This window comes from Nelumbo lutea, chromosome 1 (genome assembly GCF_056320005.1).
Source record: "Nelumbo lutea isolate HS-2025 chromosome 1, American lotus-T2T, whole genome shotgun sequence".
Taxonomy (NCBI): Eukaryota; Viridiplantae; Streptophyta; class Magnoliopsida; order Proteales; family Nelumbonaceae; genus Nelumbo; species Nelumbo lutea.
The window spans coordinates 127,669,379-127,741,467 of record NC_142684.1 but is presented as its reverse complement, the minus strand read 5'-3'; the positions used below and the strand labels follow the sequence as shown (position 1 = coordinate 127,741,467).

The following is a 72,089-nucleotide window of genomic DNA, read 5'->3' as shown; positions in this document are numbered from 1 at the left end:
ATTCAAACTGAGTATTCGTTCAACCTTTGCACAACCGCCAATCGTTAGGCGCAGCGACATCCATAGCATAGAGGAATCGCCGATCGTCAGGCGTACAAAGGAACCACCGATCGCTGACTGCCGTAGCAGAGGAACCGCCGACTGTCGTGGTTCTACTTTCTCTCATTCTCTGTTTCTTCCTTTCTTGCTCTTTTGTTCGTCCGTCGAACATTGGGTGTCGCCGCCGCCATAGCAGTAGACTTCCCAATCTTCCGTCATTCTTTGGTCATGTTTCTCGGTACTGTCTAACCTAAAGTGCATGAATATCAGGAACCGATAGTTAGTGTGAGCTCCACATCCAATGCCATTTTTTGGCATTTGGCATCAAAAGCACCAGGATAACCAATCTAACACATCACCCAAAATGGATCTCCAACTTTATTACCCCTAAATTTATTTGTTAATCCACCTAATGCTAGAGCTATTCCTTGCATTCATTTACGGGGCAGGTACATGTCGGGGATTCCCCATCCCTGACGGGGCTAGGGATGAAGGTTAAATCTTTACCCCGATACCAGGGATGGGGCGGGGGCGGGTGCAAGGATTTTAGCCACGGGGTAGGGATGGGAAGGGGGGTGCCCCGCCCCATTGCCATCCCTACCGTACACAATTATTATTAATAGAATGAAATTTTATTTATTTTAAAATAAATATAGAAATGAAATCATATTTTTCATCTAGGTGGTGTGTAAGTAGTTCAACCATTTGGGTCAAATGCATAATTTCATGATGTCATAAATATACAACTTAAAACCAATGGGAAATTAAACCATCTTCCTATCTAGGGGGTGGTTTAGTGGTTCAACCTTTTAAGTCAAATAGGTTAACCCGTGATGTATGATTAAAAATATTTTTTTAAATAGAATAGTACAAAAAATATGAAACAATTTTGGGCACATCTATAATATTATATACTAATATTATAAACAAGTGTGACAAATAATAATTATTTTATCAATGATATAAATAAAATGCAAAATTTAAAACCAATTTGAAAATGAAACCATTTCCATATCTAGATGGTAGGTAGGTCAATGATCTAATCGAGTCAAATGGCATAGTCTATGATGTCATAACTATGCAACAAATATTAAATATATGCATGCATACATACATACATACATATAAACTCAAAGAAAAATATAAGCTTCGTATTAAGCATTTTGATTGTTATATATTCACCATATTAAACAAAAATAAATGTGAAAATAAAAATTACTTTTATCGATGATGAAAATGGAATACATGATTTAAAATCAACTAAAAAGGCAAAATGGTTTTTCCATCCAAGTGATGGGTTAGTGGTTAAACTATCCATGTCAAATGGATGTTATTATTAAATAATAAAATACATAAAATTCTAGAAAATGTAGAAATTTGTTGATAATTTTGGATACATTCTATAATATTATATATTTATCATATAAAAATGTGTGATTACTAAGAATTATTTTCATTAATGATAGAAATGGGATAAAAATTAGGATAAAAAATAAAGAGCATTAATGTCTAACACATGACCCGACTAACCATGCCAAATGGTTCAATAATTTAATTAGCTAGGTTATTGTAGGCAAGTGGTTTGATAGGGATGCAAACAAATCAGATCATATTTGACTTATGGTATATTCAAATCCGACTTGATCCAAAGACCGGATCTCATAAATATTGATTCAAATCCGAATCCAATCATGATGTCAAATATTCAAATATGATACGACCCTATTTAATTTTTAAAAAAGTAATAAATTATTAAAAGAAAAGAAAAATATAACAGTTGAAATAAAAAACAAAAAATATAAGTATTTTTCAACTATTCCCATCATATAAAAAGTTTACAAAAATGCAAGATAAGTAATATATTTATAAATAAATAATAAATAAAATATATATTATATATAAATAATATATATACTATAATATAAATAATAGATTTGACCATAATATTAAAAACCAATATTCAAACAATATATTGGAATTGCATTTCCTCTTGGTAAATAAGTAATTTTTTATCTCATAAATTAAATAATAAAAAATATAAATATAATTTTTTTTTATAAATTTTATCAAAAAATGGCATACATTAATATTTTATAGTCTTCGTATTAAACAAAAATATGTTTGAAAAATGAGAATTATTGTTAGTAAAGATAGAAATGGAAAAAATACCAAGAAAAAAAATGAATTAATGTCTTAACCATTGTCCATTTTCTTGGTTAAATAGGTTAATGGTTCAAGCAATAATGTCCTTTGGTTACTAATTATTATCATTATCATCATTTACTATTGCCACATGCAAAAATAAATGCAGAAATAATAATTATTTTTATTAATGATGAAAATGTAAAACATGATTTAAAATCAACCGAAAAAGAAAAAAGGGTTTTTCCATCCAAGTGGTGGGTTAGTGGTTCAACTATCCATGCCAAATGAATCAACAAATAATGTTATTATTAAATAATAAAGTACATAAAATTCTAATGATAGAAATGGGATAAAAAATAAAGAGCATTAATGTCTAACACATGGTCCCACTAACCATGCCAAATGGTTCAATGATTTAATTAACTAGGTCATTGTAGGGAAGTGGTTTGGTAGGGATGCAAATAGATCGGATCAAATTTGAATTAGGGTATATTTAAATTTGATTAGTTCCAAAGATTTGATTGGATCTCATAAATGTTGATTCCAATCTAAATTCGACCAATATGTTAGATATCAAAATTTGATACAATTCGATTTAATTTAAAAAAAAAAGGAAAATAAAATATAATAATTAAAATAAAGAAAAATAAAAACTATAAGGTGAGTTCTGAGTTCTGAGGACACATGCACTACGTGCGTACTGTTTTGACGAACGTCGTGACCGCAGTGTTATTTTGTTTTCTAACAATAAGTCAATAATGGTTCAAAATTTTTATTTTGTAGGGTTTGTGGAAACAATGCGAGGCTGCTGCGGTACGGGACTGGTGGAGATGGGTGGTATGTGCAACGCGGCTACGCCGGTATGCTCTGATCCCTCAAAATTCGTGTTCTGGGATGCGTTCATCCAACTCAAGCCACTTACCAGATCCTCGCCAACATCTTTACAGCCACTGTTATTCCCCGTCTTGTCAATTAGATTCTTATATATTAATTATTATGAAATTAGCGCAGATTAGAAATCAATCAAAATATTAATTCATATAGCCCATGATTCAGTACTGTAGGACCATAAATATTTACAGAGATAACTTAGGAGTCAAGGACTCTCTTTCTTTTCTTCTCGTACCTATTGCTCCTTTAATTTCTTAGATTTGTTTAATTAAATCAAATAAAAACCTAAATCATAGTGTGCATGCTTGATCCTTCAACTTGTTCCTCCTTTTGACAAGCCATTCATATCACTGAGTTTTTTTTCCCATCAAAACCGGAGGAAAGCGTTGCGTTCGATCTCTTACGTGACCAATTAAGGAAGCTGGCTAGACAATTCCACCTACGACGCCGCTGCGGGATCCTATGACCCTGTTAGTGTTAGCTAAAGAATGCAATAGCTCTTTGTTAGCTAAAGGGTTAATTATGCATACGGTAGTAACATCCAGAGAAGTGTAATTCCCTGACTAGCTACTCTGTTCAAACTGATATGCTCGATGTTTACTGCCACTCTGCATTCATCCTCATTATCTATACAAGTTTACAGAGAAATGCCAGGAGAAAATCTGTGTGTGAGAGACCTACATCCACCCAGCCCTACTTGATTAGAAACATGAATATGACCTCAACTTTCCATCGGACTTTTCACAGCGTTTTTATAATCTAAAGCTTATAGCCGTTCTTATACAGATAAACAAGACAAAGGTCCGAAGAGATCTGCATCAGAGAGGCACTTGCAAAGCTTGAGATAAGGCTCGATATTTCCAGATTGTTGAATCCCTTTTCTTAATCCCTGCAGCACGGCTGCCCTGTCCAAATTCTCAGAATACAGGTTCAAGTTGAGCATTTTGATGATTGTTTCAGAGGCATCCTCAAAATGTCCGCCTCTGATCTAACCTCTCAACAGCTACCCCTCCTCTTGAATTTAGCTCATTCATACTTATTAGGAGGTATTGGCTTGGGAATTTTTTCTTTACTGAAATACACCTCTTCTTAAATTTAATTCATCTCCATTGGAATGGCAGAAAATGTAATTAAAATAATACCATTAAGTACATTGAGTCCCACATTCAAGTCATTAAATAAATCACATTCTCTCATTGGATCCAACATTTATACTTTTGTTTATCACCATTAAATTCCACTAATAAATCCATATACAATAATTATTAATAGAATGCAATTTTATATTTTTAAAATAAACATAGAAATGAAATCATATTTTTCATCTAAGTGGTGGTAAGTTGTTCAAGCATTTGGGTTAAATGGATAATTTCATGATGTTGTAAATAAATAATACAAATTTAGATATAAAAAATACTTTTGTTTATTATCATTAAATTCCACTAATAAATCCATACATAATAATTATTAATAAAATGAAATATTACATTTGAACCTAAAAATGAAATCATATTTTCCATCTAGGTCATGGGTAAGTACTTCAACCATTTGGATCAAATGGATAATTTCATGATGTCATATATAAATAATTCAAATTTAGAAATATAAAAAATATAGAAAAAAAAGAAATTTTATAAAAAATTGGACACATTTCTATTATTGTCATATTAATAAATAACTATGATAAAATAAACATAATTTTATTAATGATGGACATCAAATATACAACTTAAAACCGATGAGAAATTAAACCATCTTCCTAACTAAGGGGTTGGTTAGTGGTTTAACCTTTCAGGTCAATTAGGTTAACCCATGATGTATAATTAAAAATATTTTTTTTTAAATAGAACAGTACATAAAAATTGAAACAATTTTGGGTACATCTATAATATTATATACTAATAATATAAACAAAAATAAGTATGATAAATAATTATTTTATCAATGATATAAATATAATGCAAAATTTAAAACCATTTTGAAAATAAAACTATTTCCATACCTAAATGGTAGGTAGGTCAATTATCTAACATTTCGAGTCAAATGGATCAATCTATGATGTCATAGCTAAGTAACAAATATTAAATACACACACACAGACATACACAAACATATATATATATATATATATATATATATATATATATATATATATATATATATATATATATATATATATATATATAATATATAGTTTAAAGAAAAATATAAGTTGTGTATAAATCATTTTGATACAATTCTATTGTTATATATTCATCATATTAAAAAAATAAATGTGAAAATAAGAATTGCTTTTATTGATGATGAAAATGAATTACATGATTTAAAATCAACCAAAAAAGCAAAGTGATTTTTCCATCCAAGTGGTAGGTTAGTGGTTAAACTATCCATGCCAAATGGATATTATTATTAAATAATAAAATACATAAAATTCTAAAAAATGTAAAAAATTATCGATAATTTTGGGTACATTCTATAATATTATATATTCATCATATAAAAAAGTGTCATTAATGAGAATTATTTTCAGTAATGATAGAAATGGGATAAAAATTAGGATAAAAAATAAAGGGCATTAATGTCTAACACGACCCGACTAACCATGTCAAATGGTTTAATAATTTAATCAGCTAGGTCATCATATGCAAGTGATTTGGTGAGGATGCAAGCAGATCATGCCAAATCTGATCTGATCCAAAGATTCGACCGGACCTCATAAATATTGATTCGAATCCGAATCCGACCAAAATGTTAAATATTCAAATCTAATATGATCTGACTTAATTTTTCAAAAATATAATAAATTATTAAAAGAAAAAGAAAAATATTAAAGTTGAAATAAGAAAAACAAAAAATATAAGTATTTTTTCAATTGTTTCCATCAATTTTATAAAAATATTGAACATATATCAGTATTATATATTCTTCATATTAAACAAAAGTACATTTGAAGAAACAAGAATTATTGTTAGTAAAGATAGAGAAATGGCTAAAATACAACGGAAAAAATAAATTAATGTCTTAATTATAGTCCATTTTCCTCGTTAAATAGGTTAACGGTTCAACCAGTAAGGTCCTTTGGTTGCTAATTATTATCATCATCATCATTTGATACTGCTACATGCAAAAATAAATGTGAAAATAAGAATTACATTTATTGATGATGAAAATGTAATACATGATTTAAAATCAAACAGAAAAAGAAAAAAAGGTTTTTCCATCCAAGTGGTGGGTTAGCGGTTCAATTATCCATGTCAAATGGATCAACACATGATGTTATTATTAAATAATAAAATACATAAAATTCCAGAAAATGTAGAAATTTATTGATAATTTTGGGTACATTCTATAATATTATATATTCATCATATAAAAAAGTGTGATTAATGAGAATCATTTTCATTAATAATATAAATGAGATAAAAATTAGGATAAAAAATAAAAAGAATTAATGTCTAACACATGACCCCACTAACCATATCAAATGGTTCAATGATTTAATTAGTTAGGTCATTGTAGCAATGTTCAAAATATTGATATGCCTGATACGCCATCAGGCGAATCGATACCTTTGTTTTTACTTTTTTTTTATTTTTTTCAAAATCGATTCAGGGGGGACGATTTATAGCTCTTCCACCCCCAGAACCGGTCAGACCCCTATACACCCACTATAGGGGCATATCAGAGGGATCCCAAAATGATATGTATCAACCGTGTCGATACTTTGAACCTTGCATTGTAGGAAAGTGATTTGGTAGGGATGCAAACAGATCAGATCAGATTTGAATCAAGGTATATTCGAATTCGATTTGATCTAAAGATCTGATCAAATCTCATAAATATTGATTCAAATTTAAATCCGATCAAGATGTTGGATATCCAAATCTAATACGATCCGATTGAATTTAAAAAAGATAATAAATTATTAAAAGGAAAAGAAAATATAATAGTTGAAATAAATAAAAACAAAAAAATATAAGTATTTTTTCAACCATTTTCATCATATAAGAAGTTAACAAAATTGCAATATAAATAACATATTATATATATATATATAATTGATTCAACCACAATATTAAAAACCAATATTCAAACAATATATTGGAATTGCATTTCCTCTTGGTACATATGTAATTTTTATTATCTCATAAATTAAATAATAAAAAAATAAAAATATATAATTTTTTATAAATTTTATAGAAAATTTAAACATGCATTAATATTATATATTCTTCATATAAACAAAAATATGTTTGAAAAATAAGAATTATTGTTAGTAAAGATAGAAATGTCTAAAATACAAAGAAAAAAATGAATTAATGTCTTAATCATAATCCATTTTCTTGGTTAAATAGACTAATGGTTCAACCATTAAGGTCATTTGGTTGTTGACTATTACTATCATCATCATCATTTGATATTGTCATGTGCACCACACATACACTTTTACTAGTATATATTAATTCCTGAAAATCCTTACTAGATAACTATTCATTCTATTCTTGTGTCTCATGGGTCATGGCAAGGAGAATAAAATTAAGGACGGAATTTCAAATAGAGTCAGACTATGATACTGAAAAGGCATAATAGAAATTGCATAATTAGGATGGATGGCAACTAGATCTTGTGAAAAATTATTTATACTTTTATACGATTAGTGGATTTATTGGGTGTTATGGTACAACGAGACCCGCATCACATCATGAATGGCACAATCCAATCAATTCTCTCAATTCGGTTGCCTGCTCAGGAAGCTCATTTTGATGATAAATTAGTTTGGCTCCCTGCGCCCAGCGGTAAATGAACTTCCTTCATCTTCTAACAGTGACTTGTTGATTCAAAACATAAGTTGGAATTCATTTTGGAGGACCAAGTTACTGCCACCAAATATCCTACTTTTCATTTGGAAGAGTGTTTCTAATCTCCTACCCACTAAAATTAATCTCTTCAGCACTTATTCTTTGGTTGTGAGATGGTCGGTTGTATCTGGTTTGGCTCCAGCTTGAATATTCATATAAACAATGATGTAGGCCACCTCATTAACTGGATAGAACGATGGTTGGAGTTGGACAAGGAACAAAATGGTGAAAATTATGTTTTCCTAAGAAGCGAAAGCCTATTATGGTTCATTTGGACAGCACGCAATGAGTTGGTTTTTAAGGGTTCAATTTTTCACCCACCTTCAATTATCAACCGGGCTCAGATATTTGCAAATATGATTATCCAAAATACACAACTTGCCTCACTCCCCTTTAATTGTCAACTGAACTAGGTGGTTAAAACCACCAGCAGGAGCGGTGAAACTCAACATTGATGGTGTTGTAGGTACCATCTCTTCTGGTGGTGGTATGACCCTTCGCAACAGTGCTGGAGAACTTTTTGCTAGAGCAACTCCCTTCCAAAAAGAAAGCCCATTGATTGCTAAAACTCTGGCTTTGGTGGAAGTTTTGAAACTAGCTTTAGAGGTTGGTTTTTCTCGTATTAAAGTTGAGAGCGACGCCCTCACTTTAATCAAATGTTTGTTGGTGGATTTGTTGGATCCACCGTGGTCTATTAGCGTCTTAGTCGCTGACTGCAAAACAACTGCTGTGTTGTTTCTCAAGCTATTCGGTTTATCACATTCCTAGAGGAATTAACATGGCTACACATAAATTGGCTAAATTTGCTATTACTTGTACAAGAGTTAAAACTTGATCTCAAGTTCCTGATTTCCTCCTCGATACCATCGTACAAGAGATGTAAAGCATGTTAATGAATTAATTTGGGCCTTCTAAAAAACAGAATGATTGGATTTGGGCCACAACATTCAAACAGATGCACATCGAATGCAAAACAAGTTCGAAATTCAAATGACTATAATTGGATTTGAGAAGAATCTCATAAATGGCCCAAATTATAATTCTTGCTCAATAACTATAATTTCAAGAAACATTGTACTTACAACTTCCGGAGTCTCATGCCTTAATTTCTGGTTTGCTCACAAATCCAGTTGCAATTCTTTAGACATTAATATATGCTTAGGGTCCGTTTGGTTTACAGTCAAAATCGAAATTGAAATTCTTTGGAATTGGAATCGGAATGGTCTATTTCCATATTCTGTTTAGTTCAGACAGGAATGGAAATGAGAATTGAAATAAGTGGGAATGTGATTTTATTCCCAAAGGAGGGACAGAGAATGGCCATTCCCTCAAATGGGAAATGTCATTCTAGCAGGAATGGGAATGAAAATGAAATTCCGATTCTGTCAAATCAATCAGTTGAATTGAAATAATCCATTCCGATTCCAAATCCTTATTCCTACAAACCAAACGAGGCCTTAATTTCTTTTCTCCAAAGAAATTGTTTTGGTTTAGGAAATTTGTAACTACTAGTTAACGAAAAAAAAAAAAATCCTCCCCTTCTGTTGATTAGCAAAATGTGTAATGACCATTCGCAAATTGTTTTTTTCCTTTTGGTGATTATCATTACGGGTCTGGTTCAATACCGTTCGGGATGGATCTAACATGTTTTGAACCAGACCCGATTCATTGATAGCCGTAGTTTTACTTGCATTTTAATGCAAGCAAATAACCCATTAATCATTTTTATGGAAAATTTGCTTGCATCAAATGCATATAAAACATTTGAAATTAGAAGGATAGACAGAGTCATTCCTCCAATTTATGCTTGAATTGGAGATTTGAGAAGAGGAATGAAGCATTATGTATATATAGCTTAAAATAGATAGTTCACAGAATGTTGTATAGTTTATTAACATTACCATATAGCAGACCCGGAAATCACACACACATATACATACAGCCACATCCACCTCACAGAACATGGGAAACGGGATTTATTTCTCACAGTGCATTGGCAACATCTCCCGTGAATAATAACTAATAAGTATGGGAGATATTCCCAATACATGATAAGATGGGTGTGAGGCATCTGTGAGGCGCCAAGGAGCAGAATCAGTCTCCACGTGGGAACATCTCCTGTACTCGTTTGTTTTCTTTTTTTTTTTATATTTACGGTAGGTAGATGTTGACAAATCATGATTGCAAATATTGACATGGGTGCGAGGAGGAAATCCAAACTCCCGCCTGTGACTTGTGATCAATTAATCATCATTCCCTGATCCCACGATAGTAGGGTAGGAGATTGAACCGCAGATAGAAAGGTGCTTCTTCACTTTTTTATTTTCTTTGGGCACCTTTTCTCTATTCTTGTTTCATCCCAAATTAATACATTAAAGGTTTCTTTTTTTTTTTATGATTTCTTGCCTTGTTTTAGTTGGTTCTCATTCTTACTAGGGTTTAATTGAAGGTAACTTGTCTGAGAGAGAGGTGCCTCAAAACTTCGTATTCCCCACAAATTAACTCTTGACCTAATTTCTTTAGGCTGTGTTTGGTTGTAATGCAAATTTATTTGCATTAGTACACATATATGGGAGTATAAATGTAAAAAATGCAAATTCTTATTTAATTTTATTTTGTTTTGCTCTATGTCTTGACTTATTTTATTTGTACTGTAATTAAACAAAATAAATTAAAATTTGAAACAAGAGAATAAGTCAGAATTTATACTGCCATGATTTTTCATCGGTGCAAATTTATTTGCATTGAAACCAAATACAGCCTTAATGAACTTTTATACTCTTTCCTCAATTATCTTTCAACGTAAGCTGGGCCTCATGGGTGTAGATTTATAAATTCTAATCCTTCTAAGGACTAAAATAGTCGTGGCATCATATCCAAGTTTCCAACATAAAACTTTTCCCACTGTTTTTATTCGTCTTCATTGCTTATCTATTCCATTTTAGCCATTCGAAGAGAAATGGGCCTCATGTGCTCTAAATCCACCATTCATGTAGGAAGGAAAAGCTCCAACTGAAGAGAAAGGAGGAGAGAGTAAACAAGTTAGTCCTTTCCTTTAGTTGTTTTTATTATTAGGTCAGATAGTCCTACCGGAGTTCATCTAAATATTTTGTCAATTCCTATTTTAAGCTTTTATTGTAATTAGTGCACCTTCTTCCACCTATCACTTGCTTAAGGGACTTTGGTTCATTTATTTATTTTTTTTACAAACAAGGCATAATAACACACATCAGCTATCTATACAATTACAAGATGTACCAACATCCATGATCTACTTAGCCTATTGTACATGTCTGTTTGTAGCCTATCCTGATCAAGTGCCAGTTAGGTTACTGATAAGGTCTTGGCTGGTTGTAGTTTTGATTTGGAATGGATCTTATCTTCATTCAGATTGGGAGCTTGAAATGCTACGCTAGTTGTGTAGCTAATTTGCCTAAAAAAATAATATTTGCTTCTTTTGTAGTTCTTTTTTGGCTAAATTGCTAAAACCTGCCCTAAAGTTTTTCATCATTGCTGAAATCTTCCTTGAAGATTGGTAATTGCAATTACTTCTCCTGAACTTTCCAATACAATTGCAATTATACCCTCCTCTATTAGAATCCTATAACAAGAGGCATGAAAATGTCCAAAATACCCATATTATTAATTTTGACCAAAATATTTATATTCCAAATTCACTTCATATCAATCCCTATGTACCCAAACCCTTCCCATTGCTTTTCTAAAATTGATCTATTTTCCAAATTTACCCTTCATATCAATCGCTCAAAGGTAAAGCTGCAACTTTGAACCCTCTTGTTTTCTTTTGTTGTTCATAAAGTTTGTATTATTTTTCTATAAAAACCAAACTCAATAATAACTGCATGGGTATTTTGGACATTTTTTGTGCCTCTTGTTAGAGGATTCTAGGAATGGCAACGAGGCAGGAACGAACTGGGTTGTCTATTGTATTTTCAATAATTGTGAATTTTTATTATAAATTTTCAAAAATTATTGGAGATTAAACTATTGTTATTTATTAGGAATTAAACTATTATTTTAGTTGATATTAGGAGTGTTCACGAGTCGGTTCAGTTTGGTTGTAGGTTGTTTGGCCAAATAAATCGACTTGGTCAAGTTGGAAAGTTAGTCACCCAAAACCGACTGACCATTAGTGAAAATCGGCCAACTTGGGTTGTATCAGTTTGGTCGATTTTCTATTTGGTCGGTTGGTTCAAAAGATTTAAACTTAAAAAAAAAAGTAAATTTAAATTTTAAATTTAGGTTTTAAAACTACAGTGATTTTATTAAAAAATTAAATTTATGATATAAAATATTTTACACTAAGAAATATGAGAATTTGTTGAACCAACCTAGTTGGTTTGGTTTTGGTCGATTTACAAATGGTCAAACTGAAATTGAGCCAACTTGGTCGGGTTGGGAAATTATTGAACCAAAGCCAATTGGAAATAGTAGAAAACTACCAACTCAAATGGAGTTGGGTTGGGTTGGTCGATTTCATTGGTTTGATGAACATTCCTAGAGGTGTAAATCGGGTCATGTTGGATTGGCACGACATGGCCCGCCTGTGGCCTACACAAAGAGCGAGTCATGTCGGGTTGTGCTTCCCTCCCGTGGGATAAGTTGGGACGTTAGCTCGAGCCCGTGTGGGCCTGTGCTGTGTCGTGCTAGGCTAAGCTATGAGTCAGGCCTTGGCCTAGGCTGAACCAGGCAAGAATTTTTTATTTGTTTTTTTGTCATTTTGATTTTTTTTAATTTTCAATAAGTAAAACTAAAATACTTAACCTTGCTTTGGAAAATTTTGAAAAAATAAAAATTCTAACAAAGAAATAAAAAAATACTTAACAAAATACAAAATGGACAAAAAATTGGAAAAAATAGGAATTTTATTTTATTTAAATTTGGAAATACAATTGTCAAAAATACTTAACAAAATTGAATAAAATATAAAAAATATAATACAATTACAAATTCAAAATAAAAAATTATGTTATTGAAAAAATAACAAATAATTTAAATAAAATTGAATAACAAAATTTAAAATAATTTTAAAAAATGCTACAAAATTATTGAGTATACAAAAAAGTAGTCTTCATCGTTTTTCTTCAAGTTTCACCTTCATCTCCATCTTGATTTTGATCAACCGCTTTAGGTGAATCATTAGATGTAGTGTCATGCCCTCCTTTGTCTTATAATCTATCATCAACATTCAGCCAATCTTTGAAATAGATGGACATCTCCAAACTTTTATTATTCATGCAACTTCTCTTGTCATCCAGCACCCTAGTACCTGCACTTACAAAAGACTTTAATGGAATTATAGACACCAAAGGAGTTAGTAAATCACGTGCCATGGAAGCAAGGTTCGAATAATTTTTTGTATCTCCACTCCATCAGACTAAAATATCAAAATTATTTATTCCTTCCAAGTTGAAGGAATCATTTCAACTAGAAAAATTTGCTTGTACATAAAAATTAAGTTTAGTAAATAAACTTATTGATGAGGTGGTAGCAGATTTTTGCCTCCTACTTATAAGAGACCAAACTCTATCTTTTCCACTATTGGAACTAGTTGTTTTAGAAGTGAAAATTGCACATGTACAAGTTGTATATTTTTTATGCCCTATGGCCCCTATCATTGCATATTCATATAAGCTATACATTTAAAAAAATAAATTATTAATATTTTCTTTTTGATTTCCAATTTTAACATTCATATTTTCACAATATGATTAAAGTAAAATATCTAAACTATCTTTCCTAATCCCAGGATCTAATATTATAGGTAAACAATAAAGAGGAGAAATGTTCTCCCAATGTTTTTTAAATTTATTTTTCACCACTTAAGCAATTCTTGTAAACTGTGGATTTTTCTATATTTTGAAAAACATTCACTAATCATGAATAATTGATTAACTAAAAGATAACTAATTGGGTAATAAACACCCAAAAATTCATTAGTTTTATCATAAAAAATTATGCAAAAAATTTAATTTTCATCACTTTAGCAATTCTTGTAAATTGTGGATTTTTCTATATTTTGAAAAAATTCACTAATCATGAATAATTGATTAACTAAAAGACAACTAATTGGGTAATAAAACCCAAAAATTCATTAGTTTTATCATAAAAAATTGTGCAAAAAATCTCTTATACAAGTTGTCATTTCCCAGTATAATATCATGAGGAATTTTTGCATTATAAAAATTAGTAAGAATTTGTTTGTAGGGAATACAACTTTCTAACATAAAATAGGTAGAATTCCATCTATGTTGAACATCTAATAGAAAAGATTTATATTTTAAACCATAAGTATAACATAAATATTTAAATTATTTTTTTCTTGCTCTAGAACTTTTAATATATATAATACAATTTCTAATTTTAGAAACATAATGAGAAATAATATTTAAAGCATCTTGAATACATAAATTTAAGATGTGACATGCACATCTAATATGAAATAATTTTTTGTTTAAACATGGTTTAAACTTTTAATTGAGATTTTAAAGTATTTATTGCTGAATCATTATTACTAGTGTTATCAAAACTAATAGAAAAAAAATGATTGTCAATTCCATAAGCATGTAAGGTATTTAAAATACTTGCAGTAATAGCTAAGCTAGTATGTAGCCATTCAAGCCTAGTAAAACTTAAAATTCTTTTTTGTAAAAACTAGCTTTCTTCAATAAAATGATCGGTAGCACAAATATAAAATATCAGAAGTAAATGCAACTTTATAATTAAGATTTGATAAAATAGAAATTAAATTTTGTTTATTTGAATAAAAGATTTTCAAAGCATATGCTCTAATAGTATTTCTAGAAACTTTTTTTAAATTGAGGATTTACATAATTACATAAAAAAATTTCAAGTTTACTATCCTCAATTGATAAAAATGGTTGTTTAGCATAGACAATATATTTTGCCAACTCTTGCCTCATTTTTTCTTATGAATATTTAAAAGTACCAAAACCCCCATGCCCAATTTATGTTTGGTTTTATGAGGAGCTGACTATTTTTTTTTTTAATTCTAAAAAGTAAAACTTAATTTAATTGAACTCACATGGATTATCGATTCAGAATCTCAACTTGATTTTAACAGTTGAAGCCTCCAAGCCTCCCAAATTGCTAACTTAAGATACTTGAGAGCCTTCTTGTTGAAATTAGAAAGTAGTCAAGACTTTGGAATTGAAGAGTAGAGAGAGAGTATTGAGAGTGCCTGAGAGTATGAGAGCCTAAAAGATAGAGGTGTAAATCAGGTTCGCGGGTGACCTACGGGGTGTGCCACCCTCCCTTGGGATAACTTGGGGGTGGCCCAACACGGCCCACATCCTAAGCCCATGCGGGCCTGTGGGGTGGGCCAAACCGTGGATTAGGCCAAAGCTATTTATTTAAAAATTTTGAAAAAAACTTCAAATTTTAATTTTATATGAATTTTGGTGTATATAATTATTTATTTATACAATAGTAAAATAAACTAATATATTATTTGTTTTATTAATATATTATATACTATATATAAATATTATATATATATATATAATATAAATAATATATATAGGTCGTGCTGGGCCATGTTGGGCAGGGCTGCGGACCTAAAACCCTAGGCCCAATACGACCCACATGGTCATGTCGGGCCTGGAACGACCCACGTGCCGTCATGTCGAGACGTGTCGGGTGGGCTGCAGGCGGCATGACCTGATTTATACCTCTACTAGGAGTCTATGAGAAGAGAATTGTTGAATTGATGTGATGGGACTGGTGGAGGATAGGGCTATTTATAGGAATTGAAAATAATTCAATTGCCCAAAGTACCTTAAAAACTAGTCGTTTTTTAGTTGTTGGAAGGGGTATTTTGGTCATTGTAAAGTCATTGATCACTTTACCCAAAATGCCCCCCAAACTAGTTGTTATATATCTATTGGGGGCATTTTCTCATTTTGCCCCAAGTCAAAATACATAAATACCCCCTATATAGTTGTTTATAACTATTGGGGCTTGGCCCACTACTGGCCCGCAGGCCATGCCGAGCCATGTCAGGCCAGTCCAAAATTATGTTGGGCCACGGGCGGCATGACCCGATTTACACCTCTAAACAACCCTTTGCTGAAATTAATTATTATTATTCTTGTATTGTAAAAATTATTAAAAGTTCCTTAGAAACTTGGTCATATTTGAAAATAGTGCAATTAACATTAGACTCGGGAGGCAAGATGATAGATGGGAAGGCACCAAGTTGGAACTCGACTCCATTTTTTTTTTTTTTTGTTATGGAGGAAGCATGACAAAGGCTAACATAATTGAGCAAAAAAAAAAAAAAAAACAACCAAAGGAATCCAAAAACAAAATGAAGCTTAAGTCCCATGGGATATCCAACTGAGACTCTATGTTAGATGCACAACCTTCATTTGTGAGATAGTTTGCCACTTGATTTCCTTCCTTGTGAGCATGCACATAAGTTATTTGAAGATGATGATAATGGGTTAAATGCTTGCAATCCTCTTTATTCAATTTGAGATAAACCTGTTCATGGGTCGAGTAGCTTGACGGCCCAACCCAATCTAAGTTAGGCTTAGATAGGATTTTAGGCTCGCAAGATCGGGCTCGAGCCTAAAACACCAGGCCCAACCTTTTTGGGGCTGGGCTTAGGCTTTCTCAAAAATCCTGGCCCAAGCTTAAGCCTAACTTGATAATGTATTATATAATAAAAATATTTTATATAATATATATCTATATAATATATATCTATATAATATATATTTTTTCTTTATTATTATTCTCTTTGTTCAAGTTATAATGAGATCTTTCATTATTTTTTTAGGTTTTAAGGTCTTTTAATGTCAATAAAACAGTTTTTTATTGGATAAAAAAAGAAAAAAGAATATTTTTCCAATTTTTACTGGGTTTGGGCTTGGGCCTGGGCTTCGGGCTTTGTATAAGGGCCGGACTTGGGCTCAAGACCTAGGCCCGATGGTTAAGCTGGGCTTGGGTTGGGCCTGAACATATTTTCTAAATATAGAGACAGAGCCCGGCCTGGCCCATAAACAAGTCTAATTTGAGATTTGGTTGAGGTAACTTAGGTTGTGTTTGGAACAGTGTAAATACACTTTTTACACCATGGAGTTTTCCTTCGATTGGTTTATATGAGTGTAAATGGGAATCAGATCGGTGAGTCCATTGTACACTCTTCATGAAGGGGAGAGTTTTATCTTGTTTACATTTCCCTTCGATTACTGATGTAAAACTCGATCTACATGTTGCTTTACATTGATTTTCAGTTGTTATTTCTGCCTTATCCAAACGACTACAAAACCGGACCAGAGTGTAATATAACACTAGTGTGATATTTACACGACAATCAAACACAGCTATGCAATAGTTTGAAAAAGAAAAGCAAATCATTTTCTAAGCAAATTTTATGAACTTGAATGCAAAAAACAATGGTTCTTTTACTCATCTACATTTTTAAAATTTATCCCTCTCCCCACCTTGAATATACACGATTTGCATTTTCGGTTGCCCTTGAAAACTTTGAACATAGGCTGCATTTGCCATTTGGTAAGAGTGCAAGTGCAAAATTGAAGAGAATTTGCACTCTTGGATCGGTTTTGTAGGCATTTGTTAAGAATGCATTTTTGTATTGAAAATGAAAGTAAAATTTGTTATTTCATCCATTTTGGTATTCAAGATGGAACAAAACTTTGCACTCAAGGTTGGTTAATACAAAATAAATTGGTTTCAGCACTGAGATTCATATTTGCACCCATAACAACCAAACAAGACACTACAAAATTCTCAGTGCAAAACTGAACAGGGTTTGCATCCTTGTATTTATTTTGAACAAATTTGCATTTACATTAGTGCATTTACTTTTTGCAATGCAAATCTGAATGGGATATAAAATTTGCACCTGGTTCTGTTATGCATTTCATTTGTTTGTGACTGTAATTCGCACTTTTGTCTCATTTATACTCGTTGGAGGTGCAAAATTTACATCTAAGGCTGCACTTGATAGAAATTTGCACTAGTACAAAACTATAATAATGCAATTTACCCTATTTTGTTTGATTTCGGTACAAATGGAGTATAACACCTAAAGCAGAATAAAGTAAAACCCAAAATACAATTAAACCAGAATTTGCATTATTTTTATTTGTACTCCCATGCATTTGTGTTACCACAATAAAATTGTATTGCAACCAAAAACAGCCTGAAAAAATTGATATAAAATCTGCACCACCTTTCAAATATCCTGATCCTCTCTTATACAAAATAGAGATTGTACTCTTTTACCTCCTACCTTGATCCTCTCATATACAAAATAGAAAATAGAGATTGTACAGTGGGAGCATGTCATTTCGCTTCATTCTTTACTTGTCACAAAACAAGGCAAAGAAAATTTGAAGCTAAACCACAATTTATACTCATTCAGCCCATTTGTACTCTTCTGCATATTTACACAGGTGCAAATAAAAATTGTGCTGCAGTCAAATGATGCCTTAGGAGAGAAAAAAGTGAACCAAACCGATCTTCACCGGCCACCACTCGGGGGGCCGGGCTGGATCTGAACCCTTATGGCGTTATCTCAAAAAACCCGAGTTACCCGACCGAACCGGCTCGGCTCATGGTTACCCTCATCTGGAACCTCTTTGGACGGAACAGAGGATCACCGGTCTCATTTTATCCAGTTATTACACTGATAAGGGTGGTTTCATAATTTAGTAGACTTTTAGAAAACTTTCCCTTCTCATCAAATCAGAGCATCCGTAAACTGCCCCTAATATTAATCCAAATCACTGCAGTACCATACAAGAAAACGACAGAACTTTGATAGGACCACGAATAAGAGCCGAGAGGAACCTTCTTTCCGTCAGATTAGAATCTTTCCAACATAACGAACGCTTTGGACACCAATCGAATGATTAAGCGCCCTTCTCTGGTTTGCGGGATCCCGTCGGGTCACCCAGCCGTCACCATGTCAGTCAAAGCAGATTTTGTCAGAATTCTACCCTGTTAGGGGTATTTTCGTCAAATTAAACTGTAAGGAGGGAGCCGTCACCCTGTTCAAGGTCATTTTGGTAATTGTGTTAAATTGTCAGTATATTTCAGAGAAAACGAAATTATTTAATATTTAATTGTGTTATTTATTACAATATTTTGAAGAGAGAGGGGAAACGAAGAGGAAAGAGAGGGAGAAAAGAAGCGAGGGAAGAGAGAGAGAGAGAGAGAGAGAGAGAGAGACTAAGCAGAGCTGTACTCCACATGGCCTCGTTGCCGCTGGGGCCTCATCCACCACCACCAGAGAATGAGGCAGTGAAGATTGCGCCTCGTCGGTCAGAGATGGGAGATGATAAGGTATTTACGGCGAGATTCCATGATTTCCGAGAAGATTTGTAGATTTCTTCGACATCGTTCTGTGCTTTCGAGCTTTTCCATTTATTGGCATTTTAGCCTTTTTTTAGTGATTTAACCGTAGAGGTTCTACATTTATGTAACTTATTTTTCGGTGATCTCTCTGTTTCTGTTACGTGGATTTTTCAGTGACTTTGTAGCATTTATTCGTGCCTTTTGTCTAAGATTGAACGGAAATAATCTGCAGGAGAAATTGACTTTTTAGTGAGATTTTATCAAAGGATTAATTTTCCGGTCAAATTATTTTTCTGTATTCTGGCTTTTGATCTGTCTCTTCTAATAAGATTTTGTGTTTACATGTTTCTTTTTCGTTTTTCTGTACATTGATCATTTCTTGATGATCACAACAAAATTTATGGAGGTTGCTACGATCTCACATGCTTCTTTCCTCCATATTTTGTTCAATTTTCTTTTAGTTTTTGTTGATTTCCTGTTCTCGTTTGACGGAAATTGATTGGTGAGGTTGAGGCGATTTTTGTTATCTTTTTTGTCATTGCTATTTCTGAGGTGCTTTCCCTCTTTTAGGGTTTGTTAGTTTTTCGACTTTCGAGCTTTGCCCGATCTCAGATGGGTATATTACAATTTATTGGGGAATCCAGTTATATTCGCTTGGGTGTTTGATGTTTTCTTGCGCTTTGGTCTGGTTTCACCCTTTGAGGTTTGCTTGATGCGTTTTCTTTCGATCTTTACGTTTTTTCTTTCTTTATTTTTTCCTTTTTGTACGTGATAATCCTTTTTCGTTTCCATTTCTCATTTGCTTGTCCTTCAATCTGCTATAGTTTGCTTCATGATGTTAGTTGTTTTATTCTCTGATTGATGCTTCGCCCATTTCCGCTTTGATCGTCAAGCTTTCGGGCATTTGATTCTTTCTTGGAAGCCACCACCTTTCCATGCTGCTTCTCTTTTACGAATTTTCTGAGATCTTTGCTTTTGGTTTCCTTTTCACCCTGCTTCTCTTTTATGGGGTCATTTCACCTTCTATTTGTGTTTGTTATTTTTCTTATTACTTAGTTTAGGTAGTGTGCTTCCTTTGGCTTATTACTGTACTTCGACTGTGATGGTTAGATGCTCCATGTGGGACGGATTATTTTTGTCTTTCTTCCTTATTACCCGCACCTTATTTGCATTGTAGCCTCCGTTTGAATTTTTAGAGTTCATATGTATTGCAGGAAATGTCAACTCCTGTCATTGAGGGGAATGATCCAGTCACTGGTCACATCATTTCTACCACCATTGGAGGAAAAAATGGAGAAGCCAAGCGGGTTAGTGCTTAATCTTACTGATTAAATATTTTTTGTAATCATTCATTGACTCCACTAATTTGCAATTCTTTTTGTTCTTATCAAGTAGTTAATATGTTCTTGTTGAAAATCCAAAAGTTCTCAAAAGCAAGTAGGTTGAAACAGTTTTTAGATAGTTGCATGATCTTGCCTGATTTCTTCAGGCGTATGACTTTTAATTGTTTTTATTAGATGCACTCAAATTACTAAACTCCTGATCATGTGTAGTAGTTCAATGCTCATGGCTTCTTTTTTCTTCCCTCTTTTCTCACAATTTGAAAGCTGACATATTTGTTACCTGTCATTTCAGACCATCAGTTACATGGCAGAACGAGTTGTGGGTACTGGGTCATTTGGAATTGTTTTTCAGGTATAGATTGTAGGTATGCAGGAGTTTTATTTTCTTACATTTTTCATCTCTGATCTTGCTCACTGCTTGTACTCTTATCATTCTTCCAGGCAAAATGCTTAGAGACTGGAGAAACTGTGGCAATTAAGAAGGTTCTCCAGGATAGGCGGTATAAAAATCGAGAGCTGCAGTTAATGCGCTCAATGGATCATCCAAATGTGATTTCTCTGAAGCACTGTTTCTTTTCCACCACTAGTAAGAATGAGCTTTTTCTCAATTTGGTCATGGAATATGTCCCGGAGACCCTCTACCGGGTTCTGAAGCACTATAGCAATGTTGGTCAGAGGATGCCATTGATCTATGTGAAGCTCTATACATACCAAGTATGCTATATGATTATTTTTATTATATAATGCTTTGCACTTGTTTTTTTTCCTTTCTTGATACTTAATAGGGATTTCTATTCCAGATATTTAGGGGGCTGGCATATATTCACACTGTTCCTGGAGTTTGCCACAGGGATGTAAAGCCTCAGAATCTTTTGGTATGCTCTTTTTGAATGCATAATTTTCAAATGGGTTTTTATGGCCGCTTATCTTATTATGGGTATTCACTTGTTCGTGCTTTCCTGGAGCTTGTCATCTTCTCTTTGCTTCCTAATACATTTGTTTCCAGTCCATTGAAAAAAAAAATTATTCTGCAGGTTGATCCTCTTACTCACCAGGTCAAGCTTTGTGACTTTGGAAGCGCAAAGATTTTGGTATGTGCAAATCATGTCAATCTGTGTTATCCATTTTTCCATTCCCTTCTCTGTTCTAAATAACCGGAACCTTTGAGAAATTTAAAAAACCCACCTCTGTTGTATTGTAATAGCCTTGAGAACATTAGTGGATCCATATCAATAGACTCGCTTCTGATTGCTGATGTTTAAAAAAACATAATGAGCCCAGATTTATTGAAAAAGTACACCTTTACAGCCTTGGTGAACGGATGAGGCTCATAAATAACGGTTATTCACTATGGACTGACTTATCATTTACTAAGACATCTATTATTACTTTTACATGTGGTTTTGAAAAGGAAGTCTTTATGTTATTATCGATTAAGGTGCAAAGCTAATACGACACCCTATATTTGTAGCATCATCAATCCTGGTGTTAGGAGTACACTGTGGGTTGGGTTGAGCATTTGTTAAATTTTGAATGGGCACAAACCCTAACCCGAGCCTGATGCAGTTGAAGTTCATCAATTTGGGCAACCTGACCTGCACCCCCTATCTATTATGGGGTTTGTGCATCTTAATAGTTATTTCCTATAAGACATTTAACCCTTTCATTTCCTTAGTATATGCTCTCTGTATAGGGTGATGGCTTGTTCTGATGGTAAAATCTCAGGCTGACGAGTATGAGAACATGGGTTTGACCATTTGAGTCTGAGACCAGTCACTTTATGCTAAAATGCTGGAGGTTATCTGGTTAGATCCATATCCAGCGACTCCTCCCAAGATCCTGGATTGTCAGAACCAACATAATGGCCTTTTTACACTCTTTATAAAGAGAGAGTAAAATTGCATTGTATGGGAGGCTGTAAATTCCAGTTTTCATGACTTAAAAGTTAAATGGAATTGCATCACCACTCTAGTACTGGATTTGGCATGTCTTAGTAGCTATGTCCTGTTATCCTGTAGAATACCCTTTCTAGATACATATGTAGTAAAGTCCCATAGTCTGGCAGGTTATACAAGGCAATAATTTATGTTTTTAATCAAGATGAAGTTGCTTCACTGATCTCATCAGTAGTGCTTTAAGGCTTTGTGCTGCATATGCTTGTTGCACTGAACTATGTGCTAGATTTCCATGGTAGGAACCATTTTTATTGATAGTGCTTAGCCCTTCTGTGTGGCTCCCTGTTTCTGTTTATTGTCATGCAGATTCTCCCACCAATGTCAGGTTAATTTTTTAGTATTTGTTGGTGTATATATAATTGGCATTAAGTCTTGTTTGCAATCTTATTTAGCCTGCCTTCATTATTGTGCAACATTTATGTTAATGCTGGCATCTATTCCTGATACTGTTGCTTAATTGGTGCACATGCCCACACCAAAATTTCAAATAGTGTTACCAAGGTACTCTGCTGTGTCAACTCTGAAGCAACACACTTAAGTAGAGGTGTTACAATTGTATAACATTTGAGTTGGAGTACTGAAGCTTGATGTGATAACTTTGCCAGAAGCAGAACATTCAGGCCTCCTAGAAAATGAATAAGTCTTCTTTTTCTAGTATTTTTAGGCTTTTCTCTCTTATTCTCCAGGTATTCCGGAGTTTTGTTTTCTATTTTCCATTTTTTTGTAGTGACGAGGTCCAAAATCTAAACTCTTTAGTTTTGTCTTGTTGTTCTCTAGCATGTTATGGTAATTGCAATGCCTGCCTTTTGACCCTCAAAATGTTCAACTGTATGTTCCAGTTGGCATGGGTATAAAGGTTGGTTCCAGATATTGAAAACCTTTTATTTTATGCCACTCCAGGGGCATGTCTGAATGAGATATGGTTTTGCAGACCTGATCTGTTAAATAATCGTTGTAAAAACCCTAAATTTGAACTTTATCGTAAAGATTGAAAAGGAAAAGGAAAAACATATTTCGCCATATAAAATTGTCCTCTATAAATTCTAAAACTATGTGGTCTTATATTTGTCTAGTACAAGTTTGAACCTGAATGGAGCCTCATTCCAATTGACGCCCTTGCCGTTTCATTCTTCTTGTTCTCTCTCTCTCTCCTATCTATCTATCTATCTATCTATCTATCTATATACTAATATTTTTTTTTCAAAGTAGATTTCCTGCATTGAATTGTTAAGCAATCCTTTTCTGCCATTCACATGGCATATTATAAGTACCCAGTTCTGAAATCTGTTTTTACCTTTTAAGGTAACTTAAAAGATGAGAATACTTTTTGCCCATGATTTGATGGCTTTATGTGTTTTTGGTTGAACCGTTTTCCCTCTTCTGATGGTATTCATCAAGAATTATATTATCAGGTCAAGGGTGAAGCAAACATATCGTACATATGCTCTCGTTACTACAGGGCTCCAGAACTCATATTTGGTGCGACTGAATACACAACATCCATTGATATCTGGTCAGCTGGCTGTGTTCTTGCTGAGTTGCTTCTTGGCCAGGTATGCAATTTTCTAAACATCTTAGGGTCTGTTTGGTTTGCAGCCGGAATCGGAATCGAAATCCTTTGGAATTGGAATGGCCTATTCCCATAGTCTGTTTGGTTCAGACAGGAATGGGAGTGGGAATTGGAATCAGCTGGAATGAGATTTCATTCCCAAGGGAGGGGCAGGGAATGGTCATTCCCTCAAATGGGGGAATGCCATTCCAGCAGGAACGGGAATGGAATTCTGATTCTGCCCAACCAAACAGCTGGAATCGGAATAGCCCATTCTGACTCTGATTCCAGACCCCTATTCCTGCAAACCAAACGGGGCCTTGGAATCGGAATAGCCCATAGTCTGTTTGGTTCAGACAGGAATGGGAATGGGAATTGGAATCAGCTTGAACGAGATTTCATTCCCAAGGGAGGGGCAGGGAATGGTCGTTCCCTCAAATGGAGGAATGCCATTCCAGCAGGAACGGGAATGGAATTCCGATTCTGCCCAACCAAACAGCTGGAATCGGAATAGCCCATTCTGATTCCGATTCCAGACCCCTATTTCCTGCAAACCAAACGGGGCCTTGGAGGAATGATCCTGGATTTTCTCATAGTGTTTTGAAAGAAAGTTCTAGTCTGGTTCCTGTAATAATTTATGCTGATGTTCTCTGAATTCTAAATTTTCACAGCCATTATTTCCTGGAGAAAGTGCAGTTGACCAGCTTGTTGAGATCATCAAGGTAAGCTTCATTTTCCCTATGAAAGTTAATGGAATATCTTGATTATGGGGCTTGGTGACATATTCGGGTATCAAATGTCATATCTGCACCTGTATCTCATGTACAAACTACAACAATTATATTGATTGGGCCCAACTGAGATTTTGCGCCTTGGTGAGAGGGGGAACATTCACTTGATCTTGGTCTATATAATTTTAATCTTTAATATAATATCTAATATACCACTGCAAATAAACACAGGTAAAAGTACTCCTAATTGATCATCTAATATTGAATATTGATGTGTTGTGCTGGACTCTTTAAGTGTATTGTAGATTGCATAACTGTACATGCTTCTAAACTCTACATACTGTAGAGTACCTGTACATGGGTCCTTAAGCCACAAATCCTAAATTGCTAAAATGTTAATGGATTCCATACAATTACACTAGTGGTTTGATCACTTAATGCCTTTGTGCAGGTTCTTGGTACTCCAACACGAGAAGAAATTCGCTGCATGAACCCAAACTACACTGAGTTTAGGTTTCCACAGATAAAAGCTCACCCTTGGCACAAGGTAGCATTTGAGTGTATGTGTTTTTTTTTTATTTTTTATTTTTATTAATAGGGTTTTCAGAGTGGGTTGTGCACCCAAATTATGGTCGTTTTAGAAGCTATTGTTTTATCATTGGAAGAAGAATAGGAGACTCTGGAGAAATGTTCATTGATATTCATTGAATATCAATTGTCAAGAAAATCTTTATGAACCTTAACTTTTCTTCAGTTTGAAGGTTGTCATATTTCCTGGGGCTTGGTGTGTAGCAGGCATGGTACTATTATTTGGTTTATCTGACTCTGGAAGTAGACATATGTCATGGAAAAAATATTGTGAAAATCAGAATCCCTGAAAAATTGTATATTAGAAATTGAAAATCTGGCATGAATATTTCATATTGTAATCAAACGCAATCACTATAAGAAAACAAGATCAACAGCAAGTGTGATAAGAGAAACTCATGCCTAAAAGTCACAGATCGGATTTGCATTCAGAAAGGGATCTGTAGTCATATTTATAAAAGTAAAGTGCATCCATAAAAGCATGAGATTGCATCATAGTTAAGGAGTCAACCACATGCAACCTTGTTGGATATTCCAGTCTACTTGTGTTCTTCAGAAATCACAATTTTTTACTTGCTTTAGGGTTGAAAGGATGGGAGTAGGGAATGGTTCCCTTTATATTTTTAACTTGTTACTGTATCCAAGTGAAAACACTAGGACATTCTTTGGTATACATGACAATATGTAAAGCCTAATTGTGTTTAACATGCATTCTCACATATGATGCAGGAAAAAATATAGCAGTTACTGAAGTTTAGAAGAATGGGTGGTTGGTGCAGTGAAGATACTCCTAAGCTGCACCAATTTGAACACTCTTGTGAAGCTTATTATTGGAATATTGGTTTTGTTTTATTACCAGTTTAGATCTTTTCTGCAGTCTGGGTTTTAAGTCATTTTTGCAGTTTACTATCCCAAGTCATGCATAGCACATAGCAGTAAATGACTATCCTTTGGAAATAGCATGTTTTGGTTGAATACTTGACAAAATCATGCTACTTTTTTCAAGTTCTTTTGTTTCCTTTCTTGCTTTTGAAAATCACTTGGATTTATGTTTAAATCCTTGGTTCAGGTCTTCCACAAACGAATGCCTCCAGAAGCGATAGATCTTGCTTCAAGGCTTCTTCAATATTCACCAAGTCTTCGATGTACTGCGGTTAGTAGTATTTCTTAATAACTGCCCTTTTCCCTCAAAAAGGGGCTGATATTGTAATCTCTGCGTGTTCCCCTTTTTTGGATCAATACAGTTACACTTTTACCTTTCAAAAAAAGAGTGGTATTTCTTAACAACTAATAACTGCCTTAATATTGGTGATGATCTTGTCTCTCCCCAAAAGAAAAAATATTTACAGTAGTACGAAAGGGTAAATCAGCTGTATTTGTGTATATAAAGATAAATGTGGTGAGTTTGATTTTAATGCTCAGTTTGGAAGGAGTACAAATACAAATATGTAGAGTGCAAAACCTTACATTTTGTGTGTATTTGTACTGTACATATTTGTATTTGTACTCCTTCCAAACTGAGCCTAAGGAACAAATGTCATCATTCTTTTCATTTTCAACTGTTAATTTTGTCAATGCAGCTAGAAGCATGCGCACATTCTTTCTTCGATGAGCTTCGGGAAGCCAATGCCCGTCTTCCTAATGGTCGTCCTTTACCCCCTCTCTTCAACTTCAAACAGGAAGTATTCATCTGAACTGCCCTTTTTTCTTTATTTTCTCTCTTATACTACAGATGTGCAATCCTTGCTACCTGAACTTTCTCCAAATGGAAGTTTAGACAATTGAACCACTTGGAGCTGTTTAGTACATGGTATAATATAGAGTTAATTTGGTGATATTAAGACATGTCCAAGTCCAGAGGTTTGGATATCTGATGGCAGGGTTTTCATTGATCACACCATCCTGTCTGGTTGAATATGGGAGAATGTCTAGCTAGAACTCTAAAGTGACCCATAAAAAGCAGCCGATTGCAATTATGTAATCATCCGATTTGTACATTATATCAAGTATGTAATGGCACATAATGTTTCATATGTATGATGAAAAAGGTAGCACGTAAGTAGCCACTGACCACAAGAGAAAAAATCTTATAATTAGTGGATCTTTTGCTGTCTTTTTTGTTCCTGGAGTGGCTGCTAGCTTACTTAACTGACCTTGTATCTAATTTTTCTTCCCTTTGAATACAGTTATCTGGGGCTTCACCAGAGCTCATCAATAAACTGATACCTGAGCATGTGAGGAGGCAATTTGGTATGAATTTCATGCACCTTGTGGGCACGTAAGCCAAAAGAGCCCCTTGGGATTGATTTCTGCTGCTTAATGGATGTGAAACAGAGGGTTCCCTCTGTATGGTTAAATCATCATATATTCAGGCCAGAAAGGCTGCTGCATTGTCTAGCTCGGCAAAGATAATATAATTACATGGGTGATGGGAGAGCTCTGCTTTGCAAGATCTGCTTCATTCCTCTCTCTTTTATCCTTTTTTTTTTTGTCGTATATCAATCTTTTTCTTTTCTGGTTCTTTCTTTGTATATTCATCTGATTATTAAGATAGTTACAGTTAGACTGATCAGAAAGCTGGAAGTAGAAATATGGTGCCAACAGCGAATCATGTGTAGCTAGGGAGGGATGCGGAAGAAAATGTCAGGAACAGGGTGGGGTTGTTGTAAGGGTTGGTTGAGTATTCTACATATACTTGTGGCGGCTTGTGGTTGTGGACTTCAAATCGCAAGACAAGGCTATTGTTCATTGTTTTTTTTTTTTTTTTAAATCTTTTGTGCTTTCTGTAATCTGTATGCATCTGTTGATGTTCATACAGTAGTAGTAGGGCTATGCAGTCCCATGTCAATTGTGGTTTTGATGCTATTTTGATTATGTACATATTCTCGAGTCCTTGTTTTCGGAATGTTAGAATTGGAATTTGGAAAGCTGTTATACTAGAAAATGCTTGATCCAGCTGTGCTTCTCATAGAAAATTGGGGGTGTGATGATGTTCAGTGCTGTTCAATTTATTGGAGCTCTTCCATTCCCAATTTATTAGAATCTCTATTTGAGCGTCCGAGTATGGTCCATGTCCATCTTTGCCGGGGAATGCCTACTTTTCTTGCTGACTGGTTTATTGTTGAGGTTCAGATTCTATGGGGTCTATACTTGCATTGCCGCCTACCAGTTACGCCCTTTGGCTCATACTTAAAAAGCGAGTGCATCTGATTTTACATTCTTTCTTCACGTTTCTCAGTCGTACAGAAGGGGTGAAACTAAAGCATAAAAGTCCTAGAGGTTATTTTATTTTATATGCGGATGTTGGATCTTTCGGGCTGAGTTCATGGTTTCCATTTTTGAAGTTTTTATTTATTTTTGTTTGTTTCTTCATACTAGGAACATCAAATGCGTCAAGTCAAGATATTATTAACTTGCTTCGGCTACATCTGGATTGCTTGTAGATTGTCACGAAGATGGCATGTGCTGGGATGCCTATAATTGTTTTCTCTACATAATATGGTTTAGACTTTAGAAACAGACTGACCCACCTATCCCAATTTCGGGCAGTGATAAGAGTTATTTTTCTCATGAACTTGGTGATTCTAGCTGCAAAATTCTCCTTTGTCTCCACTTTCCATTGGTTTGTGCAAGACGTGTTTAAACTTCAAAGGGAGTTTAGGCATAGCATCACATTGTCTGGTTTGATAAAAACCAAGAAAGAAATAGAAAGCTGTTCAGGACTTCTATAAAGCTTATTTTTAGGGTTACGGGGTTATGGCTTTATGGGAAGGAAGCCTTCCCCAAATGCTGTTTTTGGTAAAGGAAAAGATTTAGTTCTGTTTTTTCTGTCTTTCTCATCATTCTCTCTTGGGCTTGGGTTGAATTGGGCCGGGCTTCTTGAGGCTTTTGCTCCAAGCCTAACTTGAGTTTAGGTCTAATCCAACCTTAATATGTCCACAAGCTTGATCGGGTCGAATACCTTGGGTTTGATCTGCTTAAGCCCTTGTTTGAGAACACTTATAAGTACTTTTTTTAAAAGTTGGGACCACACATTAAGTGGTTTTGTGTGTTTGGTAAAAAAGTGGGGAAGAAGTACTTTAAAAAAGTGACTTCAAGTTGGTTTTTTTTTTTCAACACTTCTTGAGAAAGTATTTCTCCAAAAAAATGGGACGAATCAATCCCTAATATTTTCTTATAATACCTAAAATACCCCCACATGGGTGTTATGCCTCCTCTATTCATTCAAACATATCTGCTAGGTAGTGGCGCACCAGTTGCAGGTCCATTGGCGACGATCGACAGTGAGGAAAAATGTCCCACACCATCGTCTCACTAGTCATTCTCACTTCGTACAAGATGTTGTCCTCTCGTTTGATGGTCAATTTGCTCTCTCTTGCTCCTCGGACAGCGATCTCCGTCTATGGGATCCACCCCAAATGGGGCGGGGATGGGTAAATTTTCATCCCCTCGCGGTGATGGGGAGAGCACTCCCCTCCCCACGGGATCCCTAATCTCTGGCCCGTGGGATCCCCACTAATATATGTTATATATGTATATATGTACACATACATCTATATATTAATGTTTTTAAAAATATGGTTGATTTTTTTCTAATAGGATTGCTTAATTTTAATTATTTTAATTTTATTTTTTTAAATAAAATAAAAAATAAAAACAAAATGGTTAATGTTATAAAAAGTCATGGGGAATGGGGATCCTTGCAGGGATGGGGATAACATTGTCCCCATTAGCAGGGACGGGGACAAGGATGGGGATTTTCACGCCCTACCTCGTTGCCATTCCTAATGGGACCTTAATATCAGAACCACCACTCACCGCTTCGTCAGCCACACCAAGGATGTTCTCTCTATGGCATTCTCGATTGACAACCGTTAGATTGTCTTTGCATCTCGTGACCGCACCATCAAGCTATGCAACACCCTTGGGGAATGCAAGTACACTATCCAGGATGCCAATAGCCACACTAATTGGGTGAGTTGCGTCAGGTTCAACCCCAATATGTTCAGTTAAAATAGGAAAATAGAAATAAAATAAAAGAAATATTGGGAAAAAAGATTTGGTTAACTGAGATGTACTAGGGTTGAATCAACCCTATTCATAGTTACAGTGGTTGAGTTATAGTAAGACTATACAAGGATAAGAGATAAAGCTTATCTGGGTTGGTTTAGGGTTATCTAGGATAATTCTTATCTAGAGGTAGGATTAAGATTATCCCAGTTTGTTATCTTGAAATAGGATTATGAGAACCTAGATGGTTAGGTTTTCTTGATGGGCCTGAAGATTAACGTAAGCGTGCATGGGCCATGCATGGGCCTATGGACGTCTACGTTATTAGCCCCTCACAAGCTGAACGGGGTGACGAGAAGCTTGTCCTGAAGAGTAGTGAAATGAGCTGTGGAGAGAGGTTTGGTGAAGATGTCTGCTATCTGATCTACTATTGGAACATATCAAATTTGAAGCTTCTTTTGAGTGACAAGTTCACACAGGAAATGGTAGTCCACCTCCACATGCTTCGTACGGGCATGAAAAATGGGGTTGGCAGCTAGGTGGGTAGCACCCATATTATCACATCGGAGAATAGGGGGAGGAGAGAGAAAGCCAATGTCTCGTAGCAGAGATTGAATCCATAACAACTCTGTGACTGTGTTGGCGAGAGATCTGAACTCGGATTCGGTGCTGGAGCGAGCAATGGTATGTTGCTTTTTGGAGCTCCAGGAAATCAGGTTGGAGCCAAGGTAAACTACATAACTCCCTATGGACCGTCGATCATCAGGATAGCTGGCCCAATCGACGTCAATGTAAGTAGTCAACTGTCGGGAAGAGGATCCCTGAAAATGAAGATTGTGAGTGAGAGTGCCCTTGAAATAGCAAAGTATTCGCGATGTAATGTTGTTGGGAGAGGAACAAACTACTAGATTTGCGACTTACCTCAACCCCCAGAAAATAATGCAATGACCCTAAGTCCTTTAATGGAAACACTGAGGAGAGTGACTTGAGAAAGCCACTAATAGCAACGGTAGAGTTTCTAGTCAAAATAACGTCATCGACATATACCAGCAAAAGTAGGGTCGTCTGTTGGGAGGAAAAAATAAACAGAGATGGATAGGCAGAAGAGTTGCGAAATCCTATCTGTTTAAGAACAGAGCTCAACCGTGAGTACTAGGCACGCGGTGATTGTTTTAGGCCATAGAGAGCCTTCTTTAATTTGCATACATGATTAGGGTATTTAGGATCAATGAACCCTTTTGGCTGAGTCACATAAATATTTTTATCAAGGATGCCATGAAGGAAGGCATTGTCAATATCCAATTGATGAACTAGCCAGTTCTGTGCAAGAGCAACGGAGATGATTGTCCGTACAGTTACCGGTTTGACAACTGGACCAAAGGTATCAAAGTAATCTAGACCAGGGACCTGGTTAAAGCCCTGAGCAACCAATCGGGCTTTATAGCGATGTTCATGGAGGGATCATAGGGAACCAAGTGCCAAGTGTCATTTTTAATGAGGGCCTGGTATTCTTTTTGCATAGCCAGTTGCCACTTTGATGATTTGGTAGCTTGGTTAAAATTCTTAGGTTCTTGATCTTGTAGGAGAGTGATTCTCCCCGTATAATCTTTCACATAGCAACAGTCACGATGAAACTCAAAAAATAAATCATTATCCTTTGTAAATCGACTGACAGAAAGTAAATTCTTGCAGATAGAAGGAACATGACAAATATCTTTCAAAGACATGCTGATTAAAAACCATAGAAGAAGATCCTATATCGTGAATATTCAAACATTGATCATTGTCGACCTTCACTTGATCTGGTCCAGTATACTTAGTACGATTCTATAGATTATCTAGATATGGGGTCATGTGATGAGTAGCCCCAGAGTCTGGGTACCAATTGGGATCAAAATTATTTTCATACTCATTCTAGGGTGTATTCACCCTTCCATGAAATGCAGAAGGATCATTGCAAGAATTATCAGAAAAACCAAAGGCATATCTTGCTTTTCTACATTGCAGGGCACTATGTCCAAATTTATTACAGATTTGGCAAGTGACATTATTTTTACCTCTGCATCCTCTAGAAAATTGCTGAGATTGATTTTGAAAGGATTTGTGATTATATTGTGGAGCACCACATCCACACCCCTTATCTCTATTGTTGTTGAAGTTTGGAGAGAACTGTTGCGGGGGCTTCCGAAAATTACTTTTCTTAGGAGGGACGTTGGCTAGATTTGCACTTTGAGTGTTTGATGCAAGAGCTAGGTCTTCAAGCTAGCTCTCATGGTTCAGAAGTGCTCCTATAATATTAGCAATACTGAGATTTGTTGCATCTAGTCGATTGGTAAGTGATGTAACCACCAACTCATATTCACTCCCTAAGCCAGATAAAATATAAAGTACCAGTTTAGACTTGAGCACTAATTCAGATACTGTAGAAAGACTGTCAGCAATGGATTTTGCTCGTTGTATATAGGCAGAAATAGAAAGAGGCCATTTTTTAAGATTTTGTAGTTGTCTTTGCAACTGTAGTACCTTGGATCGGGAGTGTATAGAATAACTATGAGCAAAGGAAGTCCATACCTCAGATGATGTCAACAGACCTACCACTTGCACCATAACTCCTTCAGTAAGGGAGGAAATCAGCCAACTCAACACAAGCTGATCAATGTTTGTCCATTTTTCGAATTCAGGGTTCACAATCATCCCTGTACCGTCTGGATTGGGTATAACTTCAGGCGGTGGCTTCTTCTCCCTTCCTACGAGTTTTAGTAGATGACAGTGTCGAAGGATGGGAAGGAACTGAGCACGCCACAATAGGTAGTTGTTGCTTCCTAATTCCATAGGAAGATAATGGGTGACGTTTTGGATTGAAGGGAGTGCACTACTTGACGCTGAGTCATTGTTGGATGCTACTGGGCTACTACATGTGTGCCTGTCTTTGTGGACATGGTTCTAATACCAAGTTAAAAGAAGAAAACATAAATAAAATAATAGAAATATTGGGAAAAAAGATTTGATTGACTAATATGTACCAGGGTTGAATCAACCCTATTTATAGTTATAGTGGCTGAGTCACAGTGAGACTGTACAAGGATAAGAGATAAAGCTTATCTAGGTTAGTTTAGGGTTATCTAAGATAATTCTTATCTAGAGGTAGGATTAAGATTATCCTAGTTTGTTATCTTGAAATAGGATTAGGAGAACCTAGATGGTTAGGTTTTCTTGATGGGCCTGAAGATTTACGTAGGCGTGCATGGCCCGTGCATGGCCCATGCATGGGCCCATAGACGTCTACATTATTACGTTCCAACCTCACCAATTGCAAGCTTCATTGCACATTGACCGGCCATGGAGGTTACATTAACACAGTCACAATGTCACCTAATGGTTCGTTGTGTGCCCGTGGTGGCAAGGACGATGTCACACTGTTATGGGATTTGGTAGAAGGAAAGAGGCTTTACTCGCGTGATGCTGGCGCTATCATTCATGCTCTGTGCTTCAGCCTGAACATGTACTGGTTGTGTGTAGCGGCGCAGGAGAGTGTTAAGATTTGGAATTTGGAGAGCAAGAGCATTGTCCAAGACTGCAACCCAAGGGAAGAATCAGATATGTTTTATGTTGTTTGCCGTTTATTTATTATTGATTCGTGCTACTTGTTTTATATATGAATCTGTTAAAACTTAATTTTTTTAGTATTCCTATTATTATTATTATTGTTATTATTATTATTATTGTTATTATTATTATTGTTATTATTATTATTATTATTATTATTATTATTATTAATTGGGCCCACATAGTGATTCACACGTGGGTCCACGTGGGCTCTCAGTTGTTATGAAGTGGAGCCCACGTGGACTCTCAGTTGAAATATATAGTATAACATGCGAAAAGCATTGTATATATGTATGAGTGAAATGATGACTAAAATTGTCTTTGTGTCAATATAAGCACTTATGGGGAAAATAACTTATTAAACATTCCCACTCCAATAAGTACTTAAAAACATAATAAGTGATTTGGAAATAGACCTGTTCCTGGGCCACCCGACGGGCTGGCCCGGCCCCCGAACGGGTTTGAACATGTTTATAGGCCCGTGGGCTTAAACTCGGGCCAAAAAGCCCGGCCTGTAATAAATTCGAGCCGGGCTTGGGTTTTGTCAAAATAGCCCGGCCCGACCCGACCTAAAATTAGACTTAAAATGAGTTATGCGATTATGTCCATTTGAATAATTTTTTTGATTTAATAATGTAAAACAGTGTTTTAAAACGTAAAAGAAAAGGAAAAAGCCCATCTTATAGGCCCATTATTCATTTAAATAAGAAAAAAAATATGAATTTTTAATTCTAATTTGATTAGGAAAAATTACAATTTTTTTATTAGGTCGGGCTTCGGGCTCTCGGGCTTTTTATCAGGGCCAGGCTCAAGCTCGGGCCTAGCGTATTTTCATTAAAATAAGTACACAAATTACTTATTTTAATAAGTAAAAAAACAGTTTGCATACTTTTAACATTACTCCTCTATTCCCCTAAAATAGGTGGCAAAATTGTGAATCCGTTTTGGACACGGTACCACGGCGGATGTGGGGTACACTTTTGAAAATTGCTTATTCAGTGGGTCCCTCCTCGCCGTTGGATCATAATTTTTTACACTAACGCCTTTTCAAGTTCAAGATCCAACGGTTAGAATTAGAAACTGTTTCAGACCGGGCGGCGTAGTTAAAGGTGTTTGTTACTTTGTGGTGGGCCTGGTGAAAAAAAGGCCCCGTAGGGTTTACGTCCTCGGGATCCAAAGCTAATAAAACTCATGCATCTCGTGGCCCTAGAACTAACGGATTCGCTTTTAGTGGATCGCACTGCGGGCCCAGCCCACTAATTCTCTTATTCCCTCCATTATCTTTAAATTTTGATGATTTAACGGTCAATCTTGTGACAGGAGACATGGTGACAATCTCTGTCATAAATTCCCGCATCTCGAGGGCACTTCCCGCTCTCTCTCAGAGCTCTGTGCCAATTTCTTCGTCGCTTTCCCAGAAAATATAATATAGAATTCGATTAAGTTTGGGCATCGGAAGAGCAGCCCGAGCCCCGAGGCCAGAGATTCTGGACCACTTTCTTCGTTGTCAATGGCGGATTTAATTGTAATTCGCACCAGCAGTGGTACCTGCAATGCCAGTGCTGTCCAGAAAAACTGTCAGGTCAAAGCCCTAGAACTACAACATCTGGAAATCCTAAAAGGACCTTGCCCAGCTTTCCTGGTTGTTGCTTTCTGTCCCCAATGGAACTGCGTGTGATGGTTCTGCTTCTGCTGCTGCTGCTGCTACAGTTCTCCTTATTCGCTCGATTCCCTGTAGTTCGAGCTTCCGACAGCCTGCTCTCTCCTAAGGGCGTTAACTATGAAGGTAGTTGGCTTTCGAAAAGTTTACTTTGTCTTCACTGGTGTTCCTTTGTTTCTGGGGATATTAGTCTGAACTGTTTTTTCCCCCTTGGATTGCTAGTTGCTGCTTTGATGTCTGTGAAGAGTAAGTTGAGGGATACTCTTCATGTTCTTGATGGATGGGATATTAATTCGGTTGATCCTTGCACGTGGAACATGGTTGGCTGTTCTCCTGAGGGTTTTGTGATTTCTCTGTAAGTTTCTATGTTCTCAAAAAATGTAAAAAAGTGGCACTTGTCTTGTTCTCTGGTGGGCTTATGTGGATTTTGGGTGTTGTGTTGTCGTCCAACTTTTTTTTTTCTTATTCTTTTGAAGGTTGGAATTCTATTATTTAGATAGTTCTTCTACTTCTGGTTTTGATGGCAGAGAAATGGCTAGTAAGGGGTTGTCAGGTTTGCTTTCTCCAAGCATTGGGAATTTGAGTCACCTTCAAACAATGTGAGTCACTAAACAACTGTTCCTTACCGGAAAAAAAAAACTGAAGATTCATGTTCCATTTCAGAGCTTGCATTTATATTACAAAAACGCATCTGCATTTTTGGCTAGTCCTTGTCCTTGAAGGTTGATCTGTTGTTTATCTAGCTCTAATTTGTCCTAGTTCCTTGAAATGATTCCCTATGAATAAATTCTTTTAATTCATGGAATAAGTAATTTAAAGCTGTTTGACGCCTTTGGTAACCATTAATGCACAGGGTAATATTCAGCCTCATTTAGAAGGCTAGCTAATCTACTCTTTCAAGGAGTTATTTGTAACAATTATATAATAGACTAAAAACGAAGAAAACTAACAAACCCGTTTCGTAGGTATATCGTTTGGCCATTTTTCAAGTTCAAATTCTGGGCCTCTACCTCTTTTAGGAAGGTGAGATCAAATACGGTGAAGAAAATATATGAACACCCACTCTAAAGTTTGCCAGAAAACTATGCTTTTTTAATAGGTAACAGGGTATTCTGCCAAAGGGTAGAATGCCATAAATAAGAAGCAGATTCCAAGAGAGGAGAATATAAGGGTAAAAGATCCTAAAAATTCTTGAAGTGCTGATGATGATAGAGATGTTAAAGTGAAGAATACCCTGTCTGTAGTTTTAATGTGAAAATTCACACAAAGTGAAGATTTATCATTATTCTATGGTTCTGTAGCTCTTCAATATCTACCTTATCTCTCCCTCATCCAGTCAATGGTATTCATTTTCTTAGGCATTAAATGCTTTAGTGAACTTTGGTGCAACTTTTCCAGCATTGTTCCCACTACAGAGCTATTCATCTAAAGAGTTATAGAACCTAAAAACTTTGGCGTTCACAAAAGCTTGCTGGTTAGTCAGGCACCTATAGATTAGCTTGATCTATCAACTTTCCAATATTTTACAAGGATATGTTGGTTTTGTTAAATTCATTTCCATGTTATTTGTTTCCTCTTATCATAAAATCCTGGAATGACAAGCATGAGAATGCGGGTTCAAGATTGTAAGTGCCCACTTTTTGCAAAAACATGCCAGAGGTTAGGTCCATATCCAGTCCAGAGTTCACCCCATATAGCTGGGATAACATTCAGTGATGACCTTTTCTTCTGTCAAAAACATCTTGCCATTGTGTTTGCCAGTCATGTCTATATCCTAACGATTTTGTATGCTTCACTATGAACATGGTTTTCCATTGCCAAAATCATATCCAAGGAATATAAGCAAAATAATTATATCATTTTCAGGTTATTACAGAATAATCTAATATCTGGTCGTCTTCCAGTAGAGATGGGGAAGCTCTCAGAGCTTCGTACTCTTGACCTTTCAGGCAACCAGTTTACTGGTGAGATTCCAAGTTCTTTGGGCTTTCTGACTTATCTAAGTTACTTGTGAGTATGCCCTCCCATTGTGGTTATGGCCAATTAATTTTCATGGTTGACTGTTAGCATGTCAGTTTACCTTGTGCTTTTTATGCTTTAACAACTTATGCTTGCAAATTCTCAGGCGGCTTAGCAAGAATAAGCTTTCTGGACGGATTCCTAGTGCAGTTGCTAATCTCACAGGTCTTTCTTTCTTGTATGTATTCCACCACATCTCAACTTTTCCTTTTATTATCAAGAATATGTAAGTTATAGTATTTACAGTCATATGATGAAACAGGGATCTGTCATTCAATAATCTTAGTGGTCCCACTCCAAGAATACTTGCAAAAGCCTACAGGTAAGATCCTTAAGTGGAAAGAATCCTCGCTAAACATTTATTCTAGCATGATGATTGCCATCACATATCTGTTACTAAATTGCACATCTATATGAAGTTAGAACCTAAATCTCTAGTGGGTGGCATGTCAGTTTAAGTGTTGTCAAACAAATAGGTCTGTGCGAAACTAAATAATTAGTCTAGTATCGCACATAGGTAGAATGTAGCAAATGTCTCACTTGTCCATGCAAGCACCTAACTGAAAGTAAATGTTTATATCATAGAATTGCTCATGTTACATACTGATATATTATTGGTTAAGTCTATCTTGTCTTTATATTATTATACGACACTTTTTTGTATTGCTTTGAGCTCTTATTTTCTTCTCTGTTTGGTTTTTTATTGCTCTCTTCTTTGTTCTGTTTCTATGTCCTTTTTGCTCATTCTATATATTGCTAAATGCTGCTAAGTCTGGCACCTGATTCTTAATTTATATTCTTCTTCTACTGTTGCAGCATATAGATGTTTATCAATTTGTATAATCTTATTTTTAGTGGCTTGAATTCATTTATTTATTGTTTTTCCTTGTTAGATTATTCAATTTGTTAGATTTTTATTTCTTTGTTTTCTAATTTAATTTTGTTGATTGGGTAACATTTTGTACAAATTGTGACTTTTCTTCGGTACATACACAATATTACATATAGACATCTCCATTGCTTCAGTGAAAGGAGCACTTGACACTTGACAGTGCTATTGTATAGGAGGTCAGTATGTTTACAACCTTGGCTATAGGGCCATCAATATCCTATGATTTTGATATCAAAATTGTGATTGAGAATCTTTAGCAAGATGGTTAATGATTCTTTTGCAATGTTGCAAAAAGTTGAGAAATTGCTGATAGAATTCATTCATTGCTATTATTATGAAAGGAAAAAAAAAAAAAAAGAAGAGAAAGAAAGGGAGAAGGGGGAGAAGAGAAGAGAAGATAAAAGGGAGAAGAATTGTTCAAGAGTCAAAAAGATAGGCTGGCGGCTCCAGTCCTTATATTTTTATGTAGTGACTTTACAAAAGAAGGTAAAAAGATACTTGTGCCCTTGCGTCACATAAGGTGAAAAATAGATGCCTATCATTTTTGTCACAAAGGTCATTGTGCCACAAGTGATGAAGTTCCTTCTTCACAAAGTGTGTGTGATCTGATTGGCTACGTAAATCCCATCTACTATACAACTAGATGAAACCTACTACACCATGCCTTTGGCAACTGTTTTAATCCATACAATGACTTATTTAACTTGCATACCTTCAACTCACTACCTTGAGCATGAACAATAGGAGGTTGGACCATGTACACTTCTTCCTCTAAATCACCATTCAAGAAGGCATTTTTAATGTCTAACTGATGTAGCTCCTAATCTAGTTCACTACTAATGATAGGACCTTGATAGAGTTAATCTTGGCTACCGGAGAAAAAGTCTCTACATAGTCCACTCCATACACCTAAGTAAATCCTTTTCCTACCAAGCAGGCCCTATACCTCTCCACTATACCATCTACTTTATGATTTGCTGAAAACACCCATTTACACCCCATTGGTTCTTTTCCTTATAGAAGAACTATAAATTCCCACGTGCCATTCTTATGTAAGGCATTGATTTCTTCTTTCATTGCATTTGTCCATTCAAGAACAAAAAGAGCCTCTGCTACATTTTTAGGAATAGGAAAACTACCAATGGGAGAAAGAAAAGCTTGAAAAGAAGGTGAGACACTTTCATAAGAAACATATTGTCAAATGGGATGGTTAGTGGTATAGGATCTAGCACTCTTCCTTTTAGCAATAGGAAGGTCTAGGTCACTAACTATAAAGGAATCAATATCAAGGCGATTAGAAAACAATAATAGGAATAATGGTACCTAGTTGAGGAGGATCTGTCTTCGAGTATTTTGATGGTATTGGTTGCATTGCTTCAGGCTACTCCATAGCTCTCGAACTCTATTGGACCTTGTAGTGACTTAGGAAGATATGAAAAGGAGGAGGATCAAGAAAAAGAGGAAGAGAAAGTTGAACCTGTATTGGTTTCTCCTCAACCCTGAGGAGAGTAGGACACATCAATGGAAACATAATACTTACAAGAGGTGGGATAAAGCATTTGTAACCCTTTTGAGTGGAAGGATAACCTAGGAAAATACAAGCAGCAGCTTTGAAGTCAAGCTTACCACGAGTGGGTGATAGACAAGGTTCAAAGTATTGGAAACACAATGTGTATCAGAGAGGCAATTTTAAGAGACATATTGAGATACGCTTTGGATAAGGATGGATATGGACGAAAAATTAAGATACGCATGGATACATTGAGAAACTCATATAAATCCTAAAAACTATATTGATAACAAAAAATATGAGTTTTATATGACTATAAATAAGTTAGTTAAACATAAAAAGTTATATTTCAATGAATTATACAAAGTGTGAAATATCATGACATAATTGGAAGCTGTTGAAAAATGATGAAAGAATTAAAATGTGTGTATATACAGACATACTTTAGTTTTTAAAGAATCAATATAATTTGTGTTAACATTTATCATTGTTTAGAAAACAAGACTAGACCAGCCAGTTGGACCAGTTGAACTGTGACTTGGGCCCCTGGTTAGTTCAGCTATCCCCCAAATCCCCCAAAATCGGATTGGGTATAAAACCGCTCAAAACCATTGAGTTGGCTAGTCAAATTGGAAAATTGGTGAACCAGTCCCGGTTTTAGAAAACTGGCTGTTTTTTTTGAATTTTTTTAGCACATAAATGCTAAATGCTATAATTTATTTCTCGGATGTCTGGTTGGGGTGGTCTTTTTTTTATTTATTTTGGGTAACTTTTCAAGATAGGTGTCTTATAAAAAATTGAAATTAAGATAAAAAATATGTTATAGAAATGTTATAGAAGAATATAATTGTATGTTTTGAATATATTATAATCTAATATATAATTTATAATATTATATATATCACATTTCGACCCTGATTCAACCTCTCCTTTTTCCAGGTCGATGCATGGTCCAGTTCTCTTAAAATTAATATTTATTAATATATATGTGTATGTATGTATGTATGTATACATATATTAATAATGAATTTTAGTTGTTATTGACATCCATCCACTAAAAAGAGAGTTTCATTAAGAATTAAAATACATAAAATATGCCAAACACTTGGGGTATGGCATGGTGGTGAACTTGTAGTCATTACAAGCTGATGACTAAGGCTCAAATCCCTTTCTCCCCTATTTGTGCTTTTTTAATAGGCAAATTTAGTGGCATGTCAAATTCAAATTCGAATTTGAACATTGCCTTAAATGTAGTATTTCATTTGCCTTTAATGGCATGTCATAAAAGTATTAATTAAGAGCCATATAAATTAAATTTTTGTATTTGTAAATTTACTAAAATTGAGCGAGAAAGAGGGAAATTAAATTTGATATTTAAAACCTACCAAAATTAAATAAGAGAAAGAGAATAATATTAAATTCAAATTGTATTGGCTGATACAAGCCCGTAACAATCCAATACGGGCCCATATCGAACCGATACTAACAAAAATAAACAAAGCATGTAAATTCTATATGTTACATGTATCGACCGATATGGACCGATATGTTGTAAATTTTCAAACCTTAGTGACAGATGATGGACAAAACACCAGTACCCAAACACACTCATAAGAATAGGAAATAATGGGGATTTAGGGAACAAGAGCTGATGTGGAGTCTTGTAATCCAGCAACCGAGAGGGCATACATTTGATAACATAGGTATTGAATAATACAACATCCATCCAAAAGCATTTGGGAACGTTCATATGTAGTAACATGCCTTGAGCAACTTCAAGGAGATGGCATTTTTTTCTTTTGGCAACACCATTTTGTTGAGGAGTCTTTGCACATGAGCTTTGGTGAAGGGATGCACATGAAGCAAAAAATTCAGCAAGGTCACCATGAAAGTACTCTTTTGCATTGTTAGACCAGAAGATTTGTATCTTAATCTGGAGCTAGGTAAGTACCATACGTTGGAAATCTTAAATAAGTTTAGGTACTGAAGGGAAGGGAGATCCATCATATGGATGGCCGAACCATGCAGGAAGGCTGGGCGAAATTTCAAAAATTTATTTCTCCCTTCTGGGAATCCTATTCCCAGTTTTAGAGAAACTGCATTTTTCAATGATCGTTCTTGAAACAAACTGGACTAGATCTGAACAAAAGATTAGGGAGAGAGGTACTTGATACGGAATCCACGCAAATGCTCCTCCCAATGTAGGTGTTCATGCCCAAAGAGAGTGCCAAATCCATCCTCCGCTGAAAGTGACACAGCTTAGGGTGAGGCAGGATCAACAGGGAGGTTCTTCAGCAAGAATCACGCCAAGGATGTGAGCACAACTTCAAGATTATTTCTTCTAGCAAGAAATAATTTCAAGATCAAATCTTGATTAGTCGAAGATGGAGATCGAATAGGGTAGGTGGCGGCAAGAACAGAGGGAGAAAAGCAGAAAGAGAATTGCTCTGAATTGAAGAGAATTTGCCCTCCTATTTATAATCTTCTTTTGGATCAGCTTCCTAATCTAATCAGGGAAGAATTCCTCTTATTCAAATCTGTGTTTGAATCTGGACTCTTAAATGGATAAGACTTATCTTATCCATCAGCTAATCCTATTTTGATTATAAACCCAATTCGCCACCTTCTTATTTAATCTAATTAAATACCCAATTCGACGTGGGCTTTTAAGGCCCATTAAGCTTTTAGGCTCACTTCCTTTAACTGCTGGCTAACTTGGTTCTCTTTGTATGGCGTGGAACCCTAGCATTGATCTCCATGAAAGCCATATGGGTTCAACCCAGCCTCTGTTACAAGACCTGGCCGAATAAACCCCTGAACCCATCAATATAGGCTCTTAGTGGGCCCAACATCTACATTAGATGGTCCTGAGTCCAGCCACCTTATGAAGGCTCAGGGACTATGGACTTATGTGAGATTAGCCCATTAGATTTATTATCCCTAAATGGTCTTACACTTAACCTCTCAGCCCTTAATGATCAAACACTGCCCGACAAGACATCTCCCTTGGCTGCAAGGTATAGTGTTGCACTCTCTATTCACATGGATCATAGGAATTAAAACTTTTTGCACACAATTTGAAACCACAATATATGTATGTATATTTCTATATAAATATATTTTGCAATACAAATTTCAAACACATTTGAAATGAAGGGATGGGAGATCCATCATATGGATGGCCGAACCCTACAGGAAGGTTGGGCGAAATTTCAAAAATTTCTTTCACTCCCATCCGGGAATCGTATTCCCTAATTTAGAAAACTGCATTTTCAAGGTTCGTTCTTGAATCAAAACCGGACCAGATCTGAAACCAAAAGGGAAGTGAGGGATATACCTGATACGAAGTAATAGTAACTCCTAACATAGGTGTTAACGCCCAAAGAGAAGACCAAAACCCGCCTCCACTGAAGACACAGTGATAGTGAAGCAAGATCAACAGGATGGTTCTTCAGCAAGAACCTGAATTCTTCAGCAAGAATCGAACAAGGGCTGGTGAGCACAACTTAGAATTGTTTCTTCCAGCAAGAAACAATATCAAGAACCTTTCTCGATCAGTTCCACAGGTGGAAATCGAACTCGGTAGGGGCGACAAGAACTAGGGAGAATTCTGCAGGTTGCTAAGTGTATTTAAACTGAGGAATTCGCCCCCTATTTATATCCTTCTTTGGATCAGCCTCCTAATCCAATTAGGAGAGAGTTTCTTGATCCAAATATGATATTTGGATCTGGACTCTTAATTGGATAAGACTTGTCTTATCCTTCAGCTAATCCTAATCAGGTTCTAAATCAAAATTTGCCCCCTTTTAATTAACTAATTTAAGCCCAGTTCGAAATGGGCTTTAGGCCCATTAAGTCACATAGCTCACTTACCCTTTAATTTGCTGGCTAACTTGGTTCTCTTTGTATTGCGTGGGACCCTAACATCGATCTACACATCAGCCACATGGGTTCAACCCAGCCTCTGTTACAAGGCCTGGCCGAATTCACCATAGGACATGGTGAACCTCTGAGTCCATCACCATGGGCTCTTAATGGGCCCAACATTTACAATAAATGGTCATTAGGTCCAGCCACCTTATGAAAATCCAAGGACTGTGGGCAGATGAAAGATTATCCCATCAGGTATTATCCTCAATGGTCCTACACTTAACCTCTCAGCCCTTAATGATCAAATACTGCCCAACAAGAGAAGACCTCTCCCTCGGCTGCAAGGTACAGTGTTGCACTCTTTACTCACATGGATCCCGGGAATTAAAACATTTTGCAAACAATTTTGAAACCATAATATATAAGTATATCTTTATATAAATATATTTTGCAAAACCAAATTTCAAACACATTTGAAATCCACTGCCGGTAGTTTGGGTTTCCATTAGAGAGAGTGCATTCCCTGATCATTCACTTTGTCTGACAAAGGGGCTGATTCTGTCATTATGATCACCCACTAAGGTGAATTCTCGAACTATCCCAACATACCCAGGTTTTGACCCCTTGTAAGGATCTCACTGATTGGCATATCAAAGATAGCCCAATTTGACACCTAGTGCAGTACCATAATCGAGTCTAGGGGTCAGGTGTAATATTCCAGTTTTGCCCATCTATCTCCAAGGTCTAGGGCAATATTGGAATTTGGTCCAGTTCAGGGTTTCAAGAAAACCCACACTACATGTACCTCAAGTCTCACCCTGGTAGCTGAGACAAGCCACCCCAACCAACTTGACGGCACATCAATGTCAGCCTTGGCGGGATAAATCTCCCTAGATCTATCCAACGGCTATGAAGATTCTAAACTAACACGAGTCTCATAAGTGTCCAGTTTAAGGGTATTACAGGAAACACACCAAATCACATGAATCAATTATGCACTTTTATTCATTCACAATAAATGTTATCAAGTACATCAATCTGATTGGAGCTAAGGGCATACACTGTGCAACAGGTACTTCATCTTTGGAACGCATTGGGTAAACACACAGTGAGCATGATAAAATATTTGTAGCCACATTAGAATAGGGCCCCACACATCAGAGTAAACAATATGGAAGGGAAAATCTTATATTTTATTTCTTAAAGGAAAGGAGCTTTTATGATGTTTACTTAGTTGACATGTATGACATTGCAATTCAATTACTGCGACTAACTTAAAGAATTTTGGAAACAAACACTTTAATGACTCAAAGGACATATGACCAAGGTGATAATGCCACAAATAAATTTGACTCTTAAAGGACTAACTCGTACACTTTGTAGTTGACACATATGACACTGCAATTCAATTATCGACACTAACTTAAAGAATTCTGGAAACAAACACCTTAATGACTTAAAGGACATATGACCAAGGCAATAATGCCATAAATAAATTTGACTCTTAAAGGACTAACTCATACACTTTATAGTTGCAAGACCAATTTTATTCTCCATATAAAGGCCATCCACCAAGTTCCCTCCACCGATCTTCTTGGGAACTAGATCCTGAAACACACAAGAATGCGGAAGAAAGGTTACTAAACAACATAAAGAGTGAGTGATGTTGCTAATAGACAACAAGTTAATAAATAAATTTGGAACATGAAGCACATTTGAAAGAAACCTGCAGATAGATAGATCGTTGACCAGCTATGGAAGAGAACAAACCATCAACTAGTCTTGCGTTTTCTCTACCAAAAAGAAGTGTATAGGATTGAAACAAAGTTGACTTACTAGTTATGTGATTGGAAGCTTTGGAATCAATAATCCAAGGTGATTCTGAAGACTGGGAAGACACATGGAAAGCAAAGGCAGTGCTACTTGATGTAAATGCAAGGGAGGTTGAGGGGCTAGGGCTAGAATCTATTTGCCACAATGCCCTACCATACATTTCCAAATGATCATGGAAGGCATTGATAAACACTTCCTTGGGATCTAAACCAGGGGAACAATCTTGATACATACTCATAGTAGAGCTATTTGCTTGTTCTTGGGAGGCCATATTTGTTGTAGTATACTTATTGGGAGCAGGTTTCTTATTTTGCTTTGGTGATGGTTTTATCTAATTCTTGAGGCCAGTTTGATTTACCAACTAAATCCCAACAACTACCACGAATATGTGTAGGTCTCTGGTAATGAGTGCACCATAACTTATCTTTCTCATCTCTTTTCTTCTAAAAATACCCTTCCTCGTGCTAATCATACCACCCTTTGCATCCAAGGCTATTTGCTCCCCCTCAATAGGATTCATATCATTTCTCCTACTCTTCTCAAATTGGATCAATGCATACACCTCTTGGATAGAAGACCCTTGTTGCCCAAAATTTGGACCCTAATAAGTTCATATACTGGTTCAATCTAAGCAAGAAGGCAAACACATGTTGCTGAGATATGAGCTTCTTGTAGGCCTGGCATCCTTATCACTTTTTTTGGTAGTAAATAAAAAAGAAAATTTATTAATAGAAGAAAAGAAGTACATCTGATAGTGACGAGATATCACTAGAGAGCAAAGCAACAAAAGGAGAGTGGAACACAAGAAAGATACACTGAGGAGAAAAAAGAGAACATATTCCAAACAAAAGAAAAAACAATTAGGCCAACTGCAGAGAATAGGTTTCTTGAACAGTATTTTATAATGGAATTTGGTATATATGCCATTTTTCCATCACTTATGATTTTCAAAAAAAAAAAAAGTCCTTTTTGGCGCCTTGATTACCTGATATGCCCATGTTAGCATCTGATAAATTTTAATCTGAGTAATTCATCTGAAATGTTGTACAAAGATGTCAGTTAATAAATTGTGTCATATTTGATATTTTTCTTGCCTCAATTTGCAACTCTGAATGTTTTCTAGTATTCTATTAAACTTGATTGACAGTTCAATATTTTCTATCATGCAGGTCTTTTGATATTTGTTTTGTTTACTCAGCTGTTGAAACTATACCTGTATTCTTTAGTGTTGCAGGGAATAGGTTTCTTTGCACCTCATCATTGGAAGAAGCTTGTAGGAATGTTCCAGAACCAGCTCTGGGTAAGCTATGATATAGTCTAGAAAAGAAATTATATATCAGATGTTATAGGTGTAACACTTTCGTTGTTGTTTGTTTACAGATGCTAGTTCATCACAAAAATCCAGTAGTCATCGTCAATGGGCAGTTGATGTTGCTATAGGTGTCAGCTGTACCTTTGTGGTCTCTGTGATGCTGGTTGTTTGTTGGGTTAATTGGTGCAGATGGGGTGTTCCCTTTGCTTCATATGGTACTCTTTAAACCCTTTTAAGTGATTTATTTTCATGTATTCATATACATAAAGTTGGAAATGAGGGAAAGATTTTAATTTATCTGATTTACTGACTATAGTTATTGCAGAGCAACAGGACTATGAATTTGATATGGGTCATCTGAAGAGATTTTCTTTTCGTGAACTGCAAATTGCAACCGATAATTTTAGCCCCAAGAACATCTTAGGCCAAGGTGGATATGGGGTGGTCTATAGAGGATGTCTCCGGAATGGGACAGTTGTGGCTGTGAAAAGGTTAAAGGATCCCAGTTTTACTGGAGAAGTGCAGTTTCAAACTGAAGTTGAGATGATTGGCTTGGCTCTCCACCGGAATCTCTTACGTTTATATGGGTTTTGCATGACATCTAATGAAAGGTTACTTGTTTATCCTTACATGCCAAATGGGAGTGTTGCTGACCGCTTGAGAGGTTTGTTTCCAATATGTTGGTTGTCTTCTATGGACTTGATACCAAATGACTTGACACAATGTTCTTTTTTCTTTTAACTGGGGGTATTCAATGATGAAATGCATGTGGTCTTTCATTTCTTTTGTTAAGAGAGGTGACCGCTGCTTTTGAGAATGAAGTGTCTTGAATGTTTTAGCAACTGTATGCAAAGGTGATTCATCCCTAACAGCATGTTTGGATGCAACCTGAAATGAAATGATTTATTGTATCTTTCATTTCATTTGAGAGCAAAAGTTCTAAGTGGAGCCATTTTTCTGGTTGCCAGAGAGAAGATAGAAGTGAGGTCATTTTAGAATTCCAAGAAATAAACTCATTCCCATCTTTTCATAACAACAGTAAATGCCTCCATTTTCTATGTTAACATGTTAAAATGCCATGAAAAACTAAAATGAAATGGTTTTATTTCACATTGCATCCAAAGGTGCAGTGAAGCTAGCAAACGACTTTTTATTCTTTACATTGAACTATCAAATTATGAAACATGCCCAAGTCTAAACAAAAAGTAATTTCATTTTCATGAGTTGAGTACATTTATCATTTCACATTTCTGCTAGATGTTGAGAAGTATCTCAAGTGAGTTAAAGAGCATACAAAATTTGAATGCTTTCATTTGTTAAAAATCCATCCTTCATGAATAGAAATAAGACTATTTAGCTTTGATATCGACCTTTATTTTCGACTTGATATGCAGTTTTAGATGTCATTTTCCATTTTCTGCTTCATTTGTTTCTTAGTTAAGCTCAGTTATCATGCACAGATCCTCCCCGTGAACAGCCATCTTTGGACTGGAACAAACGCATGCGAATTGCTCTTGGAGCTGCTCGTGGACTTTTATACTTACATGAACAGTGTAACCCAAAAATCATTCACAGGGATGTCAAAGCTGCAAATATTTTACTTGATGAAAGTTTTGAAGCTGTGGTTGGGGATTTTGGTCTTGCGAAGCTTTTAGATCAGAGAGATTCACATGTCACAACTGCAGTGCGGGGTACTGTAGGACATATTGCACCAGAATATCTTTCTACAGGGCAATCTTCTGAGAAAACCGATGTATTTGGATTTGGTATATTACTCTTGGAACTCATAACGGGACAGAAGGCATTAGATGCAGGAAATGGCCAGATTCAGAAGGGAATGATTCTTGACTGGGTAACTACTTCTGAGTTTTGAATAATACTTTTATTGTCTGTGGTATTGTTATTTTCAATCTCCTATGCAAAGAGATTGAACACAAAAATCATGGTGATTCTATAAAGCCATGTTTACCTCAGAGAATTTTGTTACCGGATTTGTGCTTGTTTTGGTTATTTTCTGCCAACTGTTTTTCAGAGGAGCAGTTTCAATTTAGGTAACCATCTTTGTCCAAATTTGAGTAAATGTTCTTACCGCCAACTCCGCCCCCCCCCCCCCCCCCAAAAAAAAAAAAAAAAAAAAAATCAACAAAAAGAAAAAGTAAAAGAGATTAGAAAATTGAGTAGGTGGTTACTGGTTCAAATTGTCCAATCCAGAATCTGTACCTAAATGTTTTGTTAACAAAAAATTGGTGTATATTGAGACTTCCCCTAGTCATGAACCTTTCTGTTGAATATTGGACAAATTCTATCATGCATTCAAATGAAGGAGATTGTTCTTTTTAGTGTAAAATTTAATTGTACAATTCTAAATTCTTTACTACCATTCTAAATCCTGGTTTGAAAAGCATTTTCTTTCCAAATTCTTTAGAACTTCTGAATGTTATGACTTTGGGGGCTTCCCTCCATAAATTCTCTGCTCAAGTGTGTGTGGTCCATGCAAGATTCATCTATATTCAAATTATAGTTTGTCAAACAAATACTTCCTTGCATCTGTAGAAGAGAACTTGTTTCCTAGTGCAAGAATGCGCATTTCCTGGTTACTGTTTTATGCATTCTCTTATAGATGAAGTCCGGTTATGGAAGCAATATGAGGTGTTTCTCACTTTGCTTCTTTTGCATATCCATTAAGCAGTAGTGAACTTATTTGGGGCTAAAGTAAGGTATAATTGCTCCATTATTAGTTATTTGCTGATAGGACTTGCATTTCTACAGTTGTTATGTGATTATGTCAGTTATGATGGTCTGGCTGAAATTTGTAGGTTAGGACGTTGCACGAGGAGAAGAGACTGGAGGTACTGGTAGATAAGGATCTTAATGGATGTTTTGATGCAGTAGAGCTGGAAAAAGCAGTAGAAGTGGCCCTGCAGTGTACACAATCCCATCCCAACCTCCGACCAAAGATGTCAGAAGCCCTAAAGACACTGGAAGGTGTGATCAGACCACTAATACATACAGAAGAAGCTCAAGTTGACATACCTAGTGGAGGAAGGGCTTACAGTTTCTCCAGAAACTACAGTGATGCCCTTGAAGAATCTTCATTCATCATTGAAGCAATTGAGCTGTCTGGCCCCAGGTGATGCGCAGAATTGCTTTCTGCAGGCTCAAATTTAGAGTTTGCATTTGATAATGGAGGGTAGTTAAATCTTTGGATCAACATAAATCCCCAAAGCTATGTTTGCTTTGATAGAAAACAAGAGAGAAACGGAAAGTTGAGGGAAAGCTCTTATTTTCTATCAAACCAAACACAACCTAAAGGATACGAGAGAATTGGGGGCAATACAATATTTTCACATGGAAAAGTGGTAAAAGATTTTGGCTTCCACAAATGTGTAACTGAACTGATGCAAGAAAAAAGAGAAGGAAAAATGCCAGTTTATTCATTTTAGGGCATTTCTTTTCATTTTTGTTACATATACAGAAAACCCTCAGGTTTTGCCTCAGCCGATTGTTCAAACTGTTCTAACGTATACCATCTTTCTGGTTCTGTTCCCTAGCTTAAACATTAGAGGTAAAGATGCATTAATGCATTCATTAACTAGGTCCAAAGGATGAACCACTGCTCCTGCATTCTCAATGCAGCATTTGACCATATTATATACCAGGGGGGGATATTTGACCGTATTAACGTTAATCTTGTTCAGAATATTTGATCTACATTACTTGAATTACATGATTCAAGCGACAAGAAATGCAAGAAAATTGATTTGAAAAAACCTGTCATCCATCCCTTAAATCTAAAGCAATGCGATCTTTTTGTGTTACTGCTCCTTGGTCTCGACACTGAACCATTGTATTCTACAACCTGGAGTTTTTGTTTCTTTGAGGCCTAACAAGGCAATTTATTGATTTAACGTGCTCAAATACAATCCTTGTCAATAAAATGTTGTAAAGAGGGCATAGAGACCAAGTCTACGTTTGGTTAACTAGTAAACCATACTTGGCTAAACAATGAGCAGCAGATTTAGCAGACCTTGGGAGGTTTTTGATTGTTTTGAGTTGAAACAATACTTGGCTAAAGTGGTACGTAGACGCCAGGGAGGAGACTGGAGAGGAATCAGTCGGGTAGAGTTGTGTTTTGAGTTCAAGCCACTAAAATGAGTTTTATTTCTGTCAGATGGTCATAGCAGTTGAGACAATAAACAGTGTACTGATATAAGCCATTGCTGTTGCTATTTTCTTTATGACCAAACAAAATATGCATGGCTCAGAGCTTTTTTGTGTAATTATTGGGCTCATTACATTTGGTAATGCAGCTAATCTCATGTGGTTTGAAACTTTGAATCATGGAATATGCTACCTGTGAGAAGGGCTATATGAATTAGAGTGAAAAATGTTATAGAAATGACCACATGCATGGTTCAAAATGTTGGTTTCACAAAGTGTACCTCTAAGGCAATAGTGGAAAGATCTAGATATACATGACTGCAGAGGGAAATTCATATAAATCTCATGAATATAACAACACTAATTTAAGGACCGAGTAATTACATACATGATTCTAACTACAAAGCATCAATTCTCTCTTTTTTTGGCAATACTCCCACTTTTTTAATTTCAACAAATGCCCATCATACCACAATTAATGCAAGCCTACGACTGTTCTGTCCGTTCAAGCATAACAGATCACTATTCAAACTTGATTTATGAAAAAAAAGCTCAATTCAACACAGTCTAAACTTGATTTATGAAAGGGGAATTGTATGGTGAATACGTTAATGAGATTGGATTTGAAAAAACAAAGCGTGGAGAACATAGAATGGTATTATATCCCCGCCGACGCCAAAGCACCGCCGAAAACTACCACCGAGAATTTCATTTTGTATTTAGTCCCTTCTTTTATTTATTCTTCAAAGCCGTGGTGTGACGATGGTCTTACTCTGTAGCCCGAGCACTCTACAAAGTTCCGGAAACGACGATTTCCGTATCTCGGCATAAATCCCTCCATCCCACTTCCTAGCGGCCAAGGCCAACGTCTCACCCATGCGCAGGGCCGCCTCCAGAGTCTCCGCCGCGCTATCGTGTGCCGAGTCTATGATCCCCATTTTGACCGCCTCCTCCGCCTTTACCTTCGCGGCCTGCAGAACCACGTCGCGCCGAGCCATCGGCGATTGGATCTTTTCTCTCAACAACGCCATGAAGTAATCGGGAATGGTAAGCCCGATGTCCAGCTCGCTCATGTAGAGGAACCCCCTGTCCTTCCTCATCAAGACGTAGTCATGGCTAAGCGCGAACAGGAACCCGGCAGCAGTGGCGTGGCCCGATACGGCAGCTATGGTGGGCATAGGGAGGGAGAGCAGGTCAACTATGATTGCCTTTAAGCCGCCGCTCATGTGGTGAAGCCGGTGGAGGAAGCCGCTGGACCCGGCGGATTCGGCCCAAGCGAGATCGAAGCCATTGGAGAAGAACTTGCCCTGGCCAGTGGTGACCAGGACCGAACCGCGCGTGGCCTCGGCACGAACTTGGCTTAGAGCTGATCGAATCTCGCCGATGAGCTTGGGGTTCAACCGGTGCTCATCGTCGCCGATTAGAGTTAGAAAGAAAATGTTACCGCGCTTTTCTAACGTGCACATCGCCATCGTCTTCTCTCCCCAAATCCCTATGCTGTTTCTCACTCTTTCCGTCAAACTATTTATTGGTGGAAGGTGAAAAAGCTATGTTTTTTTAAACGGGATCTGCTTCTCATAATATTAATAAAAATAATAATTTTTATATAATAACTATTTATAAGTACGGCAGATATCCGATGTTCTTCTTTCCCTTAATATCAATAAAAATAATAATTTTTATATAATAACTTAGAATATGATAATGTTTTTGAAAAAAAAATTATCAATTAAAGGCATTGGAACTGTTGTTCGTCTTCCTTTCTTAAACAGTTTCCTGTGCCAACTGAATCTTCAAAACACAGTTCAAAACATTAAACGATGAGAATCATGAGATGAAAGAATGCAGTTTCGTTACTTGAAGGTCGCAATGGCAGTAGGGGTTTAGAGGTTTTCACGAGAGAGAGTGTGAGAGATTGGGCAAAGAGAAGCTGATGTAGTACAATCCGGTCACTCCTAGTTGGCGTTTGAGTGGCTTCTCAGGGGTACTTGAAACTGAATGAGAGATGAAGAACTCCCGGGGGGTTTCCCGGCGGGAATGCTCTGATGCTTAAGTTAGTATTGTGTGTAAGAACCTGAAAGAAAGCGAAAGCTAAGAGTGCAAGTTGCACTGGTAATTCAAGATACCTTGTTCCTCGAGGGTGAGCTCCTTATAGCAGAATTCCGTTGCTCCTAGCCCTTTGACTTCTGATAGGGCAGGTATAATCGCCACTGTCAGTCTGCCACAGCCACTACAAGCAGGACTGAGGTGGCACGTGCGGGGCCGTCGTGCAGGGTACGTGTCTGTCAGGCGTGGGACGCCTTCCTAAAGGTGGCAGGTGCGGCGAGGGGACATGCCTGCAATTCGTAGGCTTGTCAGGTACGGCGGTCGGGCAGGAAGCCATCCTATGGTATGCCGAACTGCCCTCCTGCGGATTGCCCTGAGCTGGGCTATCCCTTAAGTGACGGGCTGCCTGCTGCCGGCTGTGCCGAGCTAGCCGACCCGAGGTCTTTGTGCCTCAGGGCGTTCGAAGAGGAACCGATGCGTTCTGGCTTGGGGGTGACCCGAAGTCCATTGAGAGGAGCTCGGGTCTCAAAAAGGGGTCAGGGCCCCCCGAGCTTGGGACCCCTGAAGTCCCTTGACCCTGGGGAGGAGGTGCAGGCGAAGCGGCTTCCGGCGAGTAGTTTACTCGTCGAGCTGCCACGCCGAGCTCGGTGGGAGTTCCCCACCAAGCTGTTCTCTTGCTCGTTGTGTTGAGCCACCATTTGAGCAAGGTCACGTCTACGTGTACCTGAGCTACGAGGTCGGGCCAAATCACCCTCCATCAATTGCCCCCCACTCCCTGTGCTGGAGGCGGTGACCTAGCGCGGGGAGGTCATGACACGCCGGGTGGGTTTGGCGTTGGTGTTTGTGTTGCATTGCCGTGCGTTCCGTCCAGCTGTATCGGTCTAGCGCCTGGCTCGACCGAAAAGAGGTCCGGGTCACGTCCGGGTTACGCGCGAACTTCGCGGATGTCAAAAACGCGCTAAATCGTTTTCGCCTCGAAGATCCCGCGGTTGCGGCTATAATTAGGGGGTCCCTTGGCCATTTTCTTCACCACAAAACCTCCATCGCTAGTGTTTGAGCTCGCACCAAGGGTTTCTTAGCTCGGGTCTTCCAGTTTGTCCTGTCCTTCTAGCCTGGTTTGCGTTTCTTAGGTGAGTCCTCCCGAGCTTCCTTTTCCCTTCTAGTTCGGTATGTCGTCTAGTGTAGATGACATCATCGACGAGCCTGAGGTAGGCAACTCGACTCGGGATGTCCCCCTGCTACCTAGCCGTCTGAAGTATGGGTGGCTTCAGGTCATCTGGCGTCTACCTCCCACCGAGGTCGTGGAACCAGATCAGTTCGGTTCCTCCACCATGACCTTGGAGAGGCTTCAGGACCTCATACAGAGGTTTCGCCTCCCCAGCGAGTACTTGTATAATCTTCCTACCGATAACTTCCCATGGGAGCACGATCCCAATGAGATCGTGATCTTCAGGGAGCAACTGGTAGCCAGGGTCAGACTTCCTCTCCACCCCTTAATCATTGAGGTGTTGGTACACTTCAACATTACCCTGGACCAACTCCACCCAAACTCCATACGGAATGTGGTGGGGTTCATTTCTCTTTGTTTTGACTGTTCCCTTTCCATAGACTTGGATGTCCTTAGTACGATATTGGCCATAAAGAAGAGTGCTTCGAGCGCTCTCCCCGGGCATAGGCAGTCTTACTACCTGTCCCCCCGCCTAGGTTTTAAGCTTATGCACAAGCTCCCGAGCAAAGTCCCAGCTTGGAAGCGAGACTACTTCATAGTCCGGAGTAGCACGGGGTGACCCTTCCCCACCGATTGGAGGATAGCCGTTCAAGACCATGGTGTCATCCTGGACGGGAAGATTAAGAAGGAGCTCCAGTCGCTGGCTAGGCTCGGGTTACATTATAAGGACTTCACCTCCGAGTAGAAGCTCGTCCGAGCGGGCTTGAGTCCGGGTAGGTTTTTCCCACTTCGGCTTTTCCGCTCACACATTTGTTTCGAGTTACTGATGTTGTCTTTCACCGCAGGTCCCTGGAGGCATAGAAGATAGATAACCAGAGGCTCTTTCGCCAGATGAAGAGGAAGAAGCGCGTGGTAAAGAAGGCGCGCGTTGAGTCCCCGCCAGCTCCAGCCGAGCCTCGACCTCTGTAGACCTCTGCCTCGGGGCCCGAGGTGGCAGCTGTGCCCATCGTAGACTTGGAAGAGGAGGTTGTACCTAAGGAGCCCGTGGTGACGGAGAAACCTGCTGTTGAGCCCGCCGAGGCCACTACCAATCCTACCTAGCTTGCTAGGGAAAGTGCTCATCCCGCTACCGCTGAGACCTCTGAGAGCTCCACTCACGATGTGGAGATGACGACTTCCAGCTCGGAGGGTCAGGGGAGCCAATCCGTCCTAAACCCCAAGTGCAGCCTGAAGAAGAGCACACTTGCTTCATATCCAGGGGAGGTTAGCGAGTGGGCCGAACTCACTCCTGGTCAGCTCGGCGCCCAAGCTGCTACTCATACTATGGTGGTGAGTTTCTCTTCTTTTTCCCTTCTTCTCTTCTCTCCCCCCCCTTTTTTTTGACTGGTTTCCATTTTGCAGGTGAACACTGCCATTCGCGCCTTGACTTTCCAATCAGACCGGCACCTAAGGCGTGCTCTAGAGGCCGAGGAGTCTTCTTGTGCTGCCCACACCGAGTTGAGGGCAGCTCGTTGTCAGGTTCATCGCCTGGAGAGTGATGCCTCAGCTCAAAGGAGCTTTATCAGGCATTGATGGCAGAGAAGGGGGAGCTGGCCCGAAACAAGGACAGGTTGAGGACCGAGGTGAACGGCCTCAAGGTCGGTCGGGAGGCCTTAGGGCTCGAAGTAAGCAGCCTCAAAGCAGAGCGGGATGCCTTGAAGCTCGAGGTGCAAGGCCTCAAGGAGGCGAAGGGGAGGTTGGAGCATGAAGTGGGGTACCTCCGGGAAGACATAAAGAAGAAGACCGCAATCTTCGAAGGTGCTCTTGAAGAGGCCAAGACCTAAGTCATCATCAATTACGTCAAGTCCTCGAGATTTGATGATGTGATGACGAAGGCCTACCGTAAGGGCTTCAAGCTTAGTCGGTAGCTGATTAGGCACCTCTACCCCGAGCTAGATACGAGCGCCATCACCACTTCGCGGATCACTGACGACATTGTGCGTTAGTCAAAAGACGACCCCAATTCCGAGGATGAAGGTCCCGAAGATGGAGCGGAGGACGCCGGTCTGAACATCGTCCCTGATAAAGGCAGCGAGCCCCCGAAGTAGTTTGCTCCTTATGTCTGTAACTTAATCTTTTCCTTTTCTGAACTATAAATGTATCATCCTGGGCCTTCAAGCTCGGGTAAAAACTCTTGTACTTGAACTCTTGTTAATAAAATATAGTTTCTTTCAAGTATCTCTGACTGCGAAAATATTTCTAAGTGTGAGTGGACTCCAAGTAGGTCAATTTAATGTGTGGGCTACCCGAGCTGTCAAGCCGCTGAGTTGGCGGTAGGGGTGACCGAGTGAAGTTGTGTTACTTCGGGTTGCGCGGGTTATCGAGCTGAGTGAGAGCAGCAAGGGTATAGGCACCGTAGGGTTCACACCCGAGCTGTCTTTCCCTTAAGGGTTAGAGATAACCAGGTTTTTGTTGGTTTGCTATGCCGAAGTGGCAGCTGGGATTTTCTTGTGGCCCTTAGGCTTAGGGAGGGACCCGTACTCCGCTCCTAGATCTCACCCAGGCCGAAGTGGCGGCTGGATCTTATGTGCCGAGGTCATGTTAGCTCGGTATTCTGGCCCTTAGACCCGAGGAGTGGCTCGTGGCCTACTTGATTCTTACAAATAGTATTGTCTTAGGTTGACAATATTCCATGCTCGAGGTATTTGTTTCCCTTCGAGGGTCTTGAGTTCGTACGTTCCCTACCCGAGCACTCGTTTCACTTGGTAAGGAACTTCCCAGTTGGGCCCGAGCTTGCCAGCACCGGGCTCAGGTACCATGACTTTACGAAGAACTAGGTCGCCAACGCGGAGGTTCCGCTTCTTGACCCTAGCATTATAGTACCGAGCTACTCTCTGCTGGTAGGCTGCAGTCCTAATGTACGCGAGGTCCCTTACTTCGTCGAGTAGATCGGGGTTGGTACGTAGTTCATCTTCGTTTGTCTGATCACTGTATTCTTGTAGTCGTAGCGTAGGTACTTTGATCTTTGCAGGGATCACTGCTTTGGTGCCGTAGGTGGGATTGAAGGGTGTTTCTCCCGTGGCGGTCTTCTCCATGGTCCGGTAGGCCCACAGGACCCTAGGTAGTTCATTTGCCCACAATCCTTTAGCTCGGTCCAGCCGTGCCTTTTGTCCGCGGAGGATGGCTCTGTTCGTGACTTCTGCCTGATCGTTTGCTTGGGGGTGCGCGACTGAAGTAAAGTTTTGTTGGATCCCCATGTCTCGGCACCACTCTTGAAATCTAATGTCTTCGAACTGTTTGCCATTGTCGGAAATCAATACCCGAGGTAGTCCAAAGCGGCACACGATGTTCTTCTAAAAGAAGTTTTGGACATTTCGGGTTGTGATCGTCACGAGGGGCTCGACTTCCACCCACTTGGTAAAATAGTCCACCGCCACTGATAAGAACTTTCTTCCACCCGTTGTTGGCGGGAATGGCCCGAGTAGATCAATGCCCCACTGCGTGAAGGGCCACGAGCTAGTGAGATACTTGAGGTTGGCAGCGGGTTGGTGGTGAATGTTGGCATGTCTTTGGCATTTGTCACATTTTCTGATGAGCTCAGTAGCGTCTGCTTTCATTGTTGGCCAATAGTATCCTTGTAGAAGTGTCTTTTGGGCGAGGGCCTTGCCCCCCAGGTGTCCGCCACACAGACCCTCATGAATGTCGCGGGAGTACGAGCTCGGCTTCAGTGGGTCGCAAGCAACGCAGATAGGGGAGCGTGTAGGATCTCCTGTACAACCGCTCGTCTATTATGACGTATTTGGCTGCCTGGCGCTGCACCCTTCTGGCTGCATTGTGATCTATAGGGAGGTTCCCGTGTAGCAAGAAGCTCGCAAGTGGGTCAATCCAGCTTGGCTCTGCTTGAATGACGGGAGCGACCTCCTCTGCCCCCTGAGAATGCTAGGCCGAGGCAGGTCCTCTATGTACACGGTTCTCATGGTCATGTCGCTAGTACTGACTAGCTTGGATAGGGCTTCGGCCTCAGCGTTCTCTGACCTAGGGATCTGTCTGATGAAGTGTGACTGGAAGTTGAGCAAGGCCTCTCTGACTTTGACTAAGTAGTCGATCATGGTTGGCTCGCGAGCTTCGTACTCGCCGGTGACCTGGTTGACCACGAGTTGGGAGTCACTGCAGATAACGATGTGCTTGGCTTTTACTTCTCTGGCTAAAGCTAGTCTAGCTATCAACACCTCGTATTCTGCTTCATTGTTGGATGCCTCGAACTCGAAGCGTAGCGCATACACCAGTTTTATGCCGCTTGGGCCGTGTATAACTATTCCGACACCACTGCCCTGTTGGTTCGAGGAGCCATCTACGTGAAGGATCCAAGGCTCCTCATCCCAGTTCGCGGTTGGCCGAGCTAGGAGAGGTGCCACACTGGCTACTACTTCATGGGGTTCGGACTCGACCGATCCGGGAGCTTCGGGCTCACCCGAGGTGGGAGCCTCACACTCAACCGAACTGGGAACTTCGGAGCTGAATGTGCATTCGGCTATGAAATCTGCTAAGGCTTGAGCCTTAATGGTAGTTCGCGGCTTGTACTGGAGGTCGTACTCACTAAGCTCAATGGCCCACTCGTCAACCGACCAGAGACCTCGGGCTTAAGCAAGACTTGCCTTAGAGGTTTGTCGGTAAGGACGATAATAGTATGGGCTTGGAAGTATGGGCGGAGCTTTCGAGCTGCAATTATCAACGCGTATGCTAGCTTCTCCATCTCGGGGTATCTCGTTTCTGCTCCCTGCAATACTTTACTAACATAATAGATGGGTCGTTGGACCCGGTCTACTTCCTTTATTAGTACTGAACTGACCACTTCGTCACTTGCTGAGAGGTACAGTTCTAAAACGTCACCCTCCTCGGGCCGAGTTAAGATCGGCACACTAGCGAGGTAATTCTTGAACTCGTCAAATGCGAGCTGACAGTCTCGGGTCCATTCAAACCCTTTGCTCTTTATTGCCTTAAAGAACGGTAGACAACGGTACGCCGATTTGGACATGAAGTGGCTCAGAGTGGCTATGCAGCCATTCAACCTCTAAACCTCCTTCAACTTACGGGGTGGTCTCATGTCTAAGATGGCCTTAACCTTATCCGGGTTGGCTTCAATTCCACGTTGGTTAATGATGTATCCTAGGAATCTACCTGAGGTCACACCGAACACGCACTTGTTCGGATTTAGTCTCGTGTTAAACTTACGCAAAATTTCAAAAACAGAATGCAAGTCTTGTATTAATTCATGCGAGAATTGAGTTTTGACGACCATGTCGTCTACATAGCATTCTACATTTCTGCCGATTAACGGCGCAAACAATTTATTTACAAGTCTCTGAAAGGTTGCCCCTGCGTTTTTCAACCCGAAGGGCATAACCTTGTAATAGTAGAGGTCGAACTCTGTGATGAAGGTAGTCTTTTCTTCGTCTGTCGGGTCCATCTTGATTTGGTTATAGCCCAAATAGGCGTCCAAGAAACTGAGCAACTCATGCCCTGAGGTCGCGTCCACCAGACGGTCGATTCGGGGGAGCGGAAAGCAGTCTTTCGGGCAAGCCCGGTCAGGTCGGTGTAGTCGACGCACATGCGCTACTTGTCGTTGGCCTTCTTTACCAGGACATGGTTGGCTACCCAGCTCGGGTATTGGACTTCTCTTATAAAGTCCGCTGCGAGGAGCTTCTCGACTTCCTCATCGACCGCTTTCCACCGTTCCGGGGCTAGGTTGCGTTTCTTCTATCTAACGGGCCTAACTACAGGATCGGTGTTCAGCCTGTGAGTTATGAGTCTAGGGTTTATACTGGGCATTTCTGCCGTGGACCATGCAAAAACATCTAAATTTTGAAGTAAAAAACTTACCAGTTCGGATCGTAGGGGCTCCTGAATGGAAGCGGCAATCTGGAGCATCCGAGCTGGGTCTGTTGTCGAGGTCAGGACTGCGACCGTTTCTTCTGTGGGCACGACTCACTCTTCTCCTTGCTCTGTGGGTCGTTCCAGTTCGAGGTCATCGACCACCTTGGTTTCCCCCTTTAGGGCGGCAATGTAACACTTACGGGATTCAAGCTAGTCGCTCCGCGCTACTCCCATACCGAAATCTGTTGGGAACTTCATAGCTAGGTGGTATGTGGAGACCACCGCCCGTAGGACATGGGTGATCGGTTGACCAATTATGGCATTATAGGGAGAGGGGGTCACTACCACCAGGAAGCTGTGTTCGAGTCTGACAACACAAGGCCATGTGCCGATCTCTACAGGTACTGATATTTTCCCAAGGGGGCAGACTTCCTCTCCGCTGAAACCCACTAAAGGGGTGTCAGTAGGCCTTAGATCGCTTCTCTGCAACTAAAGCTGGTCAAACACAGCTTTGAAGAGGATGTCGGCTGTGCTGCCTGAGTCCACGAGTACGCGCTTGACCTCAAAGTCGTTGATCCTCAGCTTTATCACGAGCGCATCATCATGGGGGTAGTGAACTCCTCGGGCATCGTCTTCTGTAAAGAAAATTGGATCTCCCATCTTCGGCCACTTTGGGGGGTTCTGCTCTTCTTGGACGGCCTCACGAGTTGACGTCTAAGCTGCTGCTGAGGTGCAACCCGCAACGATTGAACCTCCCACTATCATGTGGATGGTCTCATGAACTGGCCTCTCCTTCGGAGGCTGCCTCTGCGATTGTTCGGCAGGCCTGCTGCTAGACTCTGGAGCATCTCTACCATGCTCCCCTTGCCGACCTGTTCTATTACCATTATTATTGTTATTATTGTTGTTCTATACAAAATTTCTCAAATATCTGCGATGGATGAGATCTTCTATCTCATCGCGGAGGTTTTTACAGTTCTCGGTGCTGTGACCGTGGTCTTTGTGAAAACTACAATACAAACTCTTATTTCTCTCATTGGGATTCCCCTTCAGATGGGGTGGCCACTTCACGTAAGGGGCGTCCTTGATTACCATAAGGATTTTAGCCTGCTTCGCATTCAGTGGGGTATAATCAGCTCGGTCCGGTGCAGGAGCTCGGAACAATTGACCCGGCTTCGGACCCGGAGTTGTTTCCTTTTTTCTTCGGGTGTCCCCTTGACTGGAAGGCTCTTCTCTTTTTCTTTTTTTTTCCGGTGCGCCCTCACCCTTCTGGTTGATCTCCTCTTCAATGGCTATGAACTTATCTGCAAGTTTTAGAAACTCGGTTATGGTCGCGGGTTGGTTGACGACCATATGCCATTTGAACTCTTTGTGATTTACTCCCTTCTTGGCCGCTGCAAGGCACATGGCGGGATCTAGGCGCGGTATCTGCATACAAGCGTCATTGAACCGCTTGATATAACTCCTGATAGACTCTCCTTCCCTTTGCGCTATGTTGAAGATGCTTTCTTCAGTTCGCGGGCAACGTTTGCTGGTGACGAAGTGGGATGTGAAAGCTTGCGCGAACTGCGCCCAACTTTTCATTGATCTGGGCCCCAAGTTTGGGTACCACATGCGGGCTGCTCCTCTAAAAGTAGTGGAGAAGGCCGCGCACATGTACGACTCGCTGGCTCGCGCTAGGTGCATCTATGACGGAAAGGCGTCTACATGATCATTCGGGTCGAACGACCAGTCGTACTTATCAAGAGGAGGGAGCTTGAAATCCTTGGGCATCGGGACTGCCAAAAGTTCAGAAGACAGGGGGGACGGAACTAAAAGAAGGGGAGCTTTGGCTTCGGCTGAGCGTACCTCTTCTTTGCCCATGAGCTCGGGCAAATCGCGGGTGACAGATCGGCAAGCTCGGCGTTGGCGCTTCTGCTTCCTGACGGGCTCGGCGTTTGTGCTGCTCACTTCCGTGCTATCCAGGACTGTTTGCGCTGAGAGTAGCTTGGTCCGCTGGTGATGGCTGCGGACAGAAGGAGCCTGCCTGGAGTTTGCTGCTAGGATTTTGAACCGGTTCTCTAGGATCGGGGTTCCAAGCTTTGACTGCCGGGGCGACGTAGACCTGCCCGACCGGGGTCCTCCCAACCTGTCCGCCCGCGGCGAGATCAGGGTAGCCATACTGGTACTGGGAGACCTGGTGCAGTACGTGCTGCTGATAGAGCTGGAGCTGCTGGAATTGTTGCATTTGGGCCTGCATGGCCCTTATGCACTGCAGTAGGTCTTCCAGTTGGTTCGGGCTGGCCGCCAGGGGCACAACCGAGGGTTCGGTGAACGTTGCTCTGACTGTAGCTGGAAGTGGGGCAACAATAGGTGCCATTATGAGAGGCACACTTAAACTAGGGATTTCGTCTACTGAGAGGGGGACGGTAAACTGTCCGATACAAACAGTAGGGAGCTGAGATTGTTCCCTAGAGTTATCCATCTTTGTGCTTCGCCCGATATTGCTAGAGGAAGCCATGAACGTTGGATTGTTTCAAGGAAGAAGAAGGAACCGAAAAAGTTTAGGGAGAAAGGCCTTTTGAAGTGTTTCCCACAGACGACGCCAATTGATGTAGCACAATCTGGTCACTCCTAGATGGCACTTGAGTGGCTCCTCAGGGGTACCTGAAACTGAATGAGAGATGAAGAACTCCCGAGGGATTTCCCGGTGGGAACGCTCTGATGCTTAAGTTAGTATTGTGTGTAAGAACCTGAAAGAAAGCGAAAGCTAAAGTGCAAGTTGTGCTGGTAATTCAAGATACCTTGTTCCTCGAGGGTGAGCTCCTTATAGCAGAATTCCGTTGCTCCCAGCCCTCTGACTTCTGACAGGGCAGGTATAACCGCCACTGTCAATCTGCCGCAGCCACTACAGGCAGGGCTGAGGTGGCACGTGCAGGGCCATCGTGCAGGGTACGTGTCTGTTAGGCATGGGATGCCTTCCTAAAGGTGGCAGGTGTGGCGAGGGGACATGTCTGCAATTCTCAGGCTTGTCAAGTACTGCGGTCGGACAGGAAGCCATCCTATGGTATGCCGAACTTCCCTCCTGTGGATTGCCCTGAGCTGGGCTATCCCTTAAGTGACGGGCTGCCTGCTGCTGGTTGTGTCGAGCTAGCCGACCCGAGGTCTTTGTGCCTCGGGGCGTTTGAAGAGGAATCAGTGCGTTTCGGCTTGGGGGTGACCTGAAGTCCATTGAGAGGAGCTCGGGTCTCAAAAAGGGGTCAGGGCACCCCGAGCTCGGGACCCCCAAAGTCCCTTGCCCCCGGGGAGGAGGTGCGGGCGAGGCGGCTTCCGATGAGTAGTTTACTCGCCGAGCTGCCATGCCGAGCTCTGTGGGAGTTCCCCACCGAGCTGTGCTCTTATCCGTTGTGCTGAGTCACCATTTGAGCTATGTCACGTTTACGTGTACCTGAGCGACGAGGTCGGGCCAAATCACCCTCCATCTATGTGAGAGACTGGGCAAAGAGAAGCCAAGAGCCAAATCGATGAATTGTGAGGAGTGCAGTTTTTGTTTTTCATCTCATTGACTACTTTGAGAGAGGAGAGAAGAGAAAAAATAGGAGTGGTTTAAAGGAAGTTCATTTTAGGCGGTTTATCACCGAGAAATTCCTGATTTTCCGGTGTTGGAACAACAATTCGGAGGACTTAGTTCTTATTTGAGCTGAGTTGATGAATGCAGAGACAAGATTTTCACCATGAACGGTAATGGATATACCAGGATGGAGGCAGACTATATTATTAGACACCACCGACGCGAGACAAGAGACAATCAGTGCTAATGGATATACCAGGATGGATGCAGATTATATTATCAGACACCACCGACACGAAACAAGAGTCAATCAGTGCTAATGGATATACCAGGATGGATGCAGATTATATTATCAGACACCACCGACACGAAACAAGAGACAATCAGTGCAGCTCCGCTCTCTTTAAACACATCAAGGGTTCCGCTCATCTCGTAAGATCCCTCACTCAATCGATGCCTTCTCATCTCTGGTGTGTCTGTGTGTGTATGATTTTCTTTTACTTTTTTCTTTTTAATTTATTTTCCTGTTTCAATGGTATTTTCGAACATTCGGAGAACATTCAGGGAGGTCGATGTATAGATCCTGAGATTTTTCATGATTTTTACTGATTTTACTTCAGATTTTTTTCTTTATTTCTCCTTTTCTTTTTCATGGTGAGGAACTGTACGGCTATACCGAATCATCTCTTAAAACTCTACAATAAATTATTTTTTCGTTAGCAGAGGAAGACGAGCAACAGTGCGCAGTGCCCTTAATTTATATATATATTTTTAAAAAATATCGTATTCTAATTATTATTATTATTATTATTATTAATATTAAAGGCAAAAAGTTGCCTTATCGGCTAGAAGCCCATGCTTTTTCCCGATGTTTTCTTCTTCAACGGTTGAGATTTAGACTTTGTGTTTTGGACGGAGAGAAATTATTCTGGCCAAAAGAATTCGACTAATCAACATTCTCGCCATTGATATTATCATTCATGGAACATGTTATTAATGCACGGATGCCATGCGCTGTTAAGTTTGTGTGAGGAGCAAATCCGATCTCTCCAATCCTATGATCAGATCAGATCAAATGATCAATTTCACGGCCACTATCACGATAGTTCACTTGTTGTTTATCAAATGAGCCTAAGGTTTAGAAAATTAACTAATTGTATCCTTATTATTTACATATTGTCTTAATGTTCCTAAGTTTTTTGACAATTGACATTGTATCCTTATTATTTACATATTGTCTTAGTGTCCCTAAGTTTTTTGACAACTGACATTGTATCCTTATTATTTACATATTGTCTTAATGCCCCCAAGTTTTTTGACAATTGACATTGTATCCTTATTATTTACATATTGTCTTAATGCCCTTGAGTTTTTTGACAATTGATATCATCTGAAAGCTCCTTAGATTGGTGTGAGGAGTAAATCTGATCTCTCCAATAACTCTACGATCATATCAAATGATCAATCTCAGCCATGACCATGAGAGTTTACTTATTGTTTATATATTATCTTAAAGTACCCTAAAGTTTAGGAAATTGACAACTCTACCTTTATTGTTTATATATTGTCTTAATGTATCTTCAAGTTTGTTTGACAATTGACATCATCATTAAGTATTAACGAAAAAAAAAAAAGAAATATCAAAATTTCCCTCCATTATTCATCAAATTTTCAAAATAAAATCCAACTTCTTTCTATGTTACACCCAATTGGGTTGCCAAGAGAAGGCGATCTACAACCGACATGAGCCCTTTCTCCTCCTCATCCTTCACTCTTCACTCACTCAACTCCTGTGCCTCTCCATTGTCCTTTGCGCAATGGCGAGGGCCATCCTTTGAGGTAAAATCCTCGAGTCCTACAACTCCACTTTCGTTCTCGTCCAGTGAGTTAGAAAAAGGACTGCCAAAGCCCTTCAAAAGAAAATCTTCAAAGAATAAGGTAACTAGTTCATGTCTTTGCTCTTGATGTCATGTTTTGTTCGTGCTTTATTTTTTCCCCTTCTCTTTTAAGCTTGCACATATCCTTCTTTACTTAGAAGCTCTTATATCCTGTTTTTCTTTTCTTTTTTTTTTTTTTCTTTTTTCCCTTTTCTCTAGGTTTTAAGTTCCTGTGTTTGGTCTAGGTTTTCCTTTTGCTTCGTGGGTTTGTCGATTTGGAAGGCTTAGGGTTTCCTCTGTTTTATTTTTTATTTATTTTTGTGCCCTGTAATAACATTTTTTTGAGTCTTGTTGTAGATGAGGGAAGAATTGATTCAGACTGTAATCCTTTTATCAGAAAACTTGGAATTTCTAAAGCTCCTAAGTCTCAGGTTCTGCATTGTACAGCATTCCTTCTGTTAAGCCTTTTCCTTGTATTTATAATGTTAAATTGTCAATCTAATTCTATTCACACTTGTATTTTCTTTGACGATTGAGGTACTTAGGAGATTCCAAAGACGTGTTGCTCACCACAATATGTTGCTTGACAAGAATTTGAAGTTAAAAGCAAGAAAATTAGAGACAATGAAGCTAGGTTTAAAAGAGTGGAAAAAAATGTTCACCTCAGTTGTCACCCGTGAGCTCTAGAGGATCAGAAAAGTTGATGAAAGAGTGTTGGTATGACATCTGAACTAGGAGATTTTTATGGCCCATGATAAGGGGTAATTTGGTCCTTTGAATTACATCGTGACACGTATCTTTCAAGTGACACTCAGTGCTGAGTAAGCAGATCACCTTGGCAAGTCAACCTGTAGCACCTTGCCTAGGCCGACCTCAAATACCTCGGCCAGGCCGGGCTGGTAGGTCTTCCAGTATATAGTGACCTCTAGAGACCAGCCAAGCTACGAAGAATACCTTTGGCAACCTGTAGGGCGAGCCTATTGACTTGTCTCATAGATTCGTTGCTAGTTCGAGATCTCTGGAGTACTAATGAATTGACCATTAGGCTGGCCTACCACATCGCATGCATCGGAGTTAATCGGATGGACCACAACCCTTGCGCAGATTATGTAACCAACACAATTGTTCTCTCGAGTGAACAGAAACGGCTCCGCGAGAATCTAAAACCTATTGCAAGAGGACTTGTGTCACTCATATCTATATAAAGCCCTCATTTTCACCTGAGAAGGTACAAGCAATTAAGCTCTCGCATTCTCTTCTCTCTTAAGAACTCTCAATACAATTATCAAATTTAAGCATTGGAGAATAGTACAATTCGACCATCCTTAGCTTGGCCTAGTACAACTCGGCCACTGGCGAGGTAAGCATCCGAATTAGTGTCTGAGTCATTAGACACGTGAGAGTCGCCAGATCGCGCTACATCAATCCACATCATGAAAAGCTTGTTCTTGAATATTAAAAAAATACCTTACTCATGAATAGCACATTATCCATGAACGTGCACACTAATGAAATGGAGATGGAGACGGAGATGGAGTGGACTTAGTAGTGGGATTTTCTCTTTGTTTACAGTTTTCACCATAACCATAAAGGGTATTTTAGGAATTTATAAAAATATATCAATCCCGTGATGTCACATGTGAATGAAGTTTGATGAAAAGTTAACAGCAAAGAAGGTTTTAGACAATTGTTAGAAAACTTAATTAAGACAATATGTAAATAGTAAGGGTAGAATTAATCAATTTCCTAAACCATAAGGGTGCTTTAAGAAATTTGCCCTAATAATAAAAATAACTTTTTTGTGCCTTATAATAACTTTGCTGAGTCTTGTTACAAACAAGGGAAGAATTGATTTAGATTGTAATCCTTCTATCAAAAAACCTAGAATTTCTAAAGCAGGTAAATCCTAGGTTTTGTTTTGCGCAACATTCCTTCTATTAAGCCTTTTCCCTGTATTTATGGTGTTAAGTTGTCAATCTAATGCTATTCACACTTATTTTATTATTATTATTATATAGTTCAAAACTCATTTTACCTTTATCGATTAAATTGAGTAATTTAATTTATAAATTATTATAATATATTAATATATAATTCAAAATTCATCATTATTATTTAAATTTTATAAATATTACATTTTACATTTTTTATCATACACCTTTAAATATAGATTGAAAAAAACAATGATCAAATGACTTAAGTGGTTTAATGATATTATAAAAAAATGGTTTAATGGTTTAGTTAGTGAGGTCGTAACCTTTATAACCATGAGTGCTTAGGTTTAAATGTTTACATCTTTTATAGTTTTATTTTTTTTATTTTTTTCAGAGAAGAGGATTTATTTGAAGACAAGTTTGATTCCAAGGATGGCTCCACCAAAATCAATCAAGGCCGGCTTCATTTGGTTTCGGGTAGAACTTATCCATTTTCTCACCCCTAATCAAAAGTGAGGAGCAATATTCACTCTTGCTCCTCTCTGAAAAAGTTTGGATACAGTCCCAACACACGATATTAACAACCATTGTAGTCATATATTGGGATTCATGGCAAGATGTTCGTGATGTAACTGCAATGGTCATTTAGACCCAGACCAAATCCCGACCCTTACATGGCCAACAAGCAGCAGATTTGGGCTGTCATGATTGGTAAGAATTTCTTTGAAAAGCATTATAACCTCACTTGATTAGGCTGGAGACTATGTTCTTGAAAGCCTTTGGGCTAGGGTAATGAAGGCTAAATATATTTCCTAAATCCCCACTTTCTTCAAGTAAAAGAAAAATCAAATCAATCCTAGGGATGGAAAAGTACACGGGAAGGGAGAAAAGTCCTTCAAAGAGGGGTTTTATGGAGAGTGAAAAGGGTGATATGGTGGATCTCGATCTGGTCTGACCCTTGGATCCCCAGATTAGAAGGGTTCAAACCCATTGGTCCTAGAGCTCAAGGGTCTTTGGGACAATCAGTTTCATCTCTAATTTGTGAAAGGGAAAGATGTTGGAAATCTGATGTGGTTAAAAGCACTTTTCCTGAAACAATAGCCAACAAAATCTTGAGAATAACGCTTTCTCCAACTAGTTGGGAAAAATTAGTTTGTAGTCGTTGCAACTTTGGTATGTTTAAAATCTGAACACTTCTTGGCATCCCAATCAAGTTTGACAGATTCAACCCCAAACAGGGACCTGGGTAAGCCAAGTATTTTGGAACTCCCTTTGGAAACTCTAAGTTCAGCCCAAGATAAAGCAATTCCTTTGGAGATGCTACAGAAATGGCCCAGCTGTCCAGAAAAACCTTTTTAGCAAAAAATTTATCCACTCTCCTATTTGTTTAAGATGTGAAAAGAATCAATATATGCTCTTTTCCATTGTGATAGAGCTATGTATTTGGTTTGGTTTGGGTGTGGGTCTCAGAGCTGATGGAGTGATGGTATAGATGCTATCACCTCCTTCGATTGCTGGCTTGAATTTTTGCTTCTAGTAAGAGCCTTGTGCATGATGGTTTTCTTCAAAAAGTCATTTTGTGTCTGTCGGAATTATGGAAAGATCGACCTCTTTCTATTTTGAAGAAGTGAATTCGGATCCTCACGAAGTGAGTGATTTGTTAATAAACAGATTAATAGTAGAGATATCTCTGACATCGCATCAGAGATTGGGAAGCTCTTCAAAATTTGGAAAGGAAGGCGGTTCCTCTTTTTGCTAGGTTCCACTGAGAAATGGCTCTTTGAAGATAAGCATGAGTGGTGGTATGTTCTATCTTTGAGTGCTTTATGCTTTTAGTTCTTAAAAGTAGAAATGCAGCCAAAGTTTGAACCAAATCAAAATACAACTACTTGACAAGGGTTAGGACTTGGGTGGACTTAACTGGGTTTGATAGATTTATAAGAGTTGGAATTTGCTCCCAATAAAAAACTGTCCCAACATCTTTACAACATGATTCTTGTCCGCGCATCTCACCATAAAACTGGGATCCATCATGTCTGAGATCTGTCAACACGAATCTTGTTGGAACATGCAGGATCGATTTTTTGTTGAGAGCAGATTCAGACTCGGGATTTCCTGCCAACAAAAATCCCAGCCAACATGATCTATATTTACACATCACATGTATGGTGGGTCCCAGTCTTGGGATGGATCCAATGTGTGTACAAAAATCATGCTGGAACGCATTCAGAGGAATCTTTATTAGCAGGAGATCATGACTTGGATTTGGTCCTCACACTACGTACTCACACCATTCAATTCGCACAGTTACTTGCATCTCTCTATCATGCTTATGGTAGAAAAAAACATACAATATTCCCAATCCACAGGATAAAAGGCTGTATGAATGATATGAATACGATCTTATGAGCACTGAAGCTGATCTCCAGTTTATCATGCTTAAAGACTTTTTTTTTTGGTAAATTATGAGTTGTATATTTGAATTAAGAAAGAAGAGAAATACATAATTTACTACTATTGCATACAAACTATACAAAGTGTGAACGTATCAGCACGTTTGGCTTTTTTAGTCACCAAAGAAACAACGACAAAAGCTTTAATTGTTGTTTTCATTTTTGCTTGAAAGGAATTTCACTAACCAAATACTAGATGATGATATAAGACAAACGATCGACTCCATTGTTCCCTTCGCTTTAAACAGCATGGACGCATCTCCTACCACCTTGCTATATATTCGATATAATGATCGTCTTAGAGTTCAATTTGCCCAAATATTTCCTACCACAATACTCATTAGTTTCTTCCTAAAAAGATAAGGATGGAATGTTTTTGGGAGCAAATCAAAACCTTCAAAATTTTTGGGTTTTGATTTTTAGCATGGTTTTTAAAAATGATTCGGAGATCAACCCGGTCAGGGGTCTGGTTATTGGGTCGAACAGATGACCCATTCTGACAAAAAAATTTAAAAAATGGTCAAAACCGTTCAAACAGTTAACTGTCCGGGTCAGCGGTTTATTGACCAAAATCAACGGTTTTGAGAAAATTTCCGGTTTTGGAGAAAACCGAAACCGGTCACCTGACCGATTCCTAGTTCTTTTAGTTTGACCGTCCAATCCAGTCCATTTGATTTTTAGTCATAAAACCCGTGGAAATATTGATATTATGAGAGAGTTTGAAGTAATTAATGATGGTCCTATTTGTGTTATATGGGACCAATAAACAGGTTTTGAAATTTTAAAGTACATTTAACTAATTTTAATAGAATATAGGGTAAAATACAAAAACCTCCCTTGAAGTTTTTGACAATCATAAAAATCTCTCATATAGTTTCATTTTAATAAAAACCTTCCTTCTATTTTTGACAAAATTAAGAAATACCTCCATTCTGTCCATGACTAAGATGGAAAACGTTAAAGAGATGATATTTTTTCAAAATACCTATTTTGCCCTTTCTCGAACACTATTCATCTTCTTCCCCGTTCCAAACCCAAAAGCAGAGGCAGCGGCGGCACCCCTCTAAATCCGATCTCTTCTTCTCTCATCTTCTTCGAGATGATGATTTATGGTTCCCGAAGTACCAATTCTAGGTGGTGTTCTCAGTGATGACGATGACGGCATAAGTGTTGCGGTGAACCTGGAGAATGTCCTTGGCCAAGTCGGTGGCGATCACTCCCGCATTATATCCCATTCCACCCAAATTAAAGCTCCCAATGTTACCTCTTAGCTTGTACTTGTTGATAATCATAGCGGATAGTGAAGGGGTTGGATTGAACAAGCTACATTTCATGACTAATATACCAATGTCTTTAGGCTTCATGGAGATATTGGAGAAGAGGTTTTCTAGAGCGCCAAACATGACCTGCTTGGCTTCCTCCCTAGCGTTAGTCATTGCCTATTGTGGAGGAATGTAGCGCAGTCAGGGACGTGTGTATCCTCGTCGAGTCCGGAGTGCTTGAGGATCTTACGTTGAAACTCAAGTGAAGACTGATCGAAGTCCCCAGTCAGCATTGAGTATTCCATGAAATCCTTGAAGTTAACTCTTAGGTCTGAGGGAGGGAGGTAGCAAGAAAAGTCCACCAGATACACGGGGCGTGGTCGCGTCATGAAATAGACGGTAGCACCCAATACAAGCAGTGCAGAGCAAATGATGACACTCACTAAATTGTTCTCAAGCTGATGTGATAGTTCAAGGATATCCTCCGAGCTCTCAACTACGACGCCTGGACCAGGGTCACAACCATCACCGGAACAAGAGAGAAAGTGACCATATATTTCATCAAGTAATGATACCCCAACTTCACATATTTAACGTTCACGC

General features: G+C 38.5%; 3 protein-coding genes and 2 pseudogenes across 9 annotated transcripts; 3 read left to right on the top strand and 2 right to left on the bottom strand.

Annotated features, from left to right (window-relative positions):
• Window positions 1–19,072: 19,072 nt before the first annotated feature.
• Window positions 19,073–28,425, top strand: LOC148877454 (shaggy-related protein kinase eta-like). The gene is made up of 12 exons (XM_088941427.1): window positions 19,073–19,292; window positions 20,519–20,611; window positions 20,940–20,999; window positions 21,089–21,361; window positions 21,448–21,522; window positions 21,682–21,738; window positions 24,015–24,155; window positions 24,823–24,873; window positions 25,334–25,429; window positions 26,540–26,623; window positions 27,051–27,152; window positions 27,657–28,425. The coding sequence occupies exons 1-12, from the start codon at window positions 19,200–19,202 to the stop codon at window positions 27,750–27,752; spliced, it is 1,221 nt and encodes a 406-aa protein (XP_088797553.1). The 5' UTR covers window positions 19,073–19,199; the 3' UTR covers window positions 27,753–28,425.
• Window positions 28,426–29,226: 801 nt separating this feature from the next.
• On the top strand, window positions 29,227–34,139 carry LOC148877453 (small ribosomal subunit protein RACK1-like; annotated as a pseudogene).
• A 1,254-nt stretch (window positions 34,140–35,393) lies between these two features.
• LOC148877452 (protein CLAVATA3 INSENSITIVE RECEPTOR KINASE 4-like) lies at window positions 35,394–50,739 on the top strand. 7 transcript variants are annotated; one of them, XM_088941415.1, is made up of 11 exons: window positions 35,394–35,872; window positions 35,969–36,101; window positions 36,274–36,345; window positions 37,651–37,756; window positions 37,872–37,943; window positions 38,028–38,087; window positions 47,097–47,170; window positions 47,251–47,397; window positions 47,499–47,846; window positions 48,643–49,034; window positions 49,999–50,739. In XM_088941415.1, the coding sequence occupies exons 4-11, from the start codon at window positions 37,656–37,658 to the stop codon at window positions 50,314–50,316; spliced, it is 1,512 nt and encodes a 503-aa protein (XP_088797541.1). In that variant the 5' UTR covers window positions 35,394–35,872; window positions 35,969–36,101; window positions 36,274–36,345; window positions 37,651–37,655; the 3' UTR covers window positions 50,317–50,739. The 7 variants fall into 7 exon arrangements, with proteins under 7 accessions (XP_088797541.1, XP_088797499.1, XP_088797490.1 ...); XM_088941373.1 differs by having other exon boundaries at window positions 35,400–35,872; window positions 37,613–37,756; window positions 47,508–47,846; XM_088941364.1 differs by having other exon boundaries at window positions 35,460–35,872; window positions 37,613–37,756.
• Window positions 50,740–51,847: 1,108 nt separating this feature from the next.
• On the bottom strand, window positions 51,848–52,971 carry LOC148877451 (enoyl-CoA delta isomerase 2, peroxisomal-like). The gene has a single exon (XM_088941352.1). It carries the CDS (start codon window positions 52,813–52,815, stop codon window positions 52,087–52,089), a length of 729 nt encoding a protein of 242 aa, XP_088797478.1. The 5' UTR covers window positions 52,816–52,971; the 3' UTR covers window positions 51,848–52,086.
• Window positions 52,972–71,309: 18,338 nt separating this feature from the next.
• LOC148877450 (3-ketoacyl-CoA synthase 4 pseudogene) overlaps window positions 71,310–72,089 on the bottom strand; it is an 880-nt pseudogene continuing 100 nt past the window's right edge.

Excerpts from the sequence above, each read along its gene's own strand:
- LOC148877451 (XM_088941352.1), bottom strand. The coding sequence starts at position 52,815 with ATGGCGATGTGCACGTTAGAAAAGCGCGGTAACATTTTCTTTCTAACT.
- LOC148877454 (XM_088941427.1), top strand. The coding sequence starts at position 19,200 with ATGGCCTCGTTGCCGCTGGGGCCTCATCCACCACCACCAGAGAATGAG. Across the intron at positions 21,523-21,681 it reads TAAAGCCTCAGAATCTTTTG|GTTGATCCTCTTACTCACCA; the intron begins GTATGCTCTTTT and ends ATTATTCTGCAG. Across the intron at positions 24,156-24,822 it reads CTGAGTTGCTTCTTGGCCAG|CCATTATTTCCTGGAGAAAG; the intron begins GTATGCAATTTT and ends AAATTTTCACAG.
- LOC148877452 (XM_088941364.1), top strand. The coding sequence starts at position 35,749 with ATGGAACTGCGTGTGATGGTTCTGCTTCTGCTGCTGCTGCTGCTACAG. Across the intron at positions 47,171-47,250 it reads TGTTCCAGAACCAGCTCTGG|ATGCTAGTTCATCACAAAAA; the intron begins GTAAGCTATGAT and ends GTTTGTTTACAG. Across the intron at positions 47,847-48,642 it reads TGTTGCTGACCGCTTGAGAG|ATCCTCCCCGTGAACAGCCA; the intron begins GTTTGTTTCCAA and ends TATCATGCACAG.